This window comes from Leucopleurus acutus (assembly GCF_964270905.1).
Source record: "Leucopleurus acutus genome assembly, chromosome: 19".
Taxonomy (NCBI): Eukaryota; Metazoa; Chordata; class Mammalia; order Artiodactyla; family Delphinidae; genus Leucopleurus; species Leucopleurus acutus.
In genome coordinates, this window is record NC_139161.1 from 51,384,241 (window position 1) to 51,448,749 (window position 64,509).

A 64,509-nucleotide genomic window follows, 5' to 3' on the forward strand; every position below is an offset into this window, starting at 1 on the left:
GTATTAACTGTTTATTTATTTTTAAATTTTCATTTATTTATTTTATTTATTTTGGCTGTATCAGGTTGTAGTTGCGGCACACGGGATCTTTTTGTTGCAGCATGTGGGATCTTTTAGTTGTGGTACATGGACTTCTTAGTTGCAGCATGCATGTGGGATCTAGTTCCCTGACTAGGGATTGAGCCCGGGCCCCCCTACATTGGGAGTATGGAGTCTTACCCACTGGACCAACAGGGAAGGCCCTGTATTAACTGTATAAAGCAAAAATTAGTACATTGTCTAGTGGGGTATTCCATGTATGTAGATGTAATGTATATGAAAAGTATAACATAAAAGTGGATGAAGGGACCTAACCTATATGGTTGTAAGGCTTCTATATTTTACTTCGGGTGGTAACAATATTAACTCTGAGTCTACTGTGAGAGGTTAAGTATGTATATCATAATTCCCAGAGCACCTCCTGAAAAACAAAGTCATATAGCCCCAAAGCCAATAGGTAAAATTAAGATGCAATAATACTCAAATAACCCAAAAGTAAACAGAAAAGGGTGAAGAAAACATAAAACACAGAAAATAAAATGGTAGACTTGAATTCAACCATATTAATAATTATATCAGATGTAAATGGTTAGGGAATTCCCTGGCAGTCCAGTGGTTGAGACTTCAAGTTCTCACTGTGGAGGGCCTGGGTTTGATCCCTGGTCGGGGAGCTAAGATCCCACAAGCTGTGTGGTGGAAAAAAAAATTAAATGGTTAAACACTCCAATTAAAGATGGACGATCAGATTGGATGAATAAAGGTCCAAGTATATTCTGCTTATAACAAATCCACTTTAAATGTAATGATATAAATAGGTTAAAGATAAGAGTTGAAAAACATATGCAATGAAAATACTAGTAGAAGAAATAGCAAAAGAAAAAAACCCAACACCCCCCCCCAAAAAAAAAAAACTCAATCAAAAAATGGGCTGAAGACCTAAGCAGACATCTCTCCAAAGAAGAGATACAGATGGCCAACAGGCACATGAAAAGATGCTCAATATCACTAATGATTAGAGAAATGCAAATAAAAACCACAATGAGGTATTACCTCATACTGGTCAGAATGGCCATCATCAAAAAGTCTACAAATACTAAATGCTGGAGAGGATGTGGAGAAAAGGGAACCCTCCTACACTGTTGGTGGGAATGTAAATTGGTGCAGCCACTATGGAGAACACTATGGAGGTTCCTCAAACTAAAAATAGAGCCACCATATGATCCAGCAATCCCACTCCTGGGTATATATCCAGAAAAGACAAAAACCCTTACTTTGAAAAGATACATGCACCTCAATGTTCACAGCAGCACTATGTACAATAGCCAAGACATGGACACAACCCAAGTGCCCAGATGATTGGCTTAAGAAGATGTGGTACATATACATACAATGGAATATTAGTCAGCCACAAAAAATGAATGAGATATTGCCATTAGCAGCAACATGGATGGACCTAGAGAATGTTACACTTAGTGAAGCCAGACAGAGAAAGACAAATATTATATGATATCACTTATATGTGGAACCTAAAAATAATACAAATGAATCTATATACAAAACAAACAGACTCACAACATAGAAAACAAACTTACGGTTACCAAAGGGTAAAGGGAGGTGGGGAGGGATAAATTAGGAGTATGCGATTAACAAATCCAAATTACTATCCATAAAATAGATAAGCAACAAAAATTTACTGTATAGCACAGGGAATTATATTCAATATCTTGTAATACCCTATAATGGAAAATCTGAAAAAAAACAATCACTTTGTTGTACACCTGAAACTAACAATACCGTAAATCAACTATACTTCAATTGAAAAAAGAATGGAATGGGTATATTAACATGAGACAGGCTAGACTTCACATCAAGCAGTGTTATCAGGAATAAAAGAGAGACATTACAGAATGAAAAAAAAAGGTCATCCCAACAAGAACTCGTAACAATCCTAAATGTATATGCACCTAAGAACAAGGATGCAAAATACAGTGAAGAGAAAACTGATACAACTGAAAGGATAAATGGACAAATTGACAATTATACTTGGAAATTTCACCTACTCCCCTCTCCATCATCAACAGAACACGCAAATCAGTAGAACACAGAAAGTCAGCAAGGATGCAGAAGACCTGCACACCACCATTAACCAACTTGACCTAATTGACGTTTATAGAACACGCCACCCAAACAGCATCGGAACAACGCTTTCCATGTACACAGTGAAAATTCACCAAGACGGATTATATTTTGGGCCATGCAAGAAACCTTAAACAAATTTAAAATAATGGAAAATCATACAAAGCATGTCTCTGACCATAATGGAATTAAACTAGAAATCTGCAACAGAAAGATATCTGAAAAATCCCCCAAATATTTGGAAATTAAAACTCACTTGTACATTGTTCATGAGTCGGGAAAACTATCTCAATGGAAATTAGAAAATAAAAGAAACAAAAATACAACATATCAAAACCTCTGTGAGGCATTAGAGCAGTGCTTAGCGCCATTGGTTGCTAGTAATTGTTTAATAATAGGTTCTCTGGAAGGGGGAAGACTAGCCCTAGTGCATAGTATTTCTGAATTCTGTGGTGTAAATACTCCCACTCCAGCTGATTTCAAGGTGACATCACTGAACACAAGGTTGGGAAGAGGTGGGCACAATTGATTCTCACGGCTCCAGGTCACAAGTGCCTGAAGGGAAATTGTAGCATTAAATACTTATATTAGAAAAGATGACAGCTCTCAAATTAAAAAAAATCTAGCTTTGCATTTAGAAAATGAAAAAGAGCAAATTAAACCCAAACCAAGCAAAAGGAAGGAAATAAAGAGCAGAAATCAGTGAAATCAAAAATAGAAAAAAAAAATCAGTGAAACCAAGAACTGGTTCTTTGCAAAGATCAATAAATCAACAAACCTCTAGTCATGACCAAGAAAGAGAGACAAGTGACAAACTGCCAATATCAGAAATGGAAATGGAGAGACCACTATAGACTCTACTCACATTAAAAGGATAATAAAGGAATATTATGAACAATTATACCATGTATTTGACAACTCAGATGAAACGGACTAACTGCTTGAAAGACTTGAACTACCAAAACTCAAGAAGAAATAGATAACTTGAATAGTTCTATATTAAAGAGGGTTCTGGACCCAATTCCAGCATGGGAGTGGGAGAGTTTTTCCATATCAACAATTCTCCGACACTAGCTGGGTGTCCTAAAATTCAATACAACTCTGACACTATCTACCTGGAGATAGCATCAGATCCCACATGTTAAGAGTTCAGTCTTTTTTTTTTTTTTTTTTTTTTGGCCACACTTGTGGGATCTTAGTTCCCTGACCAGGGATCAAACCCAGGCCTATGGCAGTGAAAGTGTGGAGTCCTAACCACTGGACCACTAGGGAAGTCCCGAAAGTTCAGTCTTACAAGACTGCTTCTCCCCACGTACCCCACTGCCCTCATGCACCCCACCCCCGCCCCCATGCACACATGTGTGCACACACCTACCCACATACACACACTTCAGATGCCAGTTGCAAGTCCAGGTTATCAATTGTGCTTCTAACCAACTGGCTATAGGTGGGAGGTTCCAACGACCCCCTCCTTGGATTCAATTAACTTGCTAGAGAGGCTCATAGAACTCAGAGAAACATTTTACTTGCTAGACCACTGGTTTATCGTAAAAGGACAATACTCAGGAACAGCCAGCTAGAAGAGATGCACAGGGGAACGTATGGGGAAAGGGCTCAGAGCTTCCAGGCTCTCTCGGAATGTACCACTCTCCCCAAATCTCTATGTGTTCACTAACCCGGAAGCTCTCTCGATCCTTTTGTTTTTTGTTTTTTGTTTTTTGTGGTACGCGGGCCTCTCACTGCTGCGGCCTCTCCCGCTGCGGAGCACAGGCTCTGGACGCGCAGGCCCAGCGGCCATGGCCCACGGGCCCAGCCACTCCGCGGCACGTGGGATCCTCCCGGACCGGGGCACGAACCCGCGTCCCCTGCACCGGCAAGCGGACTCCCAACCACTGCGCCACCAGGGAAGCCCCCTTTTGGGTTTTTATGGAGGCTTCATTACATAGTCATGAAACTGAGTCCCCCTAAAACCAAGTTCCTCTGCCAAGTTTATGATTAACCTCTCTATCCAAAACTTTATTCCTTTTCTTGTCCCACACATGTTCTCCCTCAAGACTGAGGAAGATCAAAGAAAAGGGGGGACTGTGACTGAGCAGGACCCTATGGGGCCTTCCCAGGAAAGATCCACCCCCCATGCCCTCCACCTGCCTCTTGTTTGTAGCAAATCTTTAGCTGCCTAGGCCTTCCCTGAGTTCCAAAGAACAAATTTAATCAGAAGTGAGAAAATGCAGAGACAGAGGAAAACAGTTAAGCAAGACAAAATAATAATAGTTTAGCCATTAAACAAAGTCAAGGACCTTCAGTACCTCCTCAAGGGCTAGACAGTATTCTGAGCCATATCCTTGAGCCGTTTTGCAGATACTGAAACCCCCACCAGGTGGAAGAAGTTAACTGCACGCTGACCACAAGCACACAGACCTCAGACAGGTTGGAACCAGAAACTTAATGATGTTGACTTCCAATTACCTCACCACCAACAAGTCAGAAGAGTGTCCACGAGTTCACCATGCATCTCACAACCTTCTCCTTTACCCTATCTTTAAAAATTCTTCCCTGGGCTTCCCTGGTGGCGCAGTGGTTGAGAGTCCGCCTGCCGATGCAGGGGACACGGGTTCGTGCCCCGGTCCGGGAAGATCCCACATTCCGCGGAGCGGCCGGGCCCGTGAGCCATGGCCGCTGAGCCTGCGCGTCCGGAGCCTGTGCTCCGCACGGGGGGAGGCCGGAGCAGTGAGGGGCCCGCGTACCGCAAAAACAAAAACAAAAACCCTTCCCTGAAATCCAACAGGGAGTTTGGGTCTTTTGAGCATTAGTGGCCTGGACTCTGTTTGGCCTTAACAATAAATTCTGCACTTTCCTTCACCACAACCTGGTGTCAGTGGACTGGCTTTACTGCACACAGGTGAGCAAAGTTTGGCTTGGTAACAGCCACAGTCGATTAAATCATTAGCCTTTGGTGATTGATCCAACCTCCAGCTCCTCTCCCCTCCCCAGAGGTCAGGTGGGTTGGATGGAAATTCCAACACTCTAATTACATAGTCAGCTTCTCCAGCAACCAGTTCCCATCCTTAGGAGCTTTCCAAAGAAGTCACCTTATTAACAAAACAAAAACCACCTTACTGCTCTCATCACTTAGGAAATCCCAAGCGTTCTAGAAGTTCTGTGCCAGAAATGGGGATGAAGACCAAATACATATTTCTTTTTTTTTCTTTTTCTTTTTTTGCGGTACGCGGGCGCCTCACTGCTGTGGCCTCTCCCGCTGCGGAGCACAGGCTCCGGACGCGCAGGCTCAGCGGCCATGGCTCACGGCCCGGCCGCTCCGCGGAATGTGGGATCCTCTCGGACCGGGGCACGAACCCGTGTCCCCTGCATCGGCAGGCGGACTCTCAACCACTGCGCCGCCAGGGAAGCCCCAAATACATTGGATACATGGATATATTACATATATCAAAGAAATTGAATTTATAGTTAAAAACCTTCCAACAACAAAAACTCCAGGTACAGACAGCTTTGCTACCAAACATTCTGAGGGAGAAATAATACCAGTTCTACACAATATCTGTGGAAAACAGAAGAGGGGAGAATACTTCCCATTTCATTTATGAGGCCAGCCTTACCGTATTACTGAAGCCAGGTAAAGATGTTGAACCAGGTTCGTTCTCCGACGCACAGCAAGCCGAACACTGAGATGCCGAGGTTTGCAGCAGAGGAAGGACTTATTCACAGACCAGCCAAAAGAAGAGAACAAATCTCAAACCTGCCTCCCTGAATGCAAGCGGCTCAGGGTATTTATAGGATAAAGCTGGTGGGCGGGGAGCACGGGGAGCATGGAGAAAGGTGATTGGAGGTAAGAAAAAGGCGAAACAATTGTTGTTCTGCGCAGGTGCAATGAATCTACATGCTTCTTCATGGGACGCGTGTCCAGAAAGTGGCAGCAACAGCATGTTCTCAGGGTGGAGTTCCTGGCCCTCTGACTTCAAAAGGTTACTGGACACTCGCACAGGCCCAGGTAGGGGATCGGTAGTTCCAATCAGTCTTAACTAGCTCAAGCTAGTCATCACAGCTGACTCCAAGTTTCTGAAAAAAACTACTTGGGCAAACACCTTATTGTTTAGGCTACGTGATGCTTGAAGGACATGCAGATTTTTGCAAAAACAATTAAAGTGAGCCTGAGCAGTGAAGGCAGTTTACAAGTTTAATGGATCTAACTGATGATTGCCCTCAATTTCAAAGACAAAACGAGAAAGAAAAACTGCAAACCAATGTCCCCCATGAACACAGAGGGGAAAATCTATAACAACGCATTATCAAATCGAATTAAGCAGCATGTAAAAAATGTAATAATCACACACAAGAGGAGTTCATCCTGGGAATGCAAGGCTGGTATATATGGTTGAAAATCAATCAATGAAATTTACCATCTTAACAGAGTAAAGAAAAAAATTCGTGTGATCATCTCAATACATGAAGAAAAGGCATGTGACGATATCCATTCATGATAACTGTCAGCAAAATATGAATAGAAGGGAACTTCCTCAACCCGATGAAGTTGAAAACCTACGACTCACATCATATTTAATCATGAAATACTAAATGCTTTTCCCCAACATCAGGCACAAGGGAAAGTTGTCCATTCTCACGGCAACTATTCAACATCGTTGGAAGTTTTAGCCAGTGCAGTAATGCAAGAAAATAAATAAAAGATACACTGATTGGAAAGGAAGAAATAAAATTGTCCTCATTTCCATTTGATATGATTATCTACATAGAAAATTCAAAGAATCTACAAAAAAGCTCCCACAACTAATAAGTATGCTTTTCAAGACTGCACGATGCATGATCAATATACAAAAGTTAATCGTATTTCTATATAGTAGCAATGAACAATTGGAATGTGAAATAAGAAAGAACAATTTGCAACCACACCAGAAAAAAGAAATACTTAGTAGGTATAAATCTAACAAAACATGTACATGATCTCTATGCTGGAATCTATAGAATACTAATGAAAGAAATCAAAACAGACCAAATAAATGGAGAGATATACTTTGTTCATGGATTGGAAGACTCAATAATGTTAAATATCAATTCTCCTCAATATATCTATAGATTCATGCAATCCCAATGAAAAACAACAGCAGAAATTTTTGTTAGTAATTTTTGTCAGTATCAATAAGCAGATTCTAAAATGTATAGCAAAAGGCAAAAGGAAATAGAATAGCTAAAACAGTTTTGGGAATGAAGAACAAAGTTTCAAGACTCAGGCTACTTGATTTCAAGACTTTCTATTAAGCTGCAGTAGCAAGTCAGTGTGGTATTGGCTGAAAGATAAGATCACAGAATAAAGTAGGTTGTCCAAAAATAGACACAAATATGGTTAGCTGAGTTTTGGCAAAGATGCAAAGGCAATTCAATTGAGAAGAAAAGTACTTTTCAAGAAGAGGTGCTAAAACACCATTTCCATATGCAATCCACAGGCAAAAAAAAAAAAAAAAAAATCAACCTTGGCTCATTCCTCACACTTCATACAAAAATTAACTTGGAATAGATCACAGACCTAAATATAAAATGTGAAAAAATGGGAGTTCCCTGGTGGTCCAGTGGTTAGGACTTGGCACTTTCACTGCCATGGGCCCAGGTTCAATCCCTGGTCAGGGAACTAAGATCCTGCAAGCCATGTGGTGTGGCCAAAAAAAAAAAAAAAAAAGGGAAAAAGTAAAACTTCTAGAAGAAAACATAGGAGAGAATCCTTATGACCTTTTGTTAGACACAGGCAAACACAATCTGTAAAAGAGAAAAATAAAGTTTACCTCCTCATAATTAAAAACTTCTTCTCTGCTGAAAACACTGTTAAGAGGTGAAAAGACACCCTCACTTCCTGAGACCTTGCTTGTTGGGAGAAAGTATTTGCAAATCACATACCTTATAAAGGTCTTATATCTAGAATATATAAATTACTCCCAGAACAACAATGAGAAAACAAGAAACTCAATAAAAAATAGGCAAAAGTTTGGAAAGATACTTCCCCAAAAAAGATATACAAGGTGTCAAATAAGGACATGAACAGAGATGCTCAGTATAATTAGTCATCAGCAAAATGTAAATTACAAGCACGATGGCATACTTCTATACACCTACTAGAATGGCCGACACTCCCCTGCCACAAGTCACCCCGTCTCCCCTAAGCTGTACTGGTGAAGAGGCACAGCAACTGGAACTCTCATGCGTTGCTAGTGAGACACTGAATCTACAGAAGGACAATGGCCAGAATCACATAAAGAAACAGAGCCATGACCACTGGAGCAACCAGCCAGAGACATTAAACCACGCCTCTGAAGCGACCAGTCTAGAAAGCCAACCCACAACCTCTGCAGTAATTGGCCCCACATGGTCAGAACTTGGTCAACAACCACCAGCTTCCCTAATTTTTGCCCCTGCTTCCAATTTAGGACCAACCAGAGAGAGACATACAGGCCCCCCTAACCAATCACATAGGATGCCCCACTTCTGGTTAGCTCTGGGCCTACAGGCTTTGCAAGGCCAACAGCCTCCAATCAGGAAATACCTGAAGCCATCCCTTTTTCCCATTGTAAAGCTTTTGAACTACCTCGCCTGCCACACACAAGTGATAGTGGCTGACTCGCTTGCCATATAGTAAGCTCTGAGTAAACAGCCTCTGTTTGCTCTCATTTGGGCGATCTTTGTTTATTTCCCCACTGGTGGGAATGCAAATTTTCATGGCCTAGAGAAATCCACAGGTTCCACAAATTTCTGTGGAAGTCTTCAGACTAGCAGTCTCACTATAACTCTGGCCTCTAATCCCAGCTCCCAATATGGGGTCTCTGAATGGTCATTGAATAAACTTAGATGCAAAATTCGGTTCACATCAGATCACATCACATCAAGTGTTTCATAACATTTATGAAAGGTCCAGAAGGTTTAATGGAGGAAACACATCACGCACCACAGAGCATTCAGCAATCTCTTTGCCCTCCCATATCCTGCTACCTTTCTCCCACGACAGTTAGGAGAAATATTTATAATGAATTAAGTGACACAGCTGGGGCACTTCCCTGGTGGCTCAGTGGTTAAGAATCTGCCTGCCAATGCAGCAGCACGGGTTAGAGCCCTGGTCTGGGAAGATCGCACATGCCGCAGAGCAACTAAGCCCGTGCACCACAACTACTGAGCCTGCGCTCTACAGCTCGCAAGCCACAACTACTGAAGCCCACGTGCCACAACTACTGAAGCCCGTGCACCGAGAGCCCGTGCTCAGCAACAATAGAATCCCCCAAAATGAGAAGCCCGCGTGCCACAACGAAGAGTAGCCCCCGCTTGTCGCAGCTAGAGAAAAGCCCGCATGCAGCGACAAAGACCCCATGCAGCCAAAAATAAATAAATAAATAATAAAATAGATAAACAAGGACCTTGAGGATATTAAAAAAAAAAATTACACAGCTGGGTCCCACTTTGATGGAATAATACTTGTAAAATACAATGTTAACATATGTTAAGGTCCTGATACTTCCTTCCACAATTTCAGCTGGCCCTACTATACTGGAGCCTCAGTTTTGGATTTTTGAGTTCCAAAAGCCTGGACATAAAGGGATTGGGAATGACTCCTGTGCATAGATGATGGCTGTGGGAAAAGATAAGCCATGCCTGTACCTTTGATTGCTGCCAACGGGTCACCTATCGACTGTTTGCCCTAAAACCCTGCTTAGCCCCTGTCTGAAATACCTCAGGTGGGTGGCCCTTCTTACTACATCAATGTTATTTGTTAATTGCTTTGCTGATTGATCACTTTTCTAACAGCACTTCCATGGACTTGGTTCAGTCTTCTATCTTTTTCAACACTTGGAGTTTCACTCCGCAGCCAATTAGATGGGCGAGGTTGGTAGCTGGTACTAATAAGGGAGGAATGTATATGAATAAGGACTAATTTTGTAAGTGGTCAGTTCATCATGAATACTTCCTGGCTTTACATAAGCTTATGAGTTTGGGGATTCAGAAAATAAGTACGTGGACCATATGAGTTATTTATTGCTACATTATCATTACCTCAGTGGCTTAGGGCAACAAATACTTATTACCTCATACAATTTCTGAGAGTCAGGTGGTTCTAGCTCAGGTCTCTCATGAGGTTTCAGTCAAGGTGTTGGCTGGGGCTGTAGTCATCTGAAGGCTTAACTGGGGCTGGAGGAACTCACTCACATGGTTCTTGTCTGGAGGTCTGTTTTTCACTGGCTTGTGGCAGGAGAGCTCAGTTTATTGCCATGTGGAGTGCTCCATAGAGTTTCTTTTCTTTTTTAAAAAAAATTTATTTATTTATTTATTTATTTTTGGCTGCGTTGGGTCTTCAGGCTTTCTCTAGTTGCGGTGAGTGGGAGCTACTCTTCATTGTGGTGCGTGGGCTTCTCATTGCAGTGGCTTCTCTTGCTGTGGAGCACGGGCTCTAGGTGTGCGGGCTTCAGTAGTTGTGGCTCGTGGGCTCTAGAGCACAGGCTCAGCAGTTATGGTACACAGGCTTAGGTGTTCTGTGGCATGTGGGATCTTCCCAGACCAGGGCTCGAACCTGTGTGCCCTGCATTGGCAGGCGGATTCTTAACCACTGTGCCACCAGGGAAGTCCCATACAGTTTCTTAATTGTCCTCATGACATAACAGCTGACTTCTCCCAGAAAAGCAGCTGAAGAGACACAGAGAGAAGGAGAGAAGGGGAGAGAGAAAGAGAGATGTCTCTTAGCTTCAGAAGTCATATACCATCACTTCTGCCATAGTCTATTGGTTACAAAGACCAACCCTGATACAGTTTGGGAGGAGACTACGCAAGGGCATGAATACCATGAGCTGTGGGTCCCTGGGGACTGTTCTGGAGACTGGCTACCACTGTATGCCCTCTGGCTCCCAACAATTCATATTTCTTCCACATGCCAAATACACTCATCCCCTGTCAAGGCACCACAAAGTCTAATCCCATTATAGCATCAGCCTGAAGTCCAGAATTTCATCATCTAAATCAGGCCTAGATATAGATAAGGTTTCTCAAGTATATATTCTTTTTTATTTTTAATAAACTTATGTATTTATTTTTTAAATTTTTGGCTGCATTGGGTCTTCATTGCTGAGTACGGGCTTTCTCTAGCTGTGGCAAGTGGGGGCTACTCTTCATTGTGGTGCGTGGGTTTCTCATTTCAGGGGCTGCTCTTGTTGCAGAGCACAGGCTCGAGGCACGGGGGCTTCAGTAGTTGTGGCATGCAGGCTCAGTAGTTGTGGCACACAGGCTGTAGAGCGCAGGCTCAGGAGTTGTGGTGCACAGGCTTAGTTGCTCCGTGGCATTTGGGATCTTCCTGGACCAGGGATCGAACCTGTGTCCCCTGCACTAGCAGGCAGATTCTTAACCACTGTGTCACCAGGGAAGTCCCTCAAGTATATATTCTTAAGTACAGTTTCTCCAGTGAAATTCCTCACCTTCTGAAGACCTGTGAACTAAAGAGAAAGTCATCAAAAAAAAAAAAAAAGAGAAAGTCATCTGCCTCCCTCCCCCACCATACAGTGGTGGACTAGGCATAGGATAACATAGTCATTCCTATTCAAAAAGCGGGGAGAGGGCAGACAGCAGAAGCAAGAAGAACTACAATCCTGCAGCCTGTGGAACAAAAACCACATTCACAGAAAGATAGACAAGATGAAAAGGCAGAGGGCTATGTACCAGATGAAGGAACAAGATAAAACCCCAGAAAAACAACTAAATGAAGTGGAGATAGGCCACCTTCCAGAAAAAGAATTCAGAATAATGATAGTGAAGATGATCCAGGACCTCAGAAAAAGAATGGAGGCAAAGATCAAGAAGATTCATGAAGTGTTTAACAAAGACCTAGAAGAATTAAAGAATAAACAAACAGAGATGAACAATAAAATAGCTGAAATGAAAAATACACTAGAAGGAGTCAATAGCAGCATAACTGAGGCAGAAGAATGGATAAGTGACCTGGAAGACAGAATGGTGGAATTCACTGTTGCAGAAGAGAATAAAGAAAAAAGAATTAAAAGAAATGAAGACAGCCTAAGAGACCTCTGGGACAACATTAAACGCAACAACATTAGCATTATAGGGGTCCCAGAAGGAGAAGAAAGAGAGAAAGGACCCGAGAAAATATCTGAAGAGATTATAGTCAAAAACTTCCCTAACATGGGAAAGGAAATAGCCACCCAAGTCCAGGAAGTGCAGAGAGTCCCATACGGGATAAACTCAAGGAGAAACACACCAAGACACATAGTAATCAAATTGGCAAAAATTAAAGACAAAGAAAAATTATTGAAAGCAGCAAGGGAAAAACAACAAATAACATACAGGGGACTCCCCTAAGGTTAACAGCTGATTTCTCAGCAGAAACTCTACAAGCCAGAAGGGAGTGGCATGACATATTTAAAGTGATGAAAGGGAAAAACCTGCAACCAAGCTTACTCTACCCAGCAAGGATCTCATTCAGATTCGATGGAGAAATCAAAAGCTTTACAGACGAGCAAAAGCTAAAAGAATTCACAACCACCAAACCAGCTCTACAACAAATGCTAAAGGAACTTCTCTAAGTGGGAAACACAAGAGAAGAAAAGGACCTACACAAACAAACCCAAAACAATTAAGAAAATGGTAATAGGAACATACATATCGATAATTACCTTAAACGTGAATGGATTAAATGCTCCAACCAAAAGACACAGGCTGGCTGAATGGATACAAAAACAAGAACCATATATATGCTGTCTACAAGAGACCCACTTCAGACCTAGGGACACATACAGACTGAAAGCGAGGGGATGGAAAAAGATATTCCATGCAAATGGAAATGAAAAGAAAGCTGGAGTAGCAGTACTCATATCAGATAAAATAGACTTTAAAATAAAGAATGTTACAAGAGACAAGGAAGGACACTACATAATGATCAAGGGATCAATCCAAGAAGATATAACAATTATAAATACATATGCACCCAACATAGGAGCACCTCAATACATAATGCAACTTGCTAACAGCTATAAAAGAGGAAATCCACAGTAACACAATAATAGTGGGGGACTTTAACACCTCACTTACACCAATGGACAGATCATCCAAACAGAAAATTAATAAGGAATCGCAAGCTTTAAAAGACACAATAGACCAGATAGATTTAATTGATATTTATAGGACATTCCATCCAAAAACAGCAGATTACACTTTCTTCTCAAGTGCGCATGGAACATTCTCCAGGATAGATCACATCTTGGGTCACAAATCAAGCCTCAGTAAATTTAAGAAAATTGAAATCATATCAGGCATCTTTTCTGACCACAACGCTATGAGATTAGAAATCAATTACAGGGAAAAAACTGTAAAAAACAGAAACACATGGAGGCTAAACAATATGTTACTAAATAACCAAGAGATCACTGAAGAAATCAAAGAGGAAATCAAAAAAATACCTAGAGACAAATGACAATGAAAACACGATGATCCAAAATCTATGGGATGCAGCAAAAGCAGTTCTACGAGGGAATTTTATAGCAATACAAGCCTACCTCAAGAAACAAGAAATATCTCAAATAAACAATCTAACCTTACACCTAAAGGAACTAGAGAAAGAAGAATAAACAAAACCCAAAGTTAGCAGAAGGAAAGAAATCATAAAGATCAGAGCATAAATAAATGAAATAGAAACAAACAAACAAAAAAAAACAATAGCAAAGATCAATAAAACTAAAGCCTGGTTCTTTGAGAAGATAAACAAAATTGATAAACCATTAGCCAGACTCATCAAGAAAAAGAGGGAGAGGACTCAAATCAATAAAATTAGAAATGAAAAAGGAGAAGTTACAACAGACACCACAGAAATACAAATCAACCTAAGAGACTACTACAAGCAATGCTATGCCAATAAAATGGACAACCTGGAAGAAATGGACAAATTATCAGAAAGGTATAACCTTCCAAGACTGAACCAGGAAGAAATAGAAAATATGAACAGACCAATAACAAGTCATGAAATAGAAACTGTGATTAAAAATCTTCCAACAAACAAAAGTCCAGGACCAGATGGCTTCACAGGTGAATTCTATCAAACATTTAGAGAAGAGCTAACACGCATCCTTCTCAAACTCTTCCAAAAAATTGAAGAGGAAGAAACACTCCCAAACTCATTTTACGAGGCCACCATCACCCTGATACCAAAACCAGACAAAGATACCACAAAAAAAGAAAATTACAGACCAATACCACTGATGAATATAGATGCAAAAATCCTCAACAAAATACTAGCAAACAGAATCCAACAACATATTAAAAGGATCATACACCGTGATCAAGTGGGATTTATCCCAGGGATGCAAGGATTCTTCAGTATATGCAAATCAATCAATGTGATACACCATATTAACAAATTGAAGAATAAAAACCAGATGATCATCTCAATAGATGCAGAAAAAGCTTTTGACAAAGTTCAACACCCATTTATGATAAAAACTCTCCAGAAAGTGGGCATAGAGGGAACCTACCACAACATAATATATGACAAACCACAGCAAACATCATTCTCAATGGTGAAAAACTGAAAGCATTTCCTCTAAGATCAGGAACGAGACAAGGATGTCCACTCTCACCACTATTATTCAACATAGTTTTGGAAGTCCTAGCCATGGCAATCAGAGAAGAAAAAGAAATAAAAGGAATCCAAGTTGGAAAAGAAGAAGTAAAACTGTCACTGTTTGCAGATGACATGATACTATACATAGAGAATCCTAAAGATGCCACCATAAGACTACTAGAGCTAATCAATGAATTTGGTAAAGTTGCAGGATACAAAATTAGTGCACAGAAATCTCCTGCATTCCTATACACTAATGATGAAAAATCTGAAAGAGAAATTAAGGAAACACTCCCATTTACCACTGCAACAAAAAGAATAAAATACCTAGGAATAAACCTACCTAGGGAGACAGAAGACCTGTATGCAGAAAACTATAAGACACTGATGAAAGTAATTAAAGATGATACAAACAGATGGAGAGATACATACCATGTTCTTGGATTGGAAGAATCAATATTGTGAAAATGACTATACTACCCAAAGCAACCTATAGATTCAATGCAATCCCTATCAAATTACCAATGGCATTTTTTACAGAACTAGAACAAAAAATCTTAAAATTTGTGTGGAGACACAAAACCCCCAAATAGCCAAAGTGGTCTTGAGGGAAAAAAACAGAGCTGGAGGAATCAGACTTCCTGACTTCAGACTATACTACAAAGCTACAGTAATCAAGACAATATGGTACTGGCACAAAAACAGAAATATAGATCAATGGAACAGGATAGAAAGCCCAGAGATAAACCCATGCACCTGTGGTCAACTAATCTATGACAAAGGAGGCAAGGATATACAATGAAGAAAAGACAATCTCTTCAATAAGTGGTGCTGGGAAAACTGGACAGCTACATGTAAAAGAATGAAATTAGAACACTCCATAACACCATACACAAAAATAAACTCAAAATGGATTAGAGACCTAAATGTAAGACTGGACACTATAAAACTCTCAGAGGAAAACATAGGAAGAACACTCTTAATCACAGCAAGATCTTTTTTTTTGGTAGTACGCGGGCCTCTCACTGCTGTGGCCTCTCCCGTTGCGGAGCACAGGCTCCGGACGCGCAGGCTCAGCGGCCATGGCTCACGGGCCCAGCTGCTCCACGGCATGTGGGATCTTCCGGACTGGGGCATGAACCCGTGTCCCCTGCATCGGCAGGCAGATTCTCAACCACTGCGCCACCAGGGAAGCCCACAAGATCTTTTTTGATCCACCTCCTAGAGTAATGGAAATAAGAACAAAAATAAACAAATGGGACCTAATGAAACTTAAAAGTTTTTGCACAGCAAAGGAAACGATAAACAAGATGAAAAGACAACCCTCAGAATTGGAGAAAATATTTGCAAACGAATCAACGGACAAAGGATTAATCTCCAAAATACATAAACAGCTCATGCAGCTCAATATTAAAAAAACAAACAACCCAATCAAAAAATGGGCAGAAGACCTAAACAGACATTTCTCCAAAGACATACAGATGGCCTAGAGGCACATGAAAAGCTGCTCAACATCACTAATTATTAGAGAAATGCAAATCAAAACTACAATGAGGTATCACCTCACACCAGTTAGAATGGGCATCATCAGAAAATCTACAAACAACAAATGCTGGAGGGGGTGTGGAGAAAAGGGAACCCTCTTGCACTGTTGGTGGGAATGTAAATTGATACAGCCACTACGGAGAACAGTATGGAGGTTCCTTACAAAACTAAAAATCGAATTACCATATGACCCAGCAATCCCACTACTGGGCATATACCCAGAGAAAACCACAGTCCACTCTTTCAGCTATTTTTCTATGATTATTGTGGACACGGTTTATGCTCATTGTTGATAGAGTTTTTAAAGTTTGAGGATAACTTTTGTCCATGGAGAGAATACTCCAAAAATATTGGTATTTTATTTAATACTCGATTTTTAAAACATTTATCTATAAACAGAACTTTGAAAAATAAATTTTAATATTTAAACATTGCTTGCATACTTCATTAAAATTCCTTAAATAATCTAAACTGCGATTACAAATTTAATATGATGATTCTTTTGAATACAATTTAAACAGTACACAAAAGGAACACAAATACAATGATTACAAGACTTACTGTCATTATACGTAAATCTGTTTTAACACACCAACACCATGGATTTAGCTACTTTGTTGGTTTCTACTTGTTCCGGTCTTTCTCTAGGAATAAGATATTTTCTCAAGGTTGCTAAAATACTTCTTTTGATGTTTTCTTGGTGTTACCAAAATCTTGCCAGATTCCCTCATATCCCACAAAGAATATTGTCTCAGGTCCTTGAATGCACTGAGGCTACAGAATAGGGCTTCTCAGCAGGCTGATTCGCACTTGGGGCTCTGAAGCTTGTTGTTTCTTCCAAGGAGCTATCTTTGCTCCAGTAAAACTTCTCCTGTTACCCCAAATAGTCTTTTAATGTTTGCATCTTCTACATAAGGTTTTAATTTCTGCAACCTCTTTTTCCTCCGAAATGATGGATTCCTTTAGTTTCACTTGGCTAGAGTTATGGAACTCCTGGTTTTGTCACTATGATAATTGACTTGCTTTGTTAGTATTATTAAAAAATTATGCGTGCATTCCTAATGTCTTATGGTTAAGGTGGCGTCTAGTGGATTTTGCTTCTCTTTAGGACATTTGGCTAATTCAGCATCTCAGGACTGCCTTTCTCCTTGGTCACAGAGTGTGAGTACCAGCGTTGGTTAACTGGTTGGATCTCCTTTCTACCTGGTTATCATGTGCAGCCACATGGTGCTGATCAGTCCTTCCTGTTCTTGGAACAGTTATTTTTTCCTGGGGCTACTTGGCTCCCAAATGCTGCTGGGTCCCGTCTCCTTGCCGTCTTCATCCTCCGTTGCAGCCTTGAGCACGGCCCTTGGCAGTGGTGAACCAACTTGTGAGGCGCGCGCTTGCGCTTAGATGGAGGGGGCCTCCAGACACTCCCACCATCTGTCTTCCGGGCCAGGCGTCGATTCCTTCTTCCTGCATGTTTTCTGCCCAAATCCGCATCTGCTTCCCCCTACCATCCTCCTCCCACCTCTGCGCCCTCTACCCTCCCCCGGGGGGCCCCGCCTTCTTGGAGTCAGGGCTGAGCTCTGGGCTGCGCGGAGCTGAGGACCCCAGAGCGCGGACAGGAGGGGTTGGTTGGAGACCTGTCACCCACACCCCGAACTCCGCCAGGCTTCGGAGGGGCGTGGTCTCGGGCCCAGTTATTTAGCGCATCCACTCTTCTTCCCGCTCAGAAGGGGCGAAACTTCTTTGGGCAAGATGGGTCTCTACCGCGTCCACGTGTCCAGCGGGTCCTCGCTCCGCGCGGGCTCCAACAACAAGGTGCAGCTGTGGCTGGTCGGCCAGCACGGGGAGGTGGCGCTCGGGTGGCGCCTGCGGCCGATGAGCGGCAAGGTGAGCTGGCCGGAGCCGAACGGGGTGGGCTGCGCCCCTGGCCCCAAGGCCCACAAGTCCCCTGGAAGAGACGCGCCGCAGCCGGCCTCCAGCTCCTCCCGGCGGCTACGGGCGCACGCCCCACGCGCGGAGAGGGCTAGGAGACCGCGAGAGTAAAGCGCTTTAGGGCGGGACGCGGCACAAGGTAACTGCTCAATAAATGTTCCCGCCGCCCACCCTCCTTGGAATTGGGATAGTCTTGCGCGCCCGTCGTTCCACAGAAGTCTATTTTTGGAAACTCAGGGGTCCTTAGAGCGGCCGTCCGTCTCCTGTCTCCTCTTCTTAAAAGCTACTATTTCAGATCTTCACAGATCTTCTCCGACCTTGCGGGCTTTATCTCTGGGATGTGGCGGGGATGGGGACGCAGGAAGAGGAGGGAGAAGAAGCCGAGTGATGAGAGCACTCGATTTCCCCACCCACCCCCTCTCCCATCACATCTACCTGGTTGGTATTCGCTCCTGGCTCCTGTTACATTTTGCCTCCGCCGACCCCCAGATTCCCATCTCCCATCCAGCTCTCTCCAAGATCCCCAGATCTGATGTCTGGCCCATGGACGCTTCAAAGGACCATGCTCAAGTGAGGTCCTCCCCTCTCCCCACGTCCCAGACCGCTCCCCTTGTATCCCCCAGGTGCACTCCCACCTCCGCCTCTCTTCGCCTCCGTCTAACCAAGAATCGATCGCTGTCCAGTCCATCTCTTAGACATCTCCGGCATCCATACCCTGATGTCCATCCCACTCTGACCACTAATGTCCCCTCGAACCTACGCCACCTTCATTCTCTTCACCCGCCTCACCGCTTGCGCCCCTGCCCTTCCAAGCCCTTCTGCAGTCAGAGCGATTTCTTCCCAATACATTCCCATCCTTAAAACATTCCCCCGACTGAAAACATGTGAATGGCTTCCGCTTACTCTCAGCACCAAGCCAAAGCTCTTGGCTTAACCTTCCACACTTTACGATCCGGTCCTGCTCATCTGCCCACACCTCGCGCTCAGCGCTCCAGCTCCGCGACGCCGCTCGCCCGGCCTTGGCCTCTGCTCTCCCCGCTTCCCCTCCCTGGCCTGCCTTTCCCCCACCTTTTCCTCTTTCTCATTCTCCCCGGCTAAGCCCTTCGCACCTGTGCGTCTCCGCTTTGACGGGATGTCCTCGGGGAAGCTTGCTCCGGGATGGGTGGGGCCTCTGTGGGCGCTCGGCCTTGGTGACGGGGTCGAGGGGACAATGTCTGTACACTGGTCACCAGTGCGCTCGCGGGTGCCCAGTGCGCAGCCCAACTCTCGGCGCAATCAGTGACTACAGGGAGGAGTGCCCCTCTCCACCTTCCGCCTCCCGCCTCACCCGGGGCTGAGGAACTCACGATCGAGAATGGGGTCGTGGAGCCGCCTGCTTGGTGCGCGCCCCCTTCCTCTCTGGCTCCTTTCGCGCCGCTTTCCCAGAGGCCCAGAGGGAAGGGCGTCCAGAGCTCAGTCCGAGGATTCCTTCCAGAGAGCCCCTCTTGTTGACCCTCTTTTGTCGCGGGCAGGAGAAAATTCGAGGTGGACGTGTCAGAGTACCTGGGGCCGCTGCTGTTCGTGAAACTGAGCAAATGGCACCTCCTTCAGGGTGACGCGTGGTTCTGCAACTCGATCTCCGTGCAGGGCCCCGGGGCCAGTGGGGACGAGTTCAGGTTCCCACGCTGCCGCTGGCTGGAGGGCAAAGGCATCCTGAGCCTACCCGAGGGCACTGGTGAGCAGCGGGGGGGCTTGGGGGTGTGAGAGGCCTCCGGGGGCACGAGAGAAGTTGGGGGTGGGGGAGCGAAGAAGGGGGCGTGGTCTTTGGGGGTCACGGAAGAGGCGGGATGCTGGAGTTGGCACAGAGCAGCAGGGAGACTGGGGGTGTGCAGTGATGCTGAAGGGTCAGGGGCCAGCCGCAAGGGCGGGCTGAGGGACCCCTGGCAGGGCAGGGGAGAGGCTCTCAGGAGGAGCCTCATGGCCCATGCCCTCCTCCCCACTTCTAGGTTGCACAGTGGTCGACGACCCTCAAGGCCTGTTCAAGAAACACAGGGAGGAGGAACTGGAAGAGAGAAGGAAGCTGTACTGGTCTGCCCCACTCCCACTTCCTGACCCCCCAGGGAGCCACTGACCCTTCCCCAGTACCAACGCCTGGTTTCATTTCCACCGCAGGTGGGGTAACTGGAAGGATGGGTTAATCCTGAATATGGCCGGGGCCACAATATGTGACCTCCCCATAGATGAGAGATTTCTGGAGGGCAAAGGAATTGACTTTGAGGCTTCGCTGGTCAAGGGGTAAGAACAAGGTATGCTGGGTGACAGGGAGCTGTCCTGTCCTGGTCCAGTGGAGGCCAGTGGGTTTATGGACTTCACAGGGCTGGACCAGCCCAAGATGGATGCGTGGGGTTGTAATGTTTGATTCTGAGAATAACAAACTCTTCGCCCATCCTTCCCTGAAGGCTGGCAGACCTAGCATCAAAGACTCTTCAAATATTCTGACTAGCTGGAACAGTCTGGATGACTTCAACAGGGTTTTCTGGTGTGGCCAGAGCAAGTTGGCTGGTTAGTGCCCCTACCCCAGTATTTCTCTCAGGACCCTTACCCCCAGATCCTACTCAGTCTAAGGAACCATGGTTGGGAGACCAGAGGCCTGGGCCCCTCCAATAGGTTGGGGTCAAGTGGGGATGGTTTGGTGGGGGTTGGAAAGACCAGGAGCTCAGATCCCACAGAAAACTGCACAAATGCCATCCCCAGAGCAGGTGCGGGACTCCTGGAAGGAGGATGCCTTATTTGGGTACCAGTTTCTCAATGGCTCCAACCCCATGTTGCTGAGATGCTCCAATCACCTTCCTGCCCGCCTAGAGTTTCCTCCAGGGATGGAGGAGCTGCAGGCCCAGCTGGAGGAGCTCCAGGTATGGACGTAAGAGCCCTAAGGAGACCACACAGTGAAATGGGGGTGGGGTGTTTGCGCTGCTGCGGGCTCTACCGTGGGCCCAGCTTGCTGCCAAATGGCGAGACGGGATCCTACAGCAGAAATCTTTTTTTTTTTAATATTTATGTATGTATGTATTTATTTAGCTGTGCCAGCTCTTAGTTGTGGCATGTGGGATCTTCGTTGCAGCACGTGGGATCTTTAGTTGTGGCATGCGGGCTCCTTTAGTTGCAGCATACGGGATCTAGTTCCCTGACCAGGGATCGAACCTGGGCCCCCTGCATTGGGAGCGCAGAGTCTTAACCACTGGACCACCAGGGAAGTCCCTACAGCAGAAATCTTGAGTGATCCTGGAAGGGTGCCCCTCCATGGCTTTCCTCTCCTAAGGAGAATAGCGTGCTGTGGAGGAAGAGTATGTGATGGGTGACAGAGACAGAGTCAAAATGATGAGCTGTAACTGGGTGCTAGGGACTTAGGGAGAGTGTGGAGTAAGAGAATCAGGGTCAGGGCTGGGGCTGTTGATGGGGAGTCAGCATGGAACTAATAAGAGAAAACGCATGGGATTTAGGGTGAGACAGACTTGAGCTTGAATCCTGGCTCTGCTGTTTATAAGCTGTGTGACTTCAGGCAAGATATCTATCCTCTCTGATCATCTGTTTCCTCTTTTATAGAACTGGGGCTAATTCAAGTGCATCTAAGAATTATATGAGGCAACAAGCCCATGATCCATCACCTGGTAGGAAGTAGGCCATGGAGACAAATTAGTTTCCTTCTTCCTTCGGGGAATCAGAGTGGGAAGAAGATGTCTTATGCTGATAGCAGCCCTTGCTCTCTGCCCCCATCCAGGGAGGCACGCTATTTGAAGCTGACGTCTCCTTGCTGGATGGGATCAAGGTCAACGTCATCCTGTGTAGCCAGCAGTACCTGGCTGCTCCTCTGGTTATGCTGAAACTGCAGCCTGATGGGAAACTCTTACCCATGGTCATCAGGTGAGAGGACTCAGACTGTAAGGGAGCGGCAGCTGTCAGATGGAGAATGCTAAGCAACTTTGGAGGAAGAGGAAGAGCTTAAGCATGCAAGGGAAGGGGAGTCTGTTGTGCACTGGCCCTCACCCCTCCCAAATCCCACTTCTGTCCCTCTTCCAGCTCCAACTGCCATGCAAGGGGTCTCCCCCACCACTGCTTTTCCTGCCCACGGATCCCCCGATGGCCTGGCTCCTGGCCAAATGCTGGGTCCGCAGCTCTGACTTCCAGCTTCACGAGCTGCAGTCTCATCTCCTAAGGGGACACTTGGTGGCTGAGGTCATTGCTGTGGCCACCATGAGGTGCCTTCCATCGATACATCCTATGTTCAAGGTAACACTTTATCCCCCCCTCCTCCCCCGCTCTCTGCCCCACAGAGTGGTCCCACCTCTGGAAGCACCTTCTGTGTGGAATCTCAGCTTTTGGGAAGAAGCAACCAATAAAAGACAAATGAACAATGGCGCGAGAGCATGGCTTGCTCTGCATTTCTAACAGGGTGATATCACTTCCGAGGAGGTGAAAATGATTCATTGATGGGGTGGAGAGTGGTGGGAGGGTGAGGGAGTGGGGGGCAGGAAGTCTTACTCTTTTTATGTATAAAGCACAGATACACATGCAGTATATAAACAGAATACACAAATGACTGAGGATTCCACCCAGGGAGAGGGGACCATGCGAATAATATAAAAGATTTTTCCAGCCAGTTTTGAAGGGTTCCCAGATAGTAACACATAGGCCGGTTAGAGGGGCTCAGGTCAGCGACAGTAGCTGACATTTAGAACAGAGTGTTCGTCCATTAACGTTTTTCTTGGGTGTCTCCGATGGGGCAAATAACCATTCTAGATGCCGGTGCTAAGCAAGACAGCCAAGGTCCTAGTCTCTGGGGATTTTCCTATCCATTAAAGGCTAACAGACGGTGAAGACTGTATTGTAACAGATCAGCTGTGGTGAGCACACTGCAGAGAATCAGAGCAGGGTGATGTGATAGTGAGTTTAGACTGGGTGGTCGGGATAGGCTCCTTTCAGGAGGTGACAGGGAGAATGAAATTACACAGAGCCAGCCATGAGCAGAGCACGGGGCACATTGCTCTAGGCGGAGGGGACAGCTTAGCGCCAAGGTTCTGACTCAGGAACAAGGTTGGAGTGTTTGAAGGACAGAAAGAAGGTGAGTATAATGGACAAAGCGGTAGGAGAGTATAATGGACAAAGGGTAGGAGATGAAGTTCTGGAGGTAGCAGATTAGACCATGTTCTGGAGGGCAAAAAATTATTTTTATGTATAAAGCACATATATATTTACAGGAGGTAACAGATATATAGTATATCTGTAGCACTAAAAGTTCATGGGGCAGGTTAAGAGTACAAAAAATATCAAAAAAGCCTCCTTGGAGAAGTGATAATGAAAACAAAGGTGGAGAAACATTGAGAAGACCATGAAGAGAAAAGGAGAACGATTTCTTTCAATGATCAAAGAGCATTAAGTCAGTGGTGTTGAGGGGCCGCTGTACTTCAGTCCCTGCTTTTCCCGAAGACCTGGTACCTTTCCTGCTTTTCAGCCCCTATTTCCTGCAGGGATGGGCCACAGCTGTCTTCTGACCCTGCCCTTCCCTGTTCTTCTCCCTCCAGCTTCTCATTCTGCACATTCGATACACCATGGAAATTAACCTCAGGGCCAGGACTGGGCTGGTCGCTGATTTGGGAATTTTCGACCAGGTATGAGGAGAGAAAGGGGGCGGTTCTGGAGTTCACACTCCAACTCTGGCCGTGGGGCAGGTGGACTGGCCTGACCCCACCTGTCCTTGTTCCTCAGGTGGTGAGCACAGGTGGGGGCGGTCATGTGGAGCTGTTCAAGAGAGCAGGAGCCTTTCTAACCTATAGCTCCTTCTGCCCCCTGATGACCTGGCTGAGCGGGGGCTCTTGGGAGTCAAGTCTCCTTTCTATGTGCAAGATGCCCTTCGGCTCTGGGAAATCATCTCTCAGTGAGGTGGCAGGGCGCGGTGAGGCCGGGGAGGAAGCTGGGGAAACATGAGGTCTGTGGCCCAGCTGGGGGGCTGCGCGGGCAAGGAGCAAAGGGCCTGGGGGCTCCCTGTCGTCAGCCTCAGCTCCCCCGCCCTGAGCCCTCCACTGGCAGCTACGTGGAGGGCATTGTGAGTCTCCACTATAAGACGGACAAGTCTGTGAAAGAGGATCTTGAGCTGCAGGCCTGGTGTCGAGAGATCACTGAGATTGGACTGCTAGGGGCCCAGGACCGAGGTAGGATGAGCCCCGAGACCCCAGCACATGATTCCTCCCTAGAACTTCCCCAGAATCCTCTCTACTTCTATGGAACCTTCCAGAAGCATTCCCAACCCCTATGAAAACACCCAAAGCCTTCCCAGATTCCTTTTCCTCTCAGCTAGAAGCAGGTCTCCATCCTGTGCACTGAGAGCCCCTCTAGATGCAGTGGGACCAGAGGTTGCTCATAAATGTTTAACAACTGGCTCCCTGGGGGAAAAAAAAATGCCCCGATTTGTAGCATTTGCCCATTTCCATGGTGTAAATATTGCACTGTGGCTACCAAGGTGATGTCAACCAGCTTGCTAAATACTTGAACATTTGACATCATTGACTCTTGTGAGCCACACCAGCACCCCACTGAGTGGGACCCTCCCAAAAGACCTCCCTGCTCCCGCCACCCCAACCCACGCTCGTCTCACTTCCCACAGTAGTTACTGAGAGTCCTTGGTCTTCTCCTTACCTCTCTTGTTCTCCTCCTCAGTCCCTCTGAACTCTGCCTCTATCCTTGGCCTCACAGCTTCTAACTCTCCTTACCCCTTGCAGGGTTTCCCATCGCCCTACAGTCCAAGGACCAGCTTTGCCACTTTGTGACCACGTGCATCTTCACCTGCACTGGCCAGCACAGCTCCAACCACCTAGGCCAGGTACTTATCATAGGGGGACAGCTGGGCATTTGTGCTGGAGGGGGAAGGGGGCTGTGTGCAGGTGGTCTTAGGGGTTTTCATGTTTAGTAGACATTGACTGCCCCTCCTTAGCTCGACTGGTACGCTTGGGTCCCTAACGCGCCCTGCACGATGCGGCTGCCCCCGCCAACCACCAAGGATGTGACACTGGAGACAGTGATGGCAACACTGCCCAACTTTCATCAGGTTTCTCTCCAGATGTCCATCACTTGGCAACTGGGCAGACGCCAGTCCATCATGGTGAGAGCCAGGTGCCCGGGTCCCCGAGGAAGGGGGCAGGTACTGGGAGCTGTGGCACTCCAGACTGAGGGTCAGTGAAGCTCTCAGCTGCCTTTTTCCCCTCTGTCCAGGTGGCTCTGGACCAACATAAGGAGGAGTATTTTTCGGGCCCTGAGCCCAAGGCTGCACTGAAGAAGTTCAGGGAGGAGCTGGCTGCCCTGGAAAAGGGCATTGAGATCCGGAATGCCAAGCTGGACTTGCCCTACGAATACCTGCGGCCCAGCCTGGTGGAAAACAGTGTGGCCATAGGAGTGCCCCAAGCCTTGGGTTGTTTCGGCCCCCTTCCACCCAAGCCACACCCATCCCCTAGTGCTCTCAGTCTTGCCCTCCCCAAACCCCATCCTCTTCCCAACTCCCATCGTCCCCAAAGTCACCTTTTCATTGTCTGCGCCCACCGGGAACAAATTTTACTCCAGATGCAGGACCTAGGGACCTTGTCCCTATTTCTCCCGCCTCACCCCCACCCCTTCTTCCTTGATATTTCAGATCACCCATAGGGCAGGTTAACAGCCACATTTTTTTTTTTTTGCGGTGCGCGGGCCTCTCATTGTTGTAGCCTCTCCCGTTGCAGAGCACAGGCTCCGGACGCGCAGGCTCAGCGGCCATGGCTCACGGACCCAGCCGCTCCGTGGCATGTGGGATCTTCCTGAACCGGGGCACGAACCCGTGTCCCCTGCATCGGCAGGCGGAATCTCAACCACTGTGCCACCAGGGAAGCCCCAACAGCCACATTTATACAAACAGTTCCAAGAATAGAATAGGGTGATAATGAATGAATGAACCTTTTATGAATCAAATATGATTCTGAACCTAAATTCAGTTAATGACAGGAAAAAGATATTTTAGACTAATGAAAGAAAAGAATTCAGTCCAAACTATGCTAAATCAAATATTGGCCAAAGAGTGTACAGCACATCTTTCTAACTGGATGGGATTCACTGCTTGTCCTGAGACCAGTCACAACACAAAGCAAACCATTAACACAGCAATTCTCAAGATTTTCATTTCATGACTCACTTAGAAAGTGATAAATGGAAGTTAACTAGTTAAACTGCAGAAGCTGCTCTCAGCTGGAGGTACTTGGCCTCAGGGTTTTGCCCAAGGGATCCATATGGATAATCCGTTTGCACTTCATCAGTTGGAAAGCTCCAAGTAAAAAGGATTAACTGGAAAAGTACTAAAAATCTCATTATTTTAACGGGGGACAACAAAGGAGTCAATAAAATCCAACTTCTGTATCTGATTAAAAGTCTGGAAAAACAAACTTGGAAGTTTGATTTCTTAATATGATCATCTGTGGATATGGTGAAACAGAAACTAACAGTAAACACAAACCAGAATTGTTTCCTTTACAGCACGATCAAAGTTGCTTCCTGCCTCTGATTCTATTTAATTTGGCAGAAGACATATGGGGGATGCTTGGTCTGATTCTTGAAGGAAGAATACGAAATGCAGAGTTGAGAGGTTGGGGTAGAGTTTAATGCTGGGATCCAGAAGAACCCACAAGGAGGTGAGAGAGCACGGCGCAGCTCCACGCCAGAAATAATGCAGTCTAGCGAGTGAGAGAAGCGGTGGGAAGGGGTGGTCTCATGAAGAACATGTTTCACGCCAGGAAATTAGGCTTGACCTTTAGGAAACGGCCATTGAAGGATTATAAGTAAGGGTATGACAGGGTCCTGGAAGTCACACTCACAGAGGCACCCCCTTCCCCTTGGAGGCCATACCCCTGTCTCCTTGGAGACCACACCCCCTTCTCCTTGGAGGTCACATTCTCTTCTCCTTGGAGTCCACACCCTCTTCTCATTGGAGGCCACACCTGCTTCTCCTTGGAGGTCACAAGAATGCACAGTGACCAAGTGAACAAGGGCTGAATCTTGAGCAGACAGGCCCTGGGCAGGAGTACGCAGCAGTTTGTTTCCCAGTGAGAGGGCCTGGGCTCTGGCGACTCCACACCGCAGCTTAGCGCTAGGTGTGGGGCAGACAAACCCAGGAGAAGTCTGTCACAGCAGCAGCCCAGATCTCAGGCAGCAGTACAGTTACCTCAATTCCTGCAGCCACAACACCCTTGACCCCCCAAGCCCCAGCCCACTCCACACCACAGACTTGTACTAGATCAGGGAGGAACACAACAGAGAAAGGGGTGCGACCCTGGGCTGCTTCTGAGTGGAACCATGGATGCCTACACACGTGGCGCAAAGCCTCTCTGTGACTACACGGGCCTCACTTGCTTCAACAACCACCTCCTGGGAGAGAGAACCTGACTGAACCTGACTCTCAGGGCCTCTACTCCAGAAGCTGGGGAGCAGACCCCACCCTGACAGGATGGAGACAGCCATGGAGCAAAGAGGAAGCCCCGCCCAATATCCAGCACAGGGTCTGGACACCACAACACCAACCACACCCCCTATACCAAGGGGTTAGCTGACAGCATGCTCTGAGGAAAGACATGGCTGGCATCCATACCAAAACCAGCCCTCGGGACTTTCCTGGCAGTCCAGTGGTTAGGACTCCATGCTTTCACTGCCATGGCCTGGGTTCAATCCCTGGTCAGGGAACTAAGATCCTGCAAGCCACGCAGCACGGCAAAACAACAACAACAACAAAAGCCAGCCCTCGCACCAAAAATAATGGACCCACACGGTCTACACAGGGATACTCTCACATAAAAACAACCTGCAAGACCACGGTAGATAACTGTTTCTCCTGAATGCCTAGAGACAAAAAAAGTTAAGTAAAATGAAAAAGCAGAGGAACTATTCCCAATTAAAAGAACAAAAGAAATCCCCTTAAAGAACAAATAATGAAGCAGACCTCACCAGTCCACCAGACCCCGAGTTAAAAAAGGAGGCAATAAAAATGCTAAAGGAGTAGAGCAGAGATTGGCAAAACATTCTAAATCAACTATACTTCAATAAAAAAATGTTTAAAAATGCTAAGGGAATTAAGAAATTATCAACAGAAATGCAGATCACTGTAACAAGGAAATAGAAACTATAAAGATGAACCAAAGTTAGACAATTCAATTGCTTAGACCAATCTAGAAGCAAGGAATAGCAGACTAAATGACACAGAAGAACGAATAAGTGATCTAGAAGATAGAATAATGGAAATTACCCAAACAGAATGACAGGAAGACAAATTAAAAAAAAAGAAAAGAAAAAGAAAACAATATATGAGATCTATGGGGTAATATAAAGCGTGCCAACCTACGCATAATAGGGGTTCCAGAAGGAAATGAGAGAGAGAGAAGGGGATGGAAAATGTATTTGAATAACATCCAGTCATGATAAAAACTCTCACCAAAGTGTGGGCATAGAGGGAACATATCTCAATGTAATAAAAGCCACTTATGACAAACCCACAGCTGACACAATATTCAACGGTGAAAAGCTGAAAGTCTTCCCTCTAAGTTCAGAAACAAGACAAGGATGCCCACTCTTACCACTTCTATTCCTTTTTTTTTTTTTTGACCACACTGCACAGTTTGTGGGATCTTAGTTCACCGACCAGGGACTGAACCTGGGCCACAGCAGTGAAACCACCGAGTCCTAGCCACTGGACTGCCAGGTAACTCCCTCACCACTTCTATTCAACATAGTATTGGAAGTCCTAGCCACAGCAATCAGACAAGAAAAAGAAACAAAAGGTACACAAATTGGAAGGGAAGAGGTAAAACTGTCACTATTTGCAGATGACATGATACTGTATATAGAGGACCCTGAAATCTCCACACAAAAACTATTAGAATTAATAAATGAATTTAGCAAGGTAGCAGGATACAAGATTAATATACATAAATCTGTTGCATTTCCTTACACTAATAATGAAATATCATAAAGAGCAAGCAAAAAACAATCTCATTTAAAATCATGTCATAAAAATAAAATACCTAGGAATCAACTTAACCAAGGAGGTGAAATACCTATATGCTGAAAACTATAAAACATTGATAAAGGAAACTGAATATGATTCAAAGAAATGGAAAGATATCCCATTGAATATTCTCTTGAATTGAAAGAATTAATATTGTTAAAATGGCCATACTACCCAAAGCAATCTACAGATTTAATGTAATCCCTATCAAAATATAAATGACATTTTTCACAGAACTACGACAAATAATCCTAAAATTTACATGGAACCACAAAAGGCCCAGAATTGCCAAAGCAATCCTGAGGAAAAAGAACAAAGCTGGAGACATAACCCTTCCAGACCTCAGACTATACTACAAAGCTTTAGTAATCAAAACAGCGTGGTTTTGGCACAAAAACAGACATATAGGTCAATGGAACAGAGTAGAGAGCCCAGAAATAAACCCACACACCTATGGTTAATTAATCTATGACAAAGAAAGCAAGCCTATACAATGGAGAAAAGATAGTCTCTTCAACAAGTGGTGTTGCGAAAGCTGGATAGCTTTAGGTAAATCAATGAAATTAGAACACTTCCTCACCCCATATATAAAAATAAACTAAAAATTGTTTAAAGACCTAAATATAAGACATGACACTTTAAAACTCCCAAAAGAGAGCATAGGTAAAACATTCTTAGACATAAATCACAGCAATATTTCCTTAGATCAGTTTCCCAAGGCAAAAGAAATAAAACGAAAAATAAACACATGGGACCTAATCAAACTTCAAAGCTTTTGCACAGCAAAGAAAACTATCAACAAAATGAAAAGACAACATATGGAATGGGAGAAAATATATGCAAACAATGTGGCCAACAAGGGGTTAATATCCAAAATATAAAAACAGCTCATACAACTCAATATCTGAAAAGCAAACAAACCAATTTAAAAAATGGACTTCCCTGGAGGTCCAGTGGTTAAGACTTCGCCTTCCAGTGCAGGGGGTGCGGGTTTGATCCCTAGTCAGGGAGCTAGGATCTCACATGCTTCGCAGCCAAAAAACCAAAACATAAAATAGAAGCAATATTGTAACAAATTCAATAAAGACTTTAGAAAACAATGGACTGAAGACCTAAATAAATATTTCTCCAAAGAAAACACACAAATGACCAACAGGCACATGAAAAGATGCTCAACATTGTTAATTATTCAAGAAATGAAAATCAAAATCACAATGAGGTATTACATCACACCAGTCAGAATGGATGTCATCAAAAAGTCTACAAATAATAGGGCTTCCCTGGTGGCGCAGTGGTTGAGAGTCCGCCTGCCGATGCAGGGGACACGGGTTCGTGCCCTGGTCTGGGAAGATCCCACATGCCGCGGAGAGGCTGGGCCCGTGAGCCATGGCCACTGAGCCTGCGCGTCCGGAGCCTGTGCTGCGCAACGGGAGAGGCCACAACAGTGAGAGCCCCGCGTACCGAAAAAAAAAAAAAAAAAGCCTACAAATAATAAATGCTGGAGAGGGTGTGGAGAAAAGGGAACCCTCTTGCACTGTTGGTGGGAATGTAAATTGGTGCAGCCACTATGGAGAACAGTATGGACATTCCTTAAACAACTAAAAATAGAGCTACCACACAGTGCAGCAATTCCACTCCTGGGTATATACCCGGAAAAAATGAAAGCTCTAATTCAAAAGGATACATGCACCCCAATGTTCATAGCAGTACTATTTATAATAGCCAAGACAGGAAACAACGCAAGTGCTGAACAGCAGACGATTGGCTTAAGACATACACACACATACAGTGGAATATTACTCAGCCAGAAGCAGCTGGGGAGGGACAAATTAGGAGTATGAGATTAAAAGGCAGAAAATACTATACATAAAATAGATAAGCAACAAGGATTTACTGTATAGCACAGGGAATTATACTAAATATCTTTTAATAACCTATAATGGAATATAATCGGCAAAAAAAAAGAACATGAATCACTATGCTGCACACCTGAAACTAACACAATATTGTAAATCAACTATACTTCAATTAAAAAAAAAACAAACAGTATGTTTGCCAAAGTTGGCAGTCCCCTGAAGATTGGTACTATATGTACTCCAAGGATAACAAAGAAAAATAATTTCCTTCAGAAAGCATCTTTGAATCAGAGATATTATAAAGGTCATGAAATCTTCCACATTAAACAGAGTTTCTATTTTGTTTGATTATAAGAAATTAGTAAGTGCTTTGTAAAAACCTAAGATAAGAAAGTGCAAAGACTAGCTGGGCCGGGGCTAGGTAGAGATAATACCAAAATTGATGGTGCTTTAGATATGACAGTCTTTAGGAAAGATTCTCTTTAGGCTGGAAGAAAAGGAAATAATTGTCAGAAGAAAATGACATCTTAAAACTTCACAGTCTTTGAAAAGAGAACCAAGTCATTAATTATACTTATTACCTTCCACAAATATATTACATCTGTAATTAAACTGGCTTCAAAGGGACAGAGTCTTACTATGGTTTTCACGTTTAAAAGGGTATTTTTAAGTAAAAAAATATATTACTCAATTAAGTTATAGAAATTTAGTTAAAAGATAAATACTACATACTGGACGTTCCTCAAAAAACTAAAAATGGAACTACCATATGATCCAGTAATTCCACTCCTGGGTATATATCCAAAGAAAATGAAAACACTAATTTGAAAAGATACATGTACCCCAATGTTCACAGCAGCATTATTTACAATAACCAAGATATGGAAGCAACCTAAGTGCCCATCAATAAACAAATAGATAAAGAAGATGTGGTATATATACACAACGGAATATTACTCAGCCATAAAAAAGAATGAAATTTTGCCATTTGCAACAACATGGATGGGCCTGGAGGGTATTAGGCTTAGTGAAATGTCAGGGAAACACAAATATATCACCTATATGTTGAATCTAAAAAATAAAGCAAACTAATGAATATAGCAAAAAAGAAACAGATTCACAGATATAGAGAACAAACTTAGTGGCTATCAATAGGGAGAGGGAAGGTGGGAGGGGCAAGATAGGGGTAGGGATTTAAGAGGTACAAACTACTGTGTATAAAATAAATGAGCTACAAGGATAGGGAATAAAGCCAATATTTTATAGTAACTATAAATGGAATTATAATCTATAAACATTTTGAATTACTATGTTATATATATACAGGAAACTAATGTAATATTGTAAATCAACTATACCTCAATTTAAGAAGATAAATATTATATATGGATGAGAAAAATAAAACCCATATAAGTTAACCGTGCAAAACAACTGTTATTAATAAAAAATTTACTGAGTATTCTTTTTTTTGTGGCTGCGTTGGGTCTTCATTGCTGTGCGCGAGGGCTTTCTCTAGCTGCGGTGAGTGGGGTCTATTCTTTGTTACGGTGCGCAGGCTTCTCATTGCGGTGGCTTCTCTTGTTGCAGAGCATGGGCTCTAGGTGCACGGGCTTCAGTAGTTGTGGCACATGGGCTCAGTAGTTGTGGCGCACGGGTTTAGCTGCTCCACGGCATGTGGGATCTTCCCGGACCAGGGATTGAACCTGTGTCCCCTGCATTGGCAGGCGGATTCTTAACCACTGCACCACAAGGGAAGTCCCTTTACTCAGTATTCTTACTTCAAAATACATTCTTTCTATCTCTCCAAAGTTTTTGGATGACTAAAAGGGAAATTTTTACTCAGCCTTGCTAAGTTATAAGCTAAAGAAAAAATATGTGAATTTACATTAGGCCAACTATTAGTGGTCATAAGAAGCCTTCAACACTTGATACTGAGACTTTTAATTAAGACATAGAAGAACTTACTATTAATCAGTAAAAGAAAAATGAGAGAATCATATTTTAATCACTCTAAATTTCAACTCAAGGCAAACCCTTTGATAGATTAAATTGCTTTGTAAATTTTGGGTAGAAGGTGGCTCTACATTATGTCCTGGAATTTTCCAGAGTGTGAAATAAAGATACAAAATGATATTTAAGTTTATGCAAGAATTTACATATGTCTTTTTAAAAGGCTAAAATAAATGTAACTTTCTAAATTCCCTACACTTGCTTTATAGGTCAGATAAGTTACATTACACTGTTATTTAAGAATATATAGGGACTTCTCTGGTGGTGCAGTGGATAGGACACCGTGCTCCCAATGCAGGGGGCCCGGATTCAATCCCTGGTCAGGGAACTAGGTCCCACATGCATGCCACAACTAAGAGTTCATGTGTCACAACTAAGGAGCCCGCATGCCACAACTAAGGAGCTGGCGAGCCGCAACTAAAAAAGAGCCCTGGAGCTGCAACTAAGGAGCCCACATACTGCAACTAAGAAGCTGGTGAGCCGCAACTAAGGAGCCCACGAGCTGCAATTAACACCCAGCACAACCAAATAAATAAATAAATAAAAAGAATATATAAAAGTATACGTGTGTATTCAACTAAATTGGTATGATTGATTGATTGATTGATTGATTGATTTTTTGCCGTACACGGGCCTCTCACTGTTGTGGCCTCTCCCATTGCAGAGCACAGGCTCCGGACGCGCAGGCTCAGCAGCCATGGCTCACGGGCCCAGCTGCTCCGCGGCATGTGGGATCTTCCCGGACCGGGGCACGAACCTGTGTCCCCTGCATCGGCAGGCGGGCTCTCAACCACTGCGCCACCAGGGAAGCCCTAAATTGGTATGATTTAAATAAAAAATCTTTATAAACGAGTTCTTACAAGTCAGATAAAATTGAAAACTTTGTGTAGCTATGAGTTATTCCACCATACTGTCTGGGTAGAAAGTTTTAAGATGGCCTATTTTTCTGACAAATGCTTATTTTCAATGATGATTATGTTTCACGGTATCAGTTTAAATGTATTTTCTAAAATTCTTAATTGCTTATGATACCTTAACCTAAATCAAAGTTGAGGTAATTGAGTACTTTTACTTTATATGGAGGCTACTATTGAAATTAGAAATCACAGAGCAGATTAAATAAAGCACATGGTCATTGTACAGCCTCCAGATGTCTTCTTGAGTAACATATTTTTGTTTTTTAGGAGAGCCAGTAAAACTCATTTAAAAGAACTAGCGCTTCCCATACTGATGTGTTTCTCAATTTCAGGGAGGGACATGGCGTGTGAACGAAGGGGATATATATATAATGGAACTAACTCAGCATTGTTATGTGTCCAGGTCTTAGTTTCTTCCTGTGCAAAATGCCAAGGGCTTTATGGCATCTAAGCTTCCTTTATATCATCCAGAACTGTATCTGGCAGTTTGCGGCCCAATGTATCTGCTAGAATCACACCCAGATGTGCCAAAAAACACCCCGAACTCAGAATCTCTGTTAAATCCGTCTAGATCGACAATTTCAGCCTGATGTAAAATAATACTCCTCTTCCCTTGGCTGGTGGTCCTCAAAATCCACTTCCCAGAAAAGTCCTTGGATTTGTATCGACATTAACAAACAAAATGTCTCTAATCTTCTTAATATGCAAACTTTCTCTTTCAGAATCTGCTGTCACATGTACATGTGTTTTACATTTACATGTGGCTGAATGCTGGGATCCCATTCTGATTACTGGCTCTTGCTGAGGAGTAGGTCCTGAGGGAAGTTATTGTTTGCTTTCTTGCATGGGGTCTTCCTCTAGTGAGGCGGTTACATCGTGTCTAAGCCAGGGAAGAGCAGCTTCTTCAGGAAAGGAGGGAAAGGGAGGTTCATCTCTATTGGGACGGATACCAGGCGCGTGACTCCCTTTCTTGGATATCCACTCAACTACGGAATTTCACCTAATGGGGAGAGTCAGAAGATAAAGTTCCTCTGAACTTTCTTTCCAGGCAACAATCCAACTGTCTAAATAACTTAAGATACATGCAATGGTACATAACTGTTTTTGATGCAAATAAACATTCTCTTACGTAACAGTCTTTGAAACAAAGCATTTGGAGCTTGGCTTAGCAGTTTTTAAATGCAATGTTAGGCAGTAGTCAACTCCAACTCTAAAAAAGCAGAATGACAGTCGTGACTCTCCACATTCAGTGAGACTCCCCGATTCCTAGCCTATCATGTGATGGGGAGTGGGTCTGAGGGACAATTATTATCTTTTTGCATATGGGGTCTTCTCTAGTGAGGGGGTAACACCACATCTAAGCCGGGGAGAGGGAGCTTCTTCAGGAAAAGGGGTGCAAGGGAGGTGTACCTCTAATGAGATGGATGCCAGGAGCATGACTCCCTTTCTCGGATGCCCACTTACCTGTGGAATTTCACCTAATGGAGACAATCAGAAGTGAAGATACTCGGTGAGATGTTCAGTGAGACCCACCTGTAGAGTCTACTCAGTAAGTTCACTACTGAATGCCTTTGCTAACATTCCACTGGTCACTTCACTGTCAAAACAATAAATCTCTATATTTCTATCATTTGGTAAATATTTATCCTCCCTTCCTTCCTTCCTCCCTCCCTCTCTCCCTTCCTTTCTTTCTTCTGCTAGTCCCACTATACATGCACAGTATTGACAGGTTGTATGATTCTTTAAGTACACATGATGTTTCATCAATAAGTTTTGTGTATACCACGCTCCAATTTTCTCACTTGTTTATTGACATGAAAGGAAAGAGAGATTGCGAGGGAAACAAATATTTTCCTTTTCCTTAGTTCTTAGTCATTCTTAGTTCTCTAATAAAATGAGTGGATTTTTTTGCATTTCATTAGAACTTATTTTGTTGTTCCTAAGATTAAGGTTTATTCTATATAATTTAAAATGTGTTCCCCTCCCCCCTTATTATTAGGACTGTAAGCTTCTGATCATTGGGACCTTTAATCACAAAGATGTCCTTTAGAGATGAAAATACTTAATTCTTTCAGCATCTTCATTCAATCTGCCTCAGGAACACACCTGATGCTGGTTTGGGAAATGAAAATGTCTTGGTCTGTTCAGGCTGCTATAACAAATAACACCAGTAGTATTAGCTGACACCTCCACCACGTCACGTCGTTATCATTTCTTTTACGTGGTGAGAACACTTAAGACCTGCTCATTTAGCAGCTTTCACATATATATATATAGTACAGTATGATTATCTATAATCACAGTGCTGTGCATTACGTCCCCAGAACCTATTCATCTTCTAACTAGAAGTTTGTACATTTGACCAACATCTCCCCATCCCCCCCCCCACCCTTGGTAACCACCATTCTACTCTTTGTTTCTACAAGTTCAGCTTTTTTAGATTGCACATATAAGTGAAATCATACAGCATTTGTTTTTCTCTGACTTATTTCACTTAGCATAACACCCTCTAGGACCATCCATGTTGTCACAAATGGCAGAATTTCATTCCTTCTCATGGCTGAATAATATTCCTGTGTGTGTGTGTGTGTGTGTGTGTGTGTGTACTCTTCTTATATTTTTGTGTTCCTATTTGGAACCATTCCTTACTGCTTAAAAAACTCCTTTTAGTATTTGTTTTTGAGCAGATATGACAGTGATGAATTCTCTGTTTTTTGTTTGTCTAAAAATATCTTTACTTTGTATTTTTGAAGGATATTTTAAAAGTTATTTTCTCCTAGCACTTTAAAAATATCATTCTGGGGGACTTCCCTGGTGGCGCAGTGGTTGAGAGTCTGCCTGCCAATGCAGGGGACATGGGTTCGAGCCCTGGTCTGGGAAGATCCCACATGCCACGGAGTGTCTGGGCCTGTGAGCCACAATTACTGAGCCTGCACGTCTGGAGCCTGTGCTCTGCAGCAAGAAAGGCCGCGATAGTGAGAGGCCCGCACACCGCGATGAAGAGTGGCCCCTGCTTGCCACAGCTGGAGAAAGCCCTCGCACAGAAACATAGACCCAACACAGCCATAAATACATAAATAAATAAATTTTAAAAATATAGCATTCTGTTGTCTTCTGGTTCCCTCATTTTTGTTGGGAAATGGAGCTGACACCTCAGCTATTGTTCCTTTAGTTATCTTTTTCCCCCTCTGGCTGAATTTATAGTTTTCTATTTTTTGTTTGTTTTAGCACTTTTGCTATTATAAGCCTGGCAGTAGTTTTCTTTGTACTTATTCTGCTTGGGGGCTTGGGGTTCACAGAGATTCTTGAATCTCTGGGTTGATATCTTTACTCAGTTTTGAGAAATTTTTGGCCATTATCTCTTCAAATTGCTTTTGCCTAATTCTCTTTTCTTCTAGAATTCCACATGTTAGAACATGTGTTCTAATTGTGTTCAACATACCTATGCTCTTTATTTTCTATTTTTCCTTCTTTCTCTACTATGTTATTTTCTATTGACCTGTTTTCTGGTTTATTAATCCAATTTTTTAAAACATCTTTATTGGAGTATAATTGCTTTACATATTAATCCAATTTTATGCTCGGTTTATTTGCTATAAATCTACCTAATTGAAATCATTATCTCAGCTGTTGCATCATTCAGCTCTAGAGTTGCCATTTGATTCATTTTTACTGATTACAGTTCTCTGGTGAAATTTTTTATCATCTCACCTATTTTCTTCAACACATGAATCCATTATTTTACAGTCTTTGTTTTGCTAACTCTAATGTCTGCGATTCTCTTTCTTTGACTTTTTTCCTCTTGTACTTTTGAATCTAGTCCCGTCTCTTGGCTTGACTAGTACTTTAAAAAAAAAAAAGATTTAATTTTGACTGCATTGGGTCTTCGTTGCTGTGCGCGGGCTTTCTCTAGTTGCGCGGTGAGCGGGGTCTACTCTTTGTTGCGGTGTGTGGGCTTCTCATCACGGTGGCTTCCCTTGTTGCGGAGCATGGGCTCTAGGCATGCGGGCTTCAGGAGCTGTGGCACGCAGGCTCAGTAGCTGTGGCGTACGGGTTTAGTTGCTCCACGGCATGTGGGATCTTCCCAGACCAGGGATCGAACCCATGCCCCCTGCATTGGCAGGCGGATTCTTAACCACTGCACAACCAGGGAGGTCCCACCCTGGGAGTCTTATCTGTTGCTCTGACAAGCATTTGGTCGACCCTGGATGTTGAATTGTCACCTGTTTGCTATGACTTAGATATTTAAATTTTAGTGCTTTATAGTTTGTGTGTTTGTGTTAATAAAGCAATTCTTTGTTTAAAAAAAAAACAAAAACAAAAAACAAAACCCAAGCCTCCTACCTTTTAACCTAAGGAGGAATACGATCTAAAATTATAAGTGTTTCTTTTAAGAATGTTGCAAAACTTGTATCTTGCTTCCTGGCAAGATTACATATTAAAGGAAAAAAATTAATTTCAAAGCAAATATATTTCTCGGTTCCTCGGTATAAAAAGCATTTTTTTTCTTTTAGGAAGAGAATACTTTTTCTAATATCAGAATAATATTAAAAAAGTAATAGTTTACTCTTTTCTTCATGGACATTAAGGAGCCTCTGTTAGTTGTTTCAGATTAATGACATATAAAGATGTGTATCAATTAATGTAAAAACACCCGACAGTAAGCTTATTCAGCTTTTCTTAATGGGGCTTTGTTTGTTTTCAAATCTCATAACAGCCCAGTTTGTCTTGAAGGTTTAAGATGAACAATTTAAGATTCAGCTTCCTCTTTCAGTAGAAATAAAAAGTGATTCTGATGGTGTTGAAAATATTAAATACAGTGCATAAGCTTGTTTGCTTAGTTGTTAACTCTGCCAGAGATATCCCTCCACCTTTTTCCCTTTCCCAGTCCCAGTGTATCCTTAGGGTTTTCCCTTCAGGCTGGGAGTGGAGCTCCCTGGGCAGTGCTCAGCCTCTCAATGCTTCCCTGGCACTGGGCAGGCTTCAATTACCTCTAGCATCAGGGACTGCTAAAGGCAACGCCTGGGGGAATTGGAGCAATGGCTATAGCACACCTGGATCAGCGCACTTGGGTTCCCTGGCTATACTTCAATCCACTTCCTCTTGGCAATTCAGAGGAGGAGGCAGAGGGCCACTCAAAATTCGCAGCACTCACTGGGGAAGCAGGCTGCTTAGAGATAAAGCTGGACCATTCTGAAGCACCAGTGCTTCCATGAGGGTGAGAATTAGTCCAGGCTGGTGGAAAACATTCAGACATTTCTTCTTCCATCCAGGATCTGACCTCCTGACCTAAACTGTTAGAACCTATGTCAAAGAACCAAGCCAAGATACTCATGACACTGGCCATGGTGGTCCAATTCCAGCTGTGGCCCCAGAATAGATGCTGGTGCACTGGGCACCCAGCTTGGCTCTGGTAGGCATGATCTCCTGGTAACAGTGGTAGAAACACAGCTCTCTGGGGACGACGCTCAGAGCAAAGCCAAGAAGCGGAGGCTGGGAGCCAGAGAAATATGGCGCTGCTCCAGCGCCAGGATCTGAGAAGGAGAGAGGAAGCCATTGGACATCGCTGATCAGAGACACGTCATCCAAGTGTACAATGCTGGTCTCTGCAGAGGCAGATCCACCCTTAACTAGGGAGCTGAAGAGAGGCATTTGTGACTGGGGAGGAATAATAAAGGCAAGAAAAAGGGCAAAGACCTATCTACCCAATCTATCCTGCTCACCCTGACCTTGGCCCATAGACACACACACTCCTGATGCCTGAATTTCCACCATTATCTGGACTTGAGCTGCTTTCTTTTCAGTTAAGAAACAATTCCCCCGAGACCGACGGACATTGTGCCTCATCTGTGAGGAGTGAATCGCTTGAGTAGGGCACTTAACCATCCTGGAATTATTTGCCCTGTATCATCCCATCCCCACCTCCCACCCTCCAGCAAACATTCTCACACTTCTTTCTCTTTGTACTTGCTGTTCCCTCCGTCCCTGGGAACAAAACCAGGTTGTGGGTCTCCTCCACGTGCAACACTCCCCGGACGTGACAAACAGAAGTAACCTGAGTATTCCATACCTCGAGCCCTCCTATGTCAGTACCTGAGGTTGACTTTTCCACACACATGACAGTTCAGAAGGCATGTCTTAATTCACTTTTTTTGCTCCCTCCCCATTCCTCCACCCCCATCATGTAAGGCTTAGAGAAGGGCCAGGCATGTGATTGGTACTCAGTAAATTAAAAAAAATATATTTATTCATTTATTTGGCTGCGCTGAGCCTTAGTTGCAGCACGCGGGATCTTCATTGCCCTGTGCAGGAGCTTTAGTTGCGGGGGACTAAAGATGCATGTGAGATCTAGTTCCCTGACCAGGGATCAAACCCAGGTCCCCTGCATTGGGAGTGCGAAGTCTTAACCGCTGGACCACCACGGAAGTTCCGGTACTCAGTAAATATTAAATGAGTGAGGAAAGGAAGGAAAAGATGTCTTTTTCTCCGTGCATCTGGATGATCTCCAGCCGGCCCCTTAACTCTGCTCCCCAGCTCTCTGGGCAGGCATCTGTAGGTTGTAGGTTGCAGCCCCCACACAGGGAAAGGCCCCTCTGAGTCTAGGCTCTCTAGGGAGCAAAGGCCCTGGCAAACTCTGGGCAGAACGTGAGAGGAAGGGAGGGATGCCAGGTGTCACTGGGAGCTTCTCACCCGGGCTGTGGTCGCTGCCCTAGCAGGGTTCATTTATAACCCAGCTGCTGGCCCTGCCCTCCAAACAGCCCTGCTCCTGGCTGCACCCTTCCTCTTTCCTTTCTCCCCCCCACCCCTCTGAGTCCACCCTCTATCCTGCTTGCCCACCCAGGGTGGCTGGCAGCACCTAGAATGGACAGAAGGAGAGTGCTGGCTACAAGGGCACAGGCATTTAGGGTTCAATGGGGCTTTAGTAGAGCACCCTCTCTGGGTGTATTCTGGCCTTGGACACTGGAGGCCACCCTAAAGGCACCCTCTTCATCTCCCTGCAGCCTTGGGATGGGCTCTGGGGTCAGCAGTCCTGACACTGGGGCAAGGCTTGCCTCAGCCTAACCTATTTACATAGTAGCAATTTTTTCATCAGCTCAAAAGTATTTGTACTCCAAGATTCCAACTCAATGGCCTGGTTATATTTACACGGACTGACCCTCTGTACCTAGCAATGGGGGTTGGGGAAAGGGAGGGAGATGGAGTGGGGGACGGGTAGGAATGGAACCGACCTCTTCTTGGTTATTTGTTCTCTATCTTCCGAAGGTAACTGGCAAATCCAGGAAGGCTCTTTAGCGTACTTTGACCTTTGAGCGCCACCTGCTGGCTACCAAGCAGTACTAGATGGGGGAGCCTCCCGGTACTCATAAAGCCAAGAGAAACAGGCAAGCTGTGGAAACCTCAGAGCTGGCGGAAGAACTCTGGAACACTTTGTCTGCCTGTGAATAAAACCAGAGTGTCCAAAAGGGCCTGTATTTTCCTTCTGCTGGTTACAGATGGGCTGCACATGGTGTCTTACGTATGATGAGAGGTCCATGAATACTTAATTTCTCTTTTTCCCAGATCCAGCCTCCCAGCCCCAGCTCCCAGACCCCATGACTGTTCCTGCCCTCAGATCCTCTACTTGCCTGGCTCCTGGCAAAGTCCTGGGTCCAAAATTCAGATTTCCAACTGCACCAGCTCCGATGTCATCTGCCGAACACCCATCTGCTGGCTGAGGTCACCGCTGAGGCCACCATGAGGTGCTTCCCAGGGCTGCATCCTGTCTTCAAGGTACAACCTCTACCCTCCACGTCCCCCTTCACTCAGACCCCAGAGAAAGGAAACAGCCCAACAGTTGTTTAGGATTTTAAAAGCCTAAGCCATCTGGCTGGAACGAAGTAAACAAAGATGCTTCAAATTCAACAAGCATTCGTACGTTACTGTAGCAAAGAATCTTTACAGCAATTTGTGAATGGAGGAGAGGAAGTGTGACGGATGATTGCGTCAAAATCTTGAGCCTTGCGTTTTTATTTTCAATGTTAAACTCTTTTTATGTTGAGCTAATTACAGATTCACATGCAGCTTTAAGAAATAAGACAGAGAGGTCCCATCTGTCCTATTAAGTCAAGTTACTTAGCATTTATTCAGTACATGTTGCAGGGCAGCTCTCCAGGATTCTCTAGCAATCAGTATGAAGTAGAGTAGGAATATAATTTGTTAAACAAAAGTGTTGGTTCTGCTTTTGGAGAGTTACCATTTTGCTGGGAAGAAATGTGGTACATATGGGGGGGAAGAAAACAACCAACAACAGCAACCAGAGAACAATATCTGGAAACAGAGTTGAAATCAAGAGAGATCACCATAGACACTATAGGATCGCTGTAGAATGTTCCACAACAACTGAGAAATCTTTAATAAAGTAGATCAAAGGGCAAAGAGAACAGCCCAGATTATTCGCGCCTACCCAACGAGAGAGGTAGCTAAAGTCCTGCATGAGGGTGACAGGAGTGGAAGAGAGAAATCAAAAGTCTGGTGATGGAGGAAAATCACTGCAGCATGCCTGAGTGCAAGAATGAGAAAGCTAGAACAGAGGCCTAAGCTTCTGCAACACACAGGAGCACACAGGAATGGGTACTGTTGTACTGACATAGAAATACTAACATTTTATAAAAGTGAGTCCAGTATGTAATGCTAGGTGGAAGGTAGCAAAATAAAACTTACTCTTGCCTAGAAAATATTCTCAAAATCTTGAGACTTTAGATATGGAAGAGAAGGGGGAAAAAAGGATACAAGCTGATGAACCGAAGCAACTGTCAGCAACAGTAACGGCAGGAGAAGAAGCCAGTTTGGGAACAAAGATGAGGTGCTCAGTTTTAGATACAAGGAGTTTAAAGTGTTGGTAGGATGTGCAAGTTAGTGTTCGGCAGGCAGAACAACTGAGTTGTATTTCTTTTGCCGGTCCCCACCTCCACTCCCGAACCTGGCCATGAGTAGCAGTGGCCCCTCTGGGGCCATCGTTCCATAGTTCCTACATGGTTGCAAAACGTTCCATAGTACCTCAGAGTTCCAAGATTCATTCCGTGTCGACAAACATTCAAATACCCGCTATGAATGAGCCACTTAATCCAAAGGCCAGGACCCCCAGGACTCCATTCCCTCTGTGTTTATACACATTTCTGGTCTTTCTATCCCTTTTACTGTCTAACCTCTGGTCTCTCAGCCTCTAAGTCTTCTGATTTCCCCATATCCTTAGAGAGCCCTAGCTCAGCCATGTTGCCTCCATGTACATCTTGATATGCACTAGTCAGTGTGTTTCTGCCAATCTGGGCCAGGTAACCTGTAATAGGGCATCCCTCGGAACACAGAATAGGAGGATCAAATGCAAAGGTCAGCAGCCTGAATCCCTAAGTGGGTGCAGCTAGACTAGCACTCCTGGAACCCATGTACCATGTGGAAGCTCCCATTTTTCTCCAAGAACACAACAAAAAGGGACATTGTAGATTTACTGCTGTTTCCACCAGGCCCATGTGCTTAGAAGGGTTAAAAAAAAAAAAGCATAACATATAACCAAATCTAACAAGATCAAGGGCCATTTGAGAGGAAGAATCAAAGCTAGGATTAAGAGCATATGAGCAAAACAGTGTATAAAAAGATAACTCTTAAAATGTAGAGACCAAAGGCCCAATCTGGAAATTATTGGTGTCATCTCAACGTGAGGAGCCTGCCCTGGCCTGGGGTAAGGGCTGTGGGATGGCAAGGACATGACAGATACAGAGAGTCTGAATCCTTGAAACATCTTACACATCTTATCTATGCCCCACAGCTTCCCACAAATATTTGAGGAAATTTAAATAAGGTTAACATAATACAGTTAATAAGGCAGAAACAGACACGTATGATCCATTAAAAATCACCTCCTTAAAAAAAAAAAAAAAATCACCTCCTGCCACCAACCTTTCAGCAACCCACTCACTACCTCACCAAGCGAGAGGTGGAGTTTTAGCTTAGAACTTGCCGTGTCAGATGGGTAATAAAAGACAGTCTCGAGAAATCATAAACTCTCAGAATCTTTGCACTGGCCACTTATAAGTTTTTCTGGAGAAACTTTGTGAGGTACAGATTGAAACAACCTGAAGACTGACTGAGTTTCAGAAGAGGAGTGAATGAGGGACATTAAAAGACTGAGTCTGAGGTTATGAGTATTAGCATGATTGGGCTAGAGAGAAGAAAAATTGTTTAAGTTAGAGTAACAGTGGGACACTTATGGGAAGCAATTAAGCAGACAATTGAAAAAGGGGTCACTGACATCCAAATTAAACTATCAAGACTGAATGTGGGGGACTTCCCTGGTGGCACAGTGGTTAAGAATCTGCCTGCCAATGCAGGTGACACGGATTCCAGCCCTGGTTCGGGAAGATCCCACATGTCGGAGGAACTAAGCCCGTGCACCACAACTACTGAACCTGTGTTCTAGAGCCCGCGAGCCACAACTACTGAGCCTGTGCTCTAGAGCCCGTGCTCAGCAATAAGAGAAGCCCCCACGATGAGAAGCCCACACACCACAACGAAGAGTAGCCCCTGCTCACCACAACTAGAGAAAGCCCACACACAGCAACGAAGACCCAATGCAGCCAAAAATAATAAATAAATAATAAAATTAAAAAAAAAAAAGACTGAATGTGGGTGGGCCAAGGACTCACTCCAGTCTTCAAATCATTCCACCATAATAAACAACAAGGTCCCACTGTATACCACAGAGAACTATATTCAGTATCCTATTATAAACCATAATGAAAAAGAATATATTAAAAAAAGATATATATATGTATAACTGAAGCACTTTGCTGTACAGTGGAAATTAACACATTATAAATCAACTATACTTCAATAAAAAAAAATTCCACCCTAATCTACCAGGAGAGTCTGGTGCAACGAGTCTTCTTTTACTGGGACAATCTGCCCAGGTATCACTGCATATAAGAGGCTTACTATTGCCTCTAAATCTTTGTTAATGGTGATTCCCATTTGGACTACACACCCCTAATTTTCCCATCAATCCTCTCTCCCTTCTTTTTACACCAGGCTCAAAATACCTTTGGGGGCTTCCCTGGTGGCGCAGTGGTTGAGGGTCCGCCTGCCGATGCAGGGGACACAGGTTCGTGCCCCGGTCCGGGAGGATCCCACATGCCACGGAGCGGCTGGGCCCGTGGGCCATGGCCGCTGGACCTGCGCGTCCGGAGCCTGTGCTCCGCGACAGGAGGGGCCACAGCGGTGAGAGGCCCGCGTACCGCAAAAAAGAAAAAACACCTTTGGGAATCTTGGTCACATTCCTTTGATCTGACTTTGATCACTTCTTACCCCTCACTCCATCTGTACTCTTGTAGGGCTGCACTGCTGCACAACTCCAGGTGGGCACTCACATTGGATCCTCTGTGAATGGTTTCCACTGCAGTGTGTGACATGGTGGCCATCTGTAAACAGTGAAAGAAAGGATCAAGAGTTCCAATGCCAAGTCTTCTCTTTTACCTAGAAGCTCTGGTCTAGAGGTCACCATTTTGTCTCTCCCTCTTCTCCACAATATCCAAACAGCAGCTCCTGTCATTCCACTGCTGCCCCCTAGAGGGCTCTCTATTTAAATCATGAGGAATAAACTGAGGAATTAAAATGTGTGGTTTTAGTGTCTCATCTTCAGACCAGGTGGGTTATATTTTCTACTTTGTGGACTAGCTGAAATCAAAGCAACAATAACTACTTAAAAAGAGGACCGTTGACACTTAACTGAATAAAATGTTACAGCATGGAGAATTCCCTGGTGGTCCAGTGTTTAGGATTTGGCACTTTCACTGCAGGGGCCTGGGTTCGATCCCTGGTCAGGGAACTAAGGTCCCGCAAGCCACGGCATGGCCAAGAAAACCAAACCAAAACAAACAAACAAAAGAAACAAACAAAAAAACCCCTAGATGTGTCAGGTAATGATGAGGTTCAAACAACAGGCTTTGTAAATTACCAGGGACTCCTAGAGCACTCCCTCCTGTCTATCCCTGCTGCAGAGTTACTACTTTTTTTTTTTAAGCCTATACTGTATAAGTAGTGTTTCTTTCATTCCTTCTCATGGTTTATTCCTACTCTCTCACTTTGTGAAAAAAATAAAGCTCGCTTGAGATTTGCTTATTTTACTGGTTTATTTTTTAAATGTTTTATGTGTATCCTTGTTTCTCCACTTCCTACATTATCAATTTGTGTTATTTGCTTCCTCTCACTCTCTTCACGTTTAAAGCCTTATACTAACGTAAGATGTTAACAATAGAGGAAACTAGGTGTGGAGTATATGAAAACTCTCAGTACAACCTTCGATTTTGTACACTTTTTCTGTAAATCTCAGTACAATTTTTCTGTAAATCTAGAAGCACTCTTAAAGTTTATTTTAAAGATTAAAACATTGGCAAGGGTATACAACAAGTTTTTTAAAGCAGAAGTCATGCTTTTAATAATCGACGAGGTGGAATTCGAGCCAAGACAGCAAGGTTACTTTATAAAGCTAAAGGGTACAACTGGAGAAAATCAATTACAGGAAAAAAACTGTAACAAACACAAATACATGGAGGCTAAACAGTGTGTTACTAAATAACCAAGAGATCACTGAAGAAATCAAAGAAGAAATCAAAATATACATAGAAACAAATGACAATGAAAACACAATGACCCAAAACCTATGGGAAGCAGCAAAAGCAGTTCTAAACAAAAAATCTTAAAATCTGTATGGAGACACAAAAGACCCCGAATAGCCAAAGCAGTCTTGAGGGAAAAAAATGGAGCTGGAGGAATCAGACTCCCTGACTTCAGACTATACTACAAAGCTACAGTAATCAAAACAATATGGTACTGGCACAAAAACAGAAATATAGATCAATGGAACAGGATAGAAAGCCCAGAGATAAACCCACGCACCTATGGTCAACTAATCTATGACAAAGGAGGCAAGGATATACAATGGAGAAAAGACAGTCTCTTCAATAAGTGGTGCTGGGAAAACTGGACAGCTACATGTAAAAGAATGAAATTAGAACACTCCATAACACCATACACAAAAATAAACTCAAAATGGATTAAAGACCTAAATGTAAGACTGGACACTATAAAACTCTTAGAGGAAAACATAGGAAGAACACTCTTAGACATAAATCACAGCAAGATTTTTTTTGTTTGTTTGTTTGTTTTTTGTGGTACGTGGGCCTCTCACCGTTGTGGCCTCTCCCACTGCAGTGCACAGGCTCTGGACGCACAGGCTCAGCGGCCATTGCCCAAGGGCCCAGCCGCTGCGCGGCATGCGGGACCCCCCCAGACCAGGGCACGAACCCATGTCCCCTGCATCGGCAGGTGGACTCTCAACCACTGCGCCACCAGGGAAGCCCCAGCAAGATCTTTTTTGATCCACCTCCTAGAGTAATGGAAATAAAAACAAAAATAAACAAATGGGACCTAACGAAACTCAAAAGCTTTGCAAAGCAAAGGAAACTACAAACAAGACAAAAAGACAACCCTCAGAATGGGAGAAAATATTTGCAAACAAATCAACGGACAAAGGATTAATCTCCAAAATATATAAACAGCTCATGCAGCTCAATATTAAAAAAACAAACAACCCAATCAAAAACTGGGCAGAAGACCTAAATAGACATTTCTCCAAAGAAGACATACAGATGGCCAAGGAGCACATGAAAAGCGCTCAACATCACTAATTATTAGAGAAATGCAAATCAAAACTACAGTGAGGTATCACCGCACACTGGTCAGAATGGGCATCATCAGAAAATCTACAAACAACAAATGCTGGAGAGAGTGTAGAGAAAAGGAAACCCTCTTGCAGTGTTGGTGGGAATGTAAATTGATACAGCCAATATGCAGAACAGTATGGAAGTTCCTCAAAAAACTAAAAATCGGGGCTTCCCTGGTGTCTCGGTGGTTGAGAGTCCACCTGCCGATGCAGGGGACATGGGTTCATGCCCCGGTTCGGGAAGATCCCACATGCTGCGGAGCGGCTGGGCCCGTGAGCCATGGCTGCTGAGCCTGCGCGTCTGGAGCCTGTGCTCCGCAATGGGAGAGGCCACAACAGTGAGAGGACCACATACCGCAAAAAAAAAAAAACAACTAAAAATCGAATTACCAGGGCTTCCCTGGTGGCACAGTGGTTGAGAATCTGCCTGCTAATGCAGGAGACATGGGTTCGAGCCCTGGTCTGGGAGGATCCCACATGCTGCGGAGCAACTAGGCCTGTGAGCCACAACTACTGAGCCTGCGCGTCTGGAGCCTGTGCTCCGCAACAAGAGAGGCTGCAATAGTGAGAGGCCCGCGCACCGCGATGAAGAGTGGCCCCCACTCGCCGCAACTAGAGAAAGCCCTCGCACAGAAACAAAGACCCAACACAGCAAAAAAAAGTAAAATTAAATTAAATTTTAAAAAAGATCTTAAAAAAAAAATCGAATTACCATATGACCCAGCAATCCCACTACTGGGCATATACCCAGAGAAAACCGTAATTCAAAAAGACACATGCAGCTCAATGTTCACTGCAGCACTGTTTACAATAGCCAGGTCATGGAAGCAACCTAAATGTCCATCGACAGATGAATGGATAAAGAAGATGTGGCACATATATACAATGGAATATTACTCAGCCATAAAAAGAAATGAAGTTGGGTCTTTTTTTTTTTTTTTTTTTAATGCGGTATGCGGGCCTCTCACTGTTGTGGCCTCTCCCATTGCGGGGCACAGGCTCCGGACGCGCAGGCTCAGCGGCCATGGTTCACGGGTCCGCTCCGCGAAATGTGGGATCCTCCTGGACCGGGGCACGAACTCGTGTCCCCTGCATTGGCAGGCAGACTGTCAACCACTGCGTCACCAGGGAAGCCCGAAATTGGGTCATTTGTAGAGACGTGGATGGACCTAGAGACTGTCATACAGAGTGAAGTAAGTCAGAAAGAGAAAAACAAATACCATATGCTAACGCATATATATGGAATAAAAATGGTACTGGTGAACCTATATTCCTGTCAGGGCAGGAATATAGACGTAGACATGGAGAATGGACTTGAGGACATGGCAGGGAGGGGAAAGCTGGGGCAAAGTGAGAGTGGCATTGACATATATACACTACCAAATAAAATAGTTAGCTAGTGGGAAGCAGCAGCATAGCACAGGGAGATCAGCTCGGTGCTTTGTGATGACCTAGAGGGGTGGGATAGGGAGGGTGGGAGGGAGGCTCAAGAGGGAGGGGATATGGGGACACGTGTATGCACATGGCTGATTCGCTTTGTTATACAACAGAAACTAACACAGTAATGTGAAGCAATTATACTCCAATAAAGATCTATTAAAAAAAAGGGTACAATTGGCAATGAAAATGTAACGATTATGATTATCAATGTACCAAACAACATAAAAGTAACCTTCACAAAGCAGAAATTACAAAATAAGCAAGAAGAAGGAAACAGAAACGTGCTAATAAAAAAGAGGCTTTAAATTACTTGTTTCATCCAATCAAAAACAAATAATAATTTTTTTAAAACTAAAAATAGGCAAGTTCCCTGGCGGTCTAGTGGTTAGGACTCAGCGCTTTCACTGCTGGGGCCCAGGTTCAAGCCCTGGTTGGGTAACTAAGATCCTGCAAGCTGTGCAGTGAGGCCATAAAAAAAAAATAGTTAAAATAAAAACCCTAAAAATAGAGTTGACCTAAACAATATAATTAACAAAGCAGACCTTACTGATATATATCAAACTCTGCATCCTAAAAGCAGAGGATACTTCATCCTTTCAATTGTCCAATAATATTTATTAAAATTAATCATATTTAAGTCTTTAAGAAATATTTCAAAACCCTCAAAACAGAAATAATGCAGAAAATATCCTATAATCATATTGCAACAAATGAATTTAATAAGAAAATCAAAGAGTCCTCTCTGTCCTGGAAGTTAAAAATAAAGCTCTCTTTCATATAATTGGGTCAAAATGGAAACATAACCCAAAACAAAAGAATTAATGGAAATAATAAAAATAATAATGTAAAGAATATATACCAGAATCTATGAAATGTGGCTCAAGTAGTACTAAGAGGAATACTTAATCACCTTAAATACATATTTCAAAACAAAATGGAGAAATAAGCATCTTTTTTAAAAGATAGAAAATAATAACAAAATAAACCAAAGGAAAGCTGCAGAAAGGAACGAACGAAGAAAACCAAATTATAATAAATTAGAAAACAAGAAAAACAGAACTACTATATAAATCTAAAATACTTTTTTTAAAGGTAAATAACTCATTAGCCCAATCAAAAATGAGGAAGTGAGAAAGTGCAAATATACAAAAGAACAAATAATGGAAGGAAATAAAGAGACTCTGAAAAGTGGTACTAGCATGTGGATTGAGGAGTTAAGACCAGAGCACAAACTGGCAGTGAGTTTACTATTTTTTTTCCCTTCCAGTAGCCCCTAAACTGACTTCAAGGCAGCCTAAAAACTGGAAGTGTAAATCAGCATGGACAGAGAGAGCTTCAGGGGAAGCTCTCAGGTCCAGCTTAGATCGTGGGAAAGGGATCACCTGGGAGTGACAACGGTAGCAGCAAGGACCTATAGGTACTCACAACTCTGAAGAAGTGGAACTTTCCTCTCCAATTAGAAGAGGTGTGGTCCCAAGAGGATGGGAAAAACCCCACGGACTTTTTTTCCTCTCTGTCCTCTTGCTGCTTGAACCCAGATGAGGGCACAATTGTAATAAATGTACAGCAAAGTGGGGTAAATTAAGTCCTAATTTTCTGGCTGGAGGACCGAAAAGGGAAATCACAGGGAACTTGAAAGCACTGGGGTTACCACAGAGAGGGAAGATCTTAGGAAAGAAACCCCAAAATGTTGTATATGAACTCCTGGGCTCACTCCTGAACTGCACAAGTAAGGATCAGATCACAAACAGACAGGAGAACTGAACAAAGTCAACAGACTTTGAGAACTGAATTAAATGACAGGCTACCACTGGCCACTGGGTGGCACAAACGTGGGACAGATCCAAATAGCATTGCAAAGGCCTGGAAAATAGAACTGGCACTGAAAGCACAACCACAGAACACTGATTGGAATTTGTGACCTGAATCCAACCAGCTCAATTGCCTGAGAAAACAAAAATACCAGCATGCTCTATAGGACTTAAACAAGATTGAGTCTCATAACATAATATTCAAAATATCCAGATTACACTCCAAAATTACTCGTACCAGGAATATCTCAACTCACATGAGAAGAGACAATAGATATCAATGTGAAGATATTGGGACAGATGTTGGGATTATTTGACAAAGACTTTGAAGGAATGATTATAAAATACTCCAACAAGTAAGGGCAAACACTGTTGAAATGAATGAAGAGATGGAAAATCTCAGGAAAATAAATAGAAAATATAAAGAAGAACCAAATGAATATTCTAGAACTGAAAATTACAATGAGTAAAATTTTTTTTTAATTCATCAAATGAACTCAATGACAGAAAGAAACTGATGAAAGAAAGATTCAGTGAACTTGAATACAGATAATAGGAATTTCCCTGGTGGTCCAGCGGTTGAGAATCTGCCTTCCAATGCAGGGGACGTGGGTTTGATCCCTGATCGGGGAACTAAGAGCCCACATGCTGCAGGGCAACTAGGCTGAGCCTGTGCGCCACAACTAAAGAGCCTGAGTGCCACAACTACTGAGCCCACATGCTCACACAACTACTGAGCCTGCATGCCACAACTAGAGAACCTGCACGCCACAACTAGAGAGAAGCCCACACACTGCAACTAAGACCTGATGTAGCCAAAAATAAATAAATAAAATAAAAAGTATACATATATTTATAGAAACTATGCAATTTGAATAACATAGAGGAAAAGAGATTGAAAAAAGTAAACAGTGCCTCAAGGATATGTAGGACAAAACCAAAAGGTCTAACATTCATGTCATCAGAGTCAAAGAAGCACAGGAAAGAGAGTGTGGTATAGGAAAAAACTTCTTAAAAAGAAATAATGGCTTAACAAATCTTCTCAAATTTTATAAAAGACATAGACCTATAGATTCCAAATGCGCACCAAATTACCAACAGGATAAAAAACCAACCAAACAAAACATCGTCACCCAGGCATATCACAAGCAAACCACTGAAAACTAAAAACAAAGAAAAAAATCTTGAAAGCAGACAGAGAAAAGAAACACACTTCTATAGAGAAACAATGATCCAAATGAGTGTGGAGTTCTCATTAGAAACAATGGAGGCCAGAATAAAGTAGAATAATATTTTTTAAGTGCTGAGAGGAAAAAAACCCTGTTAACTCAGAATTCTATATCCAGCAAAAATATCCTGGAGAAATGATGATGAAATAAAGACATTCTCAGATGAAGAAAAACTAAGAGAATCCATTGCCAGCAGACCTGCTCCAAAAGAATTGCTAAAAGAAGTTATTCAAACAGAAATGATATGAGCAGGAAACTTGGGTCACTGGGAATAAAGGAAGAACAACAGAAATTTCAAATATCCTCTCCTAATGAATTATTAAATATGTTTGATGGTGGTGGACAGCAAGTATTCTAACATTACTAATGGGTTTTAATATATGTAGACGGTGATCTAACTGGATGACCTCTGATTCCATCTGCTTCTCACTCTGAAAACAACTGCTGCTTCTCCCTCTGCTCAGCATGTCTTTTTTCTGCCATGTGGCGTCTACTTTTTTTGTAACTTCTGTTTCCTATGGCCAGCTTGGCCTCTCTGGCTTCTCTCCATCTTTGAAGGTATGGCTAACTGCCCGATTCTCTCTGGTTTCCCATACCACCACCATCACCACCACCACACACAGAGACATACTCACATCACAGTGAGCAGAATGGCCCTGCTCCTTCTGGTTTTGACAGTGGCTCCGCTCAAGTATACCTCTTAGGCTGCTAGACAGCATATGATTTGTCTCTTTTGGGGTGAGTGGCCACCTGTGGCTGAACAGCAGTTTCATTTTGTGTAGAGCAAGAACACTCAGAGCTTTCCCTCAGCAAGGGATGTGGATGTGGAATATTTCCTTATAAGGGGATGGCAGGCATGATGATTGCCATGTGGAGTACAGCTGCACTAAACTGTTAGTCTGAGAACCATGTCAGACACTTTCACCCTTCTAGGCCTTTATTTGGTCTGTTCCTTCCTTCTGGAATGTCTTTTCCTCTTCTCTGCCTAGAGAACTGTAAAACCCAGCACAAGGACTGAGTAAGTCACTCCCTCTCCCCCGAGTCCTTATTGCCCTTACATCCAACTTCTATTCAAGCGTTAATATGCTGTTTGACACTGTTTGTGCATGCATTTGTCTCCCCAACCAGACAGTAAGTTCCGAAGGGAGGGATTCAGGAGCTATTCATTGCTGTATTCTCATTACCAAACATGTTCGTTCATACATTCAGTTATTCATTCAACAAATATTAATTAAATGTCCACTGTGTATCAGTCACTGTACCAGGCACTGGGATGCAAATGTGAACAAGGCAGATAGAGTCCCCTTGGAGATTAGTGTGTGCTGCAGTGTGGCACATAGTAAATGTTCAAGAACTTATTTTGAATTGGATTGCACTTGCTTAGAGTCACTCTACCAAGGATTCTTTTGACCTTTCTCAGACAGCAAAGCTTTACATATGCAAAGCAGTGGACAGTGAAGTGGGCCATGAGGTACTCTTCTACAACTCCAAGAGGTGCTTCAAACTTGATTTGCCAAAAGCCAAGTTTATTGTATTTCCCAATCCTTCCACTCCTTATGTGTCCCGCATCTCAGTAAATGATACCATCATACACCTACTTGCCTCAGCCAGGAACCAGGAAGTCTTACTGGATCAGCCTCTCTTGCCTTCTCTCCCCCTTTTCCACACTCTCTCTCACATCCTTCTCTCCATTCTCTCCCTACCATCACCAGTGGAATAAGTCTTGACAATTCCACTTCCTTAGCATCTCTTTCACCCTCCCCTACCTCTATTCCTGCTAACCCCGCCCTGTTGCTGGCCCTTATCATCTCTCACCAGCACTCCAAAGAACTCTTCTCATGAGTCTCCTGTTTCCTTTCCAACCACATCACTTATCTTTTCCTGATCCCAACCTCATGAATTTCCCTGAAATTACACCAGCTCCCTGGAACTCTTGTTGCCTATTTGCCCAGAGTGCCTCCCCTCTCCCCAGCTCTCCTCTGTTCCCACCAACCTGGCAGATGCCTACTCAGATTTCAAGGCTCAGTTCAAGTTGTTCCCCTGAGAAGTCTTTTCTGTCTCCACAAGGTAAACTGACCCGTCCCTGCTTTGTGCTCCACACCCTATATAGAATTCATTCTTATAGTAACATACGGTTGCATTTTTTTTAATCATTTTGTTTCCCCCACCAGACTAGGAACTCCTTGAGGACAAAAATCTCTGTATTCTTGGTGCCTGGTATATAATAGGTGCTCAACAAACATTTTGTGAATGAATCCAGTAAACAAAATACTTTCCTATCTTTACCCTTCCTTTTCTGTGAAAAAAGTAACCAGGCCTTCTAGAAGGTGCTTCCTTGAGTCTCTGTAAGAGTCAAATTAAATAATTCATTGGCTGCCTGCCACAGCAGAGCTGAGAGAGCCAACTTCACCTAATTCTCCCTAGCCCAAGGCCCGTCACACAACCGCCTCATGACCACATCTTGATAGGGCCTCTATTCCTGGGCCCTACCAAAGACAGGGGGGAGCACAATCTTCACTCAATCTCATGTTTATATCCTTCATTCCCAAACACCCATTTCTGCCCCTCCTTCAACCTTTTCTCTTTGTCCTCTGCCACAATTTTATTCCTCAACTCTTCCCATAATATCCCTCTTCTTTATCCCCCAAACTTTATCTCCTTTGTCTCCACACCATCAACATTCTATCCCCAAGCATAATCGTTTCATAAAAGCTACTGAACATCTGTGATGCCCAGGCCCTGTGCCAGGCACTGAAGGTAAACAGAGGAATGAAGTATAGTCGCTATACATGGGAAACTCAAAGAGGCCAAACAAGTATCTAACGAGATAATATAGAAAGACCAATCTAGTCTCTCAATAATCAGTGTCCTTAGGTTCTGGAAGGGATGGTACCACCGACAGTGGAGATGGTCAGAAAATTCTTCTTGGAGGAGACATGGCTTGACTTGGTTTTGAACTAGGGTTCTTGGACAAGTTCAGAAAAATGGAATCAGAATTTAAGCTGAGTTAGCAGTTTGAACAAAGATCCAGGAGTCAACAGGTAAAAGGCGTTTTCAGAGAACAGTGATTAAATTATTTGGGCTGGAATGGAAAGGAGGTATAGAAGAGTCATGGTGATGAGATTAGAAAGATAATTTGGTGCTAGACTGTGAGAGGTATCATCACCAGGTTGAGGAATTGGGACAGTGGCAGCTAAGCAAGAAGGTGAGGAATTCTATGTTGAGGAGGAATAGAAGATTAAGATGTAAATAGTGTTTTATAGGTTGGTGTGACAGTTATGAGGACATGGATAAGGGCAGGGAGGGATCTGTGGCAGGATGACTGTCATAGTGTAGGTGGTGAAAAGAGGGAATGAAAAGATGATATGGGGACTTCCCTGGTGGCACAGTGGTTAAGAATCCGCCTGCCAATGCAGGGGACATGGGTTCGAGCCCTGGTCAGGGAAGATCCCACATGCTGCGGAGCAACTAAGCCCATGTGCCACAACTACTGAGCCTGCTCTTCAGAGCCCGCGAGTCACAACCACTGAAGCCCGTGTGCCACAACTACTGAAGCCTGTGCGCCTAGAGCCCGTGCTCCGCAACAAGAGAAGCCACCGCAATGAGAAGCCCTCGGCAACTAGAGAAAGCCCGTGCACAGCGATGGAAAACCCAACACAGCCAATAAATAAATAAATAAATAAATAAAATCTATTGGAAAAAAAAGATGATATGAGGAGAAAGATATTGAGAAAAGAAACAATTGGACCAAAGCCAGGGTTCTGAGCACATGAATTTAGGGGAATATATATGACAAAAACAGGAAATCTGGAAGAAGGAGCCCTTTTGAGACAAATGGCTGACCTTGGTTGTAGACAAGGTCCAGGTGAGAGGGGTGGGTAAGAGATCAAGGAAGAGATGTCCAGCAGGTTGTAGGAGATACAGACTCGAAACTCTTGAGCTAAGTCAGGTATTGAAGAGGAAACTGGGGAAGTCATCTGCTTGGAAGTGATCTTCAAGAGCAAAGAATGTAGAGGGAAGAGCGGGTAGCCAAGGACTGAGCCTTGAGGTTTATTTCCTGTTAGGGGTGAGGAAGAAAAAGCAAGAAAGCTAATGTGGGGGTTAGGAAGAGAATTAGCACAGGGCCTAAGAAGGCAATGGTAGAGAAGGATTCTAGGTTTAGGGAGGTAACTGTTGTTTGCTGTGAATTTAAGTTTGTACTATATGTGTTATGTATGCATTGGGAAAAGTGTGAAAGGACATACACCAAATTATTAGGATCAGTCACCTCTCCAAAGTGAAAAAGAGTTGAGGGCTTTCCCTTCTGTTATGCATGAACTTCTACAATTAGTTGACATTAATTTTATAATCACCATTCACTCCCACTCTAGCCAAAGAATAGTGAGAAAACCACTTTTCTCTCCCACATCTTTCTCTCTCTCTTTCCAGCCATCCCTCTTAGCTTCTTCTCAGCCAGTGTCCTCACCTCTCCCCCAGCACACCCCTAAAATTCCCACTCCAGCCTTTAAGCTCTCCGCTCTGATTTCCTCAAAGTGTTGATCACCTATTCTTTGCAGGGGGAGGGTAAACTGTCCCAGGTAGTAACATAAAAAGAGAGCTTGTTTCTGCCTCTGAAGTTTTGTTTATGGTGGTTCCCATGACAGTTCCTTCCCACCTAGCTATTGTTTCTATTTTTAATGACACCTTCTACAGGAAGCACTCCAAGATTACAACTATCTGGCTTTGACTGAAGCTTTACTCTGATCTTCCACATCTTGATACTTACTAGGCAAAACAGTAACAATCATACAGTGATATCTTACCTGTGGATGATGTAAGTGATTTACAAAGCACTCTCACTTGCATTATTTCATTTGAGCCTCACCTGGGAGGTAAGCATGACATGTTTTTCCCATAGAACAAAGAAACTAAGGCTCAGATGACTACAGGCTACAGAGCCTGTAAATGATAGAATGGGAACTAAAATGCAGAATTTCTGACTCACAGTTTAGTGCTTTTTATATAACATCTCATTGTTTATATAGTGTGACTTCTTTAATATTGTCATGTCTTCTTTGGATACGCACCTTCATCTTCTTACTCAAGTTGCAAAAAATAATAATAATAAGTGACATTACCTCAGGATGAAGACATCTTCTCATTTGACTGAAGCTTTATTTTCAGACTGAAGCAATACCATTTTTATTATAACTTTAGGTCATCTTTAATGTCTTGCTATTTTTACATACCACACCCCCATGTGTAATGACTAGATTCTAACACTTGTTCCTATTACAGTATCTCTTAAATTCACTCTTCCATCCTCACTACTAAACCCACCTCTTCTTTCTTTGAAAGAAGGGTTTATTCAAAGGTGGGTTTATTATATTTCTAAGAGGATAATTATTTTCTCAGATTTGTATAATAGAAAGAATCACAAAGAAAATAACAAGTAAAAAGCTGAAAACTTGGTAACTACTATGGGACTTGCCCTCCTGACATTAAAAAAAAAACCCGGAATTTATGCAAAAACAAACATTTTCAAACACAGAAAAACAGGTAGTACGGGACTGTGAAGGGAAACTAATGAGATGAAAGCTACAATTGCCCAGGCTTTCTGCCTGCAGGAAGTTTCTGGACTGCAACATAGGAGGGGAATCTCAAAAGAGCTTCACTGAACTGAGGAAACAGAGATCAGAGTTCAGGGAGGTCGAGGGGGCAGAACGCCAGAGAGGAGGAATATACACAGAGAAAGAGCTCCAGAAACCTGCACGGGGGTCTCCTTGAGTGTCGGGCTCAAAACCAATCTGACCAAGGGTGCAATTCCATGAGGCTAGGCAAACAATTGCCAGAAAGAGGACAATTACTTGTGGATTTGTAAGTCAAAATTTCTGCCCAAAATGGAGTTGCTTATGCTAAGTTCCATGTCGAACCGAGACTTGATCATAGTTTCGGCTTCCTCAGAAATGGAATTAATGCAGTCAATCTAAGATCACTTGATCAGCATTAGTTAGATAACCTGCCTGATAGACCCCTGCCATCCCTTAAAGGAAAGTAACTGCAATAACCAACCCGATTTTTCGCCTAGTCTAGTTTCCTTGTTCCCACTCCTTTCTGCCTACAAACATCCTTCATTTTGTACAGCTCCTCAGCGCGCCTTTCTTTCTGCTAGATTGGATGCTACCTGATTTGAATAGATTTTTGCCCAAATAAACTTTAAAAATTTTAATATGTATCAGTTTATCTTTTAACACAACAAAATCAAGCATCCAACAGCATAAAATTCACAATATCTGGAATCCAGTCAAAAATTACTAGCAATGCATGGGACTTCCCTGGTGGTCCAGTGGGTAAGACTCTGCGCTACCAATGTAGGGGACCCGGGTTTGATCCCTGGTCAGGGAACTAGATCCTGCATGCTGCAACTAAGAAACCACATGCTGCAACTAAGAAGTCCGCATGCCACAACAAAGTTCCTGCGTGCCACAACTAAGACCCGGCGCAGCCTAAATAAATAAATAAGTAAATATTTAAAGAAAAAAAGTAAGAGACAACCTAATAATAACTAGGCAAAACACTTGGACAGGCAATTCACAAAAGAAGAGATCCAGGGACTTCCCTGGTGGCACAGTGGTTAAGAATCCGCCTACCAATGTGGGGGACACGGGTTCGATCCCTAGTCCAGGAAGATCCCACATGCCGCAGAGCAACTAAGCCCGTGCACCACAACTACTGAGCCTGCACTCTAGAGACTGTGAGCCACAACTACTGAGCCTGTGCATCACAACTACTGAAACCCGTGTGTTCTAGAGCCCACACGCCACAACTACTGAGCCCACATGCTCTAGGGCCCGTGTGCTGCAACAAGAGTAGCCACCGAAAAGAGAAGCCCGTGCACTGCAACAAAGAGTAGCCCCCGCTCGCTACAACTAGAGAAAGCTCACATGCAGCAACGAAGACCCAATGCAGCCAAAAATAAATAATTAATAAAAGAAGAGATCCAAATAGTAAAAAGTATATTTTTAAATTCCCAACCTCATTAATAATCAGAAAAATACAACTTAAAACTTCAATGAGATACAACTACATGCTTCTGGAATAGCTAAAATAAAAACACTCATAACACCAACGATTACTGAGGATGTGGAACAATTCCCATTCACTGCTCATGAGAACTTAAATTCCTAGAGCCACTTTGGAAAATCACTGGCATTTTCTAAATAAAGTTGAATTTGCTCATATCCTACAAACTAGCAATTCCAATTCTAGGTACACACCCATGAGAAACTCTTGCCCATACACACCACATACATGAAAAAGATGACATTATTCTTTCTTTTCTTTTAAATTAATTTATTTTTTATTTATTTTTGGCTGCCTTGGGTCTTCGTTGCTGCGCGCGGGCTTTCTCTAGTTGCGGCAAGCGGAGGCTACTCTTCCTTGCGGTGCACGTGCTTCTCATCGTGGTGGCTTCTCTTGCTGCGGAGCACGGGCTCTAGGTGCGCAGGCTTCAGTAGTTGTGGCACGCTGGCTCTAGAGTGCAGGCTCAGTAGTTGTGGCACACGGGCTTAGCTGCTCCACAGCACGTGGGATCTTCCCGGACCAGGGATCGAACCTGTGTCCCCTGCATTGGCAGGGGGATTCTTAACCACTGTGCCACCAGGGAAGTCCAAGATGACGTTATTCTTAACAGCTATTAATAGGTAACCATCCATTGTCCATCAACAGTGAAATAGATATATTAATTGTGGTATATTCATACAAAAGACACTGCAAAGCAATAAAAATGAATGAACTACAGCTATATGCAGCAACATGAATTAATATTACAAATACTGAGCTAAGAAAGCAAGATAAAAATAATTTAGTATGATTCCATTTATATAAAGTTCAAAAACAGTCAGAACTAAATAATGCATATCTACATGGAAAAGCTATAAAGATAGGCAAGGAAATGGTTATCACAAGATTAGAAGAGTGGTTATTTCTGGGAGAGGTTTTCTTTGGGGGGAGGGTGGTATAGATAATAGGATACTGGCAATATTATAATTCTTGAACTGGGTTATGGTGACCTGGTGCTTTTTTTTAAATTAATTTATTTTTGGCTGCGTTGGGTCTTCGTTGCTGTGCGCGGACTTTCTCTAGTTGCAGTGAGCGGGAACTACTCTTCGTTGCTGTGCGCAGACTTCTCATCGTGGTGGCTTCTCTTGTTGTGGAGCATGGGCTCTAGGTGCGCAGGCTTCAGTAGTTGTGGCACGCAGGCTCAGTAGTTGTGGCTTGCGGGCTCTAGAGCACAGGCTCAGTAGTTGTGGCCACGGGCTTTGCTGCTCTGCAGCATGTGGGATCTTCCCGGACCAGGGCTCAAACCCTTGTCCCCTGTATTGGCAGGCGGATTCCCAACCACTGTGCCACCAGGGAAGTCCCCCCCCGGTGCTTTTTAATTGCTTTAATTTTCTTCTTTAAATTTCACATGTGCTCTTTTGGATTTTTTAAAAATATTTATTTATTTATTTATTTATTTATTTTGGCCGCACGGGTCTTAGTTGCCGCACGCAAGATCTTCGTTGCGGCATGCGGGCTTCTTAGTTGCAGCATGCATGTGGGACCTACTTCCCTGACCAGGGATCAAACCGGGCCCCCTGCATTGGGAGCATAGAGTCTTACCCACTGGACCACCAGGGAAGTCCCTCTTTTGGATGTTTATACAGTCCATACTAAAATAGTTTAAGAAAAGAAAAACTCATGACATATTTAAGGATCACCAACAGAAGTTAAATCATTGAGGAACTTAAAGCTCACAAGAAAGATTTTAAAGAATACCCAGAAATTTGTTGTCCAACCAGAAAAATGTGTAATCAAAAAGAACAAAAGTGGGCTTCCCTGGTGGCACAGTGGTTGAGAGTCTGCCTGCCGATGCAGGGGACATGGGTTCGTGCCCCGGTCAGGGAAGATCCCACATGCTGCGGAGCGGCTAGGCCTGTGAGCCATGGCCGCTGAGCCTGCGCGTCTGGAGCCTGTGCTCCGCAACGGGAGAGACCACAACAGTGAGAGGCCCGCGTAACTCAAAAAAAAAAAAAAAAAAAAGAACAAAAGTAAGAGAGAGAGACACACAGAATGGTAGGAAATGTTAAGGCCTTGGCAAAATCAATTCATACTCTACTGGTTAGAAATACAAACAAGGAACCGTGTGTATCAAGTTAGATCAAGGTCAGAGACAGGACAGACCAGTGGCTCTTAGCCTTTTAGGGACACCCATTTCTGAAGAATCTGATGAAAGTTAAGAACTCTTTCTCCAGAAAAATCACATTTATGAAAATTTATTTGCAATTTCAAGGGATTCACAGACACACTAAAACTCAACCATGAACAGAGGGTGTTTGGACCCCAGGTTAAAAACCTTTGCTGTAAAGGATTAATCTCCAAAATTTACAAGCAGCTCATGCAGCTCAATATCAAAAAAACAAAAAACCCAATCCAAAAATGGGCAGAAGACCTAAACAGACATTTCTCGAAAGAAGATATACAGATTGCAAACAAACACATGAAAGAATGCTCAACATCATTAATCATTAGAGAAATGCAAATCAAAACTACAATGAGATATCACCTCACACCGGTCAGAATGGCCATCAAAAAATCTACAAACAATAAATGCTGGAGAGGGTGTGGAGAAAAGGGAACCCTCTTGCACTGCTGGTGGGAATGTAAATTGATACAGCCACTATGGAGAACAGTATGGAGGTGCCTTAAAAAACTAAAAATAGAACTATCATATGACCCAGCAATCCCACTACTGGGCATATACCCTGAGAAAACCATAATTCAAAAAGAGTCTACCAAAATGTTCACTGCAGCTCTATTTACAATAGCCAGGACATGGAAGCAACCTAAGTGTCCATCAACAGATGAATGGATAAAGAAGGTGTGGCACATATATACAATAGAATATTACTCAGCCATAAAAAGAAACGAAATTGAGTTATTTTGTAGTGAGGTGGATGGACCTAGAGTCTGTCATACAGAGTGAAGTAAGTCAGAAAAAGAAAAACAAATACCATATGCTAACACATATATATGGAATCTAAAAAAAAAATGGTCATGAAGAACCTAGGGGCAAGGAGGGAATAAAGACACAGACCTTCTAGAGAACGGACTTGAGGATATGGGGAGGGGGAAGCATAAGCTGTGACAAAGTGAGAGGGAGGCATGGACATATATTCACTACCAAACGTAAAATAGATAGCTAGTGGGAAGCAGCCACATAGCACAGGGAGATCAGCTCAGTGCTTTGTGACCACCTAGAGAGGTGGGGTAGGGAGGGTGGGAGGGAGATGCAAGAGGGAAGAGATATGGGAACATATGTATATGTATAACTGATTCACTTTGTTATAAAGCAGAAACTAACACACCATTGTAAAGCAATTATACTCCAATAAAGATGTTTAAAAAATAAATTAAATAAATAAATAAAATGATATCATGGAGATAAGTTAAAAAAAAAAAAACCTTTGCTGTAGAATCTAAGTTTAAAGTCCCCATTCTAAGGGAAGACTTCACAAGAACATGGGCCTGGAAACCAACAGTTTCTCTCAGGCCCACAGTGGTAATATAGCAGCCTCCTGGGCCACAGGAGGGCCCTCTGTGAGGGACAGTCACCCAAAACCAGTCTTCTGAAACCAGAAATAGGATAGAAAAGACTAGGGACTACCTCAGAAACCTTCCTGTAAGTGATGGACTGACAGGTACTCACACACCATTTTCGGGAAACTTGGTAGTAAAGAAATTCTGCTTGTGAATTTGGAAAGAATGAAATCCTTTGGTCAGACCCTGAGGATGGCTGCCAAGCCATTCAGTAGCTCATCAATGAAATCCAAGGGGCTGTCAAGCCCTGCTGATATCGAAGGGCACCAATTGTGTCACTTTGGTTTGCACTGTCCTTAAAGAGAAGAAGTGATGGTGAGCTCAGTGTGAACGGTTCCTAAGTCATGCTTTAAGGATGCCAAAAGTAATACGGACATTTTTTAGAGATACTGTATTGAAAACAACAGCAACTGTGGTGTGGAAATGGCAGAGTAAAAGATACAGGTATATAAAACCTGTAATTTACAGCCTTATGATTTAAAGCAAAATATATCACTCATGGACTTTTGATGGATACTAATTTACACTTGGTTATAGGCTACTGGCTTATTGGTTATATTGAACTTACTACAAGTTCATTGGAACAGGAGCCCAGCTACCGTGAAGCCCTGGAACTTCGTGAGCTCTTAAGAATTTCTGTTCAAAAAACAGATTCCTACTTTCCACTCAATGTGGAAATCTACAGATTTAATGCAATCCCTATCAAACTACCCATGACATTTTTCACAGAACTAGAACAAATAATTCTAACATTTATATGGAACCACAAAAGGCCCAGAATTGCCAAAGCAAATCCTGAGGGAAAAGAACAAAGCTGGAAGCATAGCCTTTCAGACTTCAGACAAAACTACAAAGCCACACTAATAAAAAGTGTGCTGGGCTTCCCTGGTGGCGCAGTGGTTGAGAGTCCGCCTGCCGATGCAAGGGATGCGGGTTCGTGCCCCAGTCCGGGAATATCCCACATGCCGCGGAGCGGCTGGGCCCGTGAGCCATGGCCGCTGAGCCTGCGCGTCCGGAGCCCGTGCTCCGCAACGGGAGAGGCCACAGCAGTGAGAGGCCCGCGTACCGCAAAAAAAACCCCGAATAAAACCAAAAAAAAAACAGTGTGCTATTGGCACAAACACAGACATATAGGTCAATGGAACAGAATAGAGAACCCAGAAATAAACTCAAACATCTATGGTCAATTAATCTCTGACAAAGAAGTTAAGAATATACAATGGAGAAAAGACAGTTTCTTCAACAAGTGGTGTTGGGAAAGCTGGAGAGCCACGTGTAAATCAATGAAATTAGAACACCCCCTACACCATATACAAAAATAAACTCAAATGGTTTATTTTGACCTCAATATAAGACACGACACCACAAAACTTCTAAAAGAGAACACAGACAAAACATTCTTGGATATAACTCATAGCAATATTTTCTTAGATCAGTCTCCTAAGGCAGAAGTAAAACCAAAAATGAACAAATGGGATTGAAGCAAACTTAAAAGCTTTTGCACAGCAAAGGAAATCATCAACAAAATGAAAAGACAACTTACAGAATGGGAGAAAATATTTGCAAA

At 43.5% G+C, this 64,509-nt stretch overlaps 1 protein-coding gene across 1 annotated transcript; it reads left to right on the forward strand.

Annotated features, from left to right (window-relative positions):
- Positions 1–18,082: 18,082 nt before the first annotated feature.
- ALOX15 (arachidonate 15-lipoxygenase) lies at positions 18,083–25,930 on the forward strand (the record flags this gene model as incomplete). The annotated part of the gene is given in 19 exon segments (XM_082861626.1): positions 18,083–18,217; positions 19,774–19,775; positions 19,777–19,976; positions 20,248–20,329; positions 20,414–20,536; positions 20,701–20,711; positions 20,714–20,803; positions 20,996–21,153; positions 22,020–22,155; positions 22,158–22,162; positions 22,319–22,528; positions 23,821–23,907; positions 24,005–24,080; positions 24,083–24,173; positions 24,326–24,447; positions 25,015–25,115; positions 25,227–25,394; positions 25,505–25,700; positions 25,920–25,930. Coding segments are annotated over 19 exon segments (2,004 nt in total).
- Positions 25,931–64,509: the final 38,579 nt, after the last annotated feature.